The 70,637-nt window shown below is 38.9% G+C and overlaps 4 protein-coding genes, 1 long non-coding RNA gene and 1 pseudogene across 19 annotated transcripts; 4 read left to right on the top strand and 2 right to left on the bottom strand.

Annotated features, from left to right (window-relative positions):
- The first annotated feature begins 2,477 nt into the window (after positions 1-2,477).
- LOC132629180 (uncharacterized) lies at positions 2,478-4,716 on the top strand. The gene is made up of 2 exons (XM_060344907.1): positions 2,478-3,160; positions 3,384-4,716. Exons 1-2 carry the CDS (start codon positions 2,478-2,480, stop codon positions 4,714-4,716), a joined length of 2,016 nt encoding a protein of 671 aa, XP_060200890.1.
- A 7,651-nt stretch (positions 4,717-12,367) lies between these two features.
- Positions 12,368-13,596, top strand: LOC132629179 (uncharacterized). Its single transcript, XM_060344906.1, has 2 exons — positions 12,368-13,411; positions 13,591-13,596. Exons 1-2 carry the CDS (start codon positions 12,368-12,370, stop codon positions 13,594-13,596), a joined length of 1,050 nt encoding a protein of 349 aa, XP_060200889.1.
- A 9-nt stretch (positions 13,597-13,605) lies between these two features.
- LOC132628286 (uncharacterized) lies at positions 13,606-32,000 on the bottom strand. Of its 15 annotated transcripts, XR_009578114.1 has the most exons (10): positions 31,671-32,000; positions 31,131-31,507; positions 30,911-30,968; positions 30,149-30,238; positions 27,881-29,553; positions 23,059-23,125; positions 22,315-22,422; positions 19,211-19,404; positions 15,151-15,201; positions 13,606-13,904 (listed from the first exon to the last, which is right to left on the bottom strand). It is a non-coding gene; the product is annotated as an uncharacterized LOC132628286 (long non-coding RNA). The 15 variants fall into 15 exon arrangements; XR_009578116.1 differs by lacking the exon at positions 15,151-15,201; XR_009578115.1 differs by lacking the exon at positions 19,211-19,404.
- Positions 32,001-35,249: 3,249 nt separating this feature from the next.
- On the bottom strand, positions 35,250-35,343 carry LOC132629556 (small nucleolar RNA R71; annotated as a pseudogene).
- Positions 35,344-35,871: 528 nt separating this feature from the next.
- LOC132629178 (uncharacterized) lies at positions 35,872-39,415 on the top strand. The gene is made up of 2 exons (XM_060344905.1): positions 35,872-36,532; positions 38,805-39,415. Exons 1-2 carry the CDS (start codon positions 35,872-35,874, stop codon positions 39,413-39,415), a joined length of 1,272 nt encoding a protein of 423 aa, XP_060200888.1.
- Positions 39,416-54,558: 15,143 nt separating this feature from the next.
- LOC132629177 (uncharacterized) lies at positions 54,559-57,466 on the top strand. The gene is made up of 3 exons (XM_060344903.1): positions 54,559-55,037; positions 56,388-57,358; positions 57,417-57,466. Exons 2-3 carry the CDS (start codon positions 56,425-56,427, stop codon positions 57,464-57,466), a joined length of 984 nt encoding a protein of 327 aa, XP_060200886.1. The 5' UTR covers positions 54,559-55,037; positions 56,388-56,424.
- Positions 57,467-70,637: the final 13,171 nt, after the last annotated feature.

Raw genomic sequence — 70,637 nt, 5'->3', positions numbered from 1 at the left:
GATCTTACTAAGGAGAGACCTCCTCACTTGTGGCTAGGGATGAGCAAAACAGACATTTCTAATGGCAAATGGCAACCCATTGAGTTTGAAGGATTGCCACCTTATTGCACCTAATGTAAGCATCAGGGTCATGCAATTGTGGCATGCAGAGTAAAGGTGAGAGATGATGAAGCCAAAAGAAAGAAAGAAAGAGAAGCAAAGCAATTTCAAAAAGGGGAAATGACACCAATGAGATGACAAATAATACCAAAGGGGCAAATCAAGAAGGAGATAACACCAAACCTGGAACAAGTAAGAATCCAAATGTCAACACCAATTACCCTGACAAACAGCTGCACCAAGAATATCAATGGCAAACTCTAAAGAAGAAGAATAGCAGAGGAAAAAATCAAAATCAGCAAACCAAGCAACAACTCCAGCATCCTATCTCAGCTGAAAATGTGATGCAAGGTGAAGAAAATGCTCAGTGTCCTATCACCATGACTGAAGTGACTCCAGATGCAAACGACCCTCAGTATCCTATTGCTAAAGCTCAAGTGATGCAAGGTGAGGTCTGCCCTCAGCATCCTATCACAAAAGCTGCAGTAATGCAAGGTGAGGAAGTCCTACAACATCTTATCACTAAGCCTATGGAAATGCAAGGTGAGCATTCTCTCCAGTATCCTATCACTAATCCAGCAAAGATGCAAAGTGGAACATTTGCTAACATTGTTGAAAATGAGTTCAAACCCCCAGATCCCAACCCCTATGGTTACACTGAAGGAGATGAATTTGATGTCAATCTCCAATCTCCTATTGTTGTGTCTGATGATGAATTTTATGGAAGGAAACTTGTTAAGGAGGTGGATTTCAAAAATTTGCAAGAAGGGGAAATTTCCCCCCTTGCAAACCTGAACTCTGATGCTCCTGCATCTGTTATTGGTGGTTCTCTTGACCAACTTCACAATAGGGGTCCTGGAGTTACAATTGCTAACAAACCCAAGGATAAAGGTAAAAAGGTGTCTGATAAGACACCAAAGCAAACCTCCAAGCCAAAGTCCAAAAATCACAACAGCAAGAAAAGGAGAGATGCAAAGAAACAGGCTGCATTGAGGATGAATAAGGAATTCAATAACTCTGGTCCTAGCACTACAAGTCCTCCCATAATCCAAAGTCCTATCACTCACGATTTAAACATCAAAATCCCTCCACCTCAAAGCCTTGTCACTCCACAACACACTCCACAAAAATTCACCCCAAACCCCCTTACTCAAATCCCTCCCCCTGAATTTCCCAACCTTAGACCTCAAAACCCCCAGTCAAATACAAATGAGAGAAATTCTTGTCCAAATTTTACCCTTGTCCATAACAAAATCTCTCCTATCATAAATCAAATTTTTGATCAGCTACAAGAAGGACTGTTGGAAGTCTCTCCATTGCAGTCTGTATCTATTCCCATTCACCATGATGAACCTCCTGATAGAGAGCCTCTTAAATGTACCTTGAATACCAATCATGCCAACCCGCTGAAGATGACTACAGAGTGATTCATACTGAGGATGAGTTTGATGAGGACTAGATGTCTGAAGAATTTGATGCTGAGGAGGATGATGAAATAGTGGAACAACTGTGCAGAGCATTTGGTCCTACTGAAACCCCCCCCCCCCCCCAAGCCCTGATGACAATCATGGTACCAAGGACTCTATTCCCCCACCTAGAGTCACTAACCAAAACACCACCACCACAAAGGTTTCATCTGCCCCTGGTAGGCCCCACACCAGGTTGTACAACCTTCAACCCCCCCCCCCCCCCCCCCAATGATTAGTACAATCATTTGGAATGCAAGGGGTATCAATACCCAGGGTGCCCTTGAAAAACTGAAAACCCTTAAAAACATCCACAAACTCTCCATCATAACCATTCTTGAACCTTTTTCTGATAACTCTCAAATACAAAGTTTCAAAATCCAACTAGCAATGGACAATGCTATCTGCAATTCCAATGGAAAAATTTGGATTTTTTGGACTCAGGATGTCCTTTATTCCATTTTGGACACTGATGAGCAGCAAATCACCTGAGAGATGAAGCATGTTGAACATCCTACTTCCTTTCTAACCACTTTTGTCTATGCCAAGTGCAGAAACTATCTAAGGAGACCTTTGTGGGATAGACTCCTCCACTTTGCTAATACTGCTCTTCCTTGGTGTGTAGTTGGGGACTTCAATGTCATCACTACCACTGATGAAAAACTGGGGGGACTTCCTTACAATATGAGGAAGAGTTTTGAATTCATAGGAGTCACTAAAGCCTGTGGTCTCACAAACCTGGGGTTCCATGGGCATAAATTCACTTAGTCCAACCTGAGAGGCCCAGATTCCATTATATGAAAGAGGTTAGATAGAGCCATGGTAAATGATAATTGGCTTGCTATGATGCCTCACACATCCAACACACACCTACCCTATGTAGGTTCAGATCACTGTCCTCTCCTGCTAGAAATGACTGAACCACAAGCTCCCAATATCAAATACTTCAAATTTCTCAATTGTTGGGTTGAAAACCCCACTTTTTTTGACACTGTGCAGTCTTGTTGGGAAATAAGTGTAGTTGGTGATCCTATGTGGTGCTTCCATCAGAAATTGAAGAGACTTGCATCCAACCTTAGCTATTGGTCAAGAAAGGAATTTGGAGACATTTATGCTCAGGTGAAAGACTATGAAGTAAAAGTCAAAAAAGCTGAGGAGGATCTGATTCTTGATAATTGTGAAGAAAACAGATCCAAACTTCATAGACTGAATGCTGAGTATATCAAGTTCCTGAAAATGGAACAATCTATCCTCAAGCAAAAGACTCAACTCCAATGGTTCAAAGAAGGGGATGCTAATACTAGTTATTTTCATGCACTTATCAGAGGAATAAGAAGAAAATTGTGCATTCACAAAATTCAGGATGAAAAAGGAGACTGGATCCAAGGTGAGAAAGAAATTGCTGAGGCTGCTTGTGATCATTTCCAAAAGATTTTCACAGGTGAACAGTGCAAAGTAAAGGAAAACTACCTGAGATGTATTCCCAAAATGATTTCTGAAGAACAAAATGAGGTTCTTAAAGAAATTCCTGAGACAAATGAACTCAAAGCTGTTGTTTTCTCCATGAACCCCCAACTCTGCAGCAGGCCCGGATGGTATGAATGGACAATTTTTTCAATCTTGCTAGGAAATCATAAAGGCTGATTTACTTGCAGTAGTGCAGGTCTTTTTTTGTGGTCAATCTATGCCAAAATATTTCTCTCATGCTTGTTTGGTTCTACTCCCCAAAGTGGACCATCCTAATAAACTTTCAGAATTCAGACTAATAAGCCTTAGCAATTTTACAAACAAGATTATTTCAAAACTCATTTGCCTCAGGCTAACTTCTTCTCTTCCTAATCTCATTTCCACAAATCAGTCTGGATTTGTTAAAGATAGGAGTATTACTGAGAACATTATGCTTGCTCAAGAGGTGATCCATGGCATTAAAAAACCAAATCTTGGAGGCAATGTAGTAATCAAGTTGGACATGGCCAAGGCCTATGACAGGGTGTCTTGGTCCTTCACAAACCTGGTTCTAAGGAAAATGGGGTTTAAAGAAACCATCATAGACATCATTTGGAGAACAATGGCCAACAACTGGTATTCAGTCATAGTAAATGGAGTCAGGCATAGGTTTTTTCATTCCACAAGGGGATTAAAGCAAGGGGATCCCCTTGCTCCTGCACTCTTCATTCTGGGAGCTGAGGTCTTGTCTAGAATGCTGAACAAACTGTACCATAACCATTCCTTCCATGGCTTTCACATGGCACAAAATGGCCCTAAAATTAATCACCTCAGCTTTGCAGATGATGTCATAATTTTCTCATCTGGGAAGAAGAAGTCATTACAGCTGATCATGAAAACTCTTTCAAAATATGAAAAAGTGTCTGGCCAGTTGATTAACAAAACCAAGAGTCACTTCATGTTATCCCCTTGTGCCTCCCAGTTTATTGCTACTAGAGTCACAAAGGTGACTGGTTTTAATCAAGAAGCATCTCCCATCACTTACCTGGGTTTCCCCCTCCATGTTGGGAGACAAAGAATCATTTTTTTCTCTGATCTGGTGTCTAAAGTTGTTAATAGAATTAGAGGGTGGCACTCCAAAATCATAAGTCATGGGGGGAGGGCTGTTCTTGTGAGATTTTTCCTACAATCACTCTTCATTCATCTCCTCTCAGCCATTTCACCTCCCACGACAACCATGAAACAAATCCAAAGTTTGGTATCTGATTTCTTCTGGGGTTGGAAAGCAGACAAGAGGAAGTACCACTGGGCATCATGGGAATCCTTAATTTTTCCATACAATGAGGGTGGTATTGGCATGAGATTGATCTCAGATATATGCAAAGCTATGCAATTCAAACAATGGTGGGTTTTCAGGTCAAAACACTCTCTATGGGGGGACTTTCTCAAGGCTAAATATTATCAAAGGGCTAATCCTATTAGCAAGAAGTGGGACACTGGTCAGTCTCTTGTTTGGAAACACATGATGAGGAATAAATATGTTGCAGAAAAGCAGATCCTATGGCTGCTCAATTCTGGTAGCTGCTGCTTTTGGTGGGATGATTGGCTTGATGTTGGGCCTCTATCAAACTACAGGATAATTCATAATAGGGCTAACAATATCAAGGTTGCTGATTTCCTAGTTAATGGGCAATGGAATAAGTAGCTAATCACCCAAACTGCACCTCCACAGTGTATACAACAAATTCTGAACACTCAGTTCATCTTTAAAGCTGAAGTTGCAGACAAAGTAGTTTGGAAGCTAAATACCAATGGGGAGTTTTCTTGCTCATCAGCCTGGCAACTAGTGAGAGAACACAAACCTAGAACCATGATCAACACCTACACTTGGCACAAACACATCCCATTTAAATGCTCTTTCCTCATCTGGAGAGAGACTTAAGGGGAAAATTACCAACTAATGAGAAAATAACCTCCTTTGGGAATGAACCGTCTGACTGCTCTTGTTGCTATACACCTGGGCCTGATACTATTGATCAGATTCTAGTATCAGGACACTTTGCAAATTATGTCTGGCTTTTTTTCTCTGGTTTTCTGGGAATCAAACACATACCCCTGCCACTGAACAACCTACTCATGAGATGGTGGATGTTGAAACACAACAATGAGGCCCATAAGTTAATTCTTCAATCCACTCCAATATTTATTTGCTGGAACTTGTGGAAAAATAGGTGTGCAAGCAAATATGGTGGCAAGACATCTAACATGGCTAGGGTCAAATTTGGGGTTTTCAGTGATACTAGCAACTTGCTAAAGTGTGCCTTCCCTTATATTGATTGGCCTTCTAACTGGAATGCCCTGACTAGCATGGTGGAGTCTTGCATCCGAGACACTAAAATTACCATGGTATGCTGGGCTGCATCTGCATTTGGATGGGTTAAGCTTAACACAGATGGGAGTGCACTTGGCAATCCTGGCATCATAGGAGCTGGGGGCATCATCAGGAATCATGTTGGTGATCTTTTGGTAGCCTATTCAATTCCATTAGGTGAAGGAACTAACAACCTTGCAGAACTAGAAGCAGCTCCAAAGGGTCTGGACTGGTGCATACAACAAGGTCTACAACAAATTTTCCTAGAAGTGGACTCTCAACTTTTGATCAGATGGATCAAACAAGAAGCCAAGCCACCTTGGAACTTGATTCAGCCTTTGTTGAGACTTCTCAACACAATTGTGCAGGTCCCAATTTTCAAATGCTGCCATGTGTTTAGAGAGGCAAATGCAGTTGCAGATGCACTCTCTAAGCACAGCCACAATCTCCAAAATTCTGAGTTCTACTACAATTTGCAGCAGCTGCCTGATGATTCTAGAAGTCACTTCAACCTTGATAAAATTGGCATGCCCAGCTTTAGAAGAAGAAAGACAAAAAGGATCAGGAAACCTCTTTAAGCTGCCTGATTTACTACACTTGGACTGAGCAGTTCCAAGGCAATTCTGCAGTTTCCTCGGTTCTTTTTGGCATTTTGCAAACTCTCTTCACTTAGGCTGTCTCCTGTTTTGGTTATAGCTTTTGTGAAGAGGGTTCCCATGTATTTTAAGGTTTTTTCTTTGCATTTTAATTATGTAAAGGGAGAGTCTCCCTTGTTTATTTACCTAGTCTCATTATGTATTTGGGAGGAGTCCTCTTTCCTAGGTTGCATAGTAGGCTAGGTTCCTCTCTATACCAAGGGAATAAGTTTGGTGTCCTTAGAAGGAATACCAACTTATGTACCATCATAGGTTTTGAGGTAAGGTTTTATGTCCCCCTCGTTGTGTACTATATTTTGCTATATATATGATAAGGCCTGGGGGTGTTGCTCAGCCCCTGACCGCCAGAGAAGTGTTCTCTCCTTGGGTTGGGTCATTAATTAAAAAAAAAAAAACCCCTCAGCCCCGTGCTGCAAGATATTGTTTGGCAAATCATGTGTATTCTTTCATTCTTGAAACTGATTCTTTACTGATGAAAAAGATCCTAGATAGACAATGGAAGCCTCCATAGAATATCATTCATGCAGTAGAAGAAATTTGGGATATAATGAACAATGCAGATGTTCAGGTGCTGCACATAATGAGGGAAGGCAACCAATTTGCAGATCATCTTATTAATTATGCATTGAATCATGGGGAAGTGAATGTGACTTATTTTGCAGAACTTGACTCAACAGGAAGGAGGATTCTCAATAGTCACAAATTACAATGTCCATATCTGAGAATTAGAACTGTCAAAAAATGTTGCTGATGGAGGATGAACCTGAGGATCTGAATTGGAGTTGGTGTTGTACTGATGAATATCACTCATCATGTCCAAGTCCTGTTGGAGGAGCACATGATGAGGGTCCATACACTAACAGTTGTTTCCATTTTGCAGGTACATATTATGCATGGAAACTGAAACTTTACAAGTTTTCTGGAAATTCTACTCTCCTTTGTATCATTGATCCTATTAAAGGAAAGGATATAATACAATTTGAGTGGAATTTTCATTCTTCCCAAGTTATTCAAATACTTGGCACCATTGATCCTATTCACATAGGAGATGACATGGACCATCTGTCAGATCACATACACCAGAAGATCAACTTTTTGAGTCTAAGTTGGAATTCTACTGAGTTTTGCTTCTTTGATCCTAATGAATTTGGAGAGGATATAATGCATGCTGAGTGGAAATCCAATTCTTCACAAGTTATTCAAATACTTGGCACCATTAATCCTACTCACATAGGATATGAAATGGTCCTGTTGCTGAACTACACACACCAGAAGTTTAATTTTCTGAGAGTAACTTGGATTTCTGAAGATAATCTTCAAGTTACAAACAGAGTTGATCACATGCTTTGTCCTATTGATCCTATTTACATAGGACATGATATGGGATTCTCAAAAGTTCATTGGATGGTAGTACTGGACTCATACAACAAAGAGACAAGAAGACATCAAGAAAGGAAAACCATCACTTTGTACAATCACTTGAGGATGGCAGGTGGTCAGGTTTCTCCACACCTGCTGTCATGGGAATTATGGCAAATTCTTGCAGTATCAATCAGTTCCAATATGATGACAAATCTTTATGCAGTGGTATTAGCACTTTGTGCTCAATCTGCAGAGGAGATGACATTATATGGATACTGTTTTGACTGCATCAAGGAAGATATGGACCTCAAAGACACAAGCTGCACATTGTAGAATTTTTCCAGCATTAGAGGAACAACATCAGTGTTAAGGTCAATCAGATTTTCATGTACCAAAGGACCAAGCATACAAAAGTTCAGGCAACTAATATCCTGCAGTATATCAGATGTATATTGCAGTATATTGCATGATTTTTGGAGGCTACATCCTAAGCGAGTGGCTATTCAAGTTGTTAATAGTGCTACTGGAGAAATTAAAACCTAATGGGTGATGATACAATATGATTTCATGCCAAAGTATTGTAAAGAGTGCTGCCTACAAGGACACGATGAAGAAACATGTTGGAAAATTCACCCGGACTTGCTGTCTGAGAAGAAAAATGAGCAAGAAGGTGAAAGTGAGCGTGAGGAGGAATTGCAAGTACATACTACAGAGGATAAAGGCAAACAGTCTGCTGTGGCAAATAAGGTGCAGGACACTGGTACAAACAAAAATATTAGAAGGCAGTCACAATTTAAGCAAGCAAATTATAGGAATAGAGATCATGTGATTAAGGTGCTGGAGAGTGGGAGAGTGGTTGGCAATGTGAAGGATTTCTACAAATGGCAACATAACAAAGGTAAGAAACAGCTGAATAATAATAATGGAAACATGCAGTTGAAATTGGCCTTGCCAGTAGTTGAAGAACATGGTCCAAACAAGGTAAGAAAACAGCTTGGTACAGGTTCAAATAATGTTCAAGTTGCCAATAAATTTAATGCTCTAGATGCGGTTGAAGAGGAACAATAGGACAGTGTTATTGATGCCAACAACCAGCTGATGGTAGCAGCAGTGGAGGGAAATACATCTCTTAATGCTGCTGTTATTAATCCAGTCGTGGAACAGATCAATGCAGTGATGCCTTCTGATGTGGTGGCACTAATTGATTCTGGGACTAAGGGAGTGGAGAAGCCACTTAATGTTGATGCACCTGTTTATACACCAGAAAAAAAGACACCAAGTCAAACTAAGCAATGGGTTCAAACTGTTTTTCATAAATCTGCAGAACTTTTAGTTACTGTAAACAAACAATCATCTGATGTTCCATCAACTACTTATGCTCATGGTGATGAAACAATGCTTTGGAGTGAACAAATTGAAGAAAATAATGAAGAAATTCAAGGCGACAATACAGTTAGTGAGCAAAAATCTGATTCACCAGGGTTGTCACAACAGATTCATGCTATGTTTGACAAAGTAATAGATGAAGAGGAAGTGGATATTTCAAAACCAGTAGATAACACTCAGGCAGTTTCTAAACATGCTGTCAACAGACATAATACTGATGATAAGGAGGAAATAAAAAATGGCGATAATCAAGTGCAGGAAGAGAATGCATGTAGTGAAGAGGTGAATAACTTTTCAACGAAAAAAGTTAATGATCTTCCTGAACAACAGATAGTTGGGGCAGATTCTAATGCAACCAAATTACTTGACAGTTTACAAGGGACTCCAGATGCTAGAGGGCACACACAAACAACTTCTTTAGTATCAGCAAATAAAAGCAGTGCAAAGGCTAATTCTGGGGTAAACCAAATTCAGTTAGTGCAGCAGAATTCTAAAACAAATGCAAGAAGGAACAAGGCTGAAATGCAAAAAGCTTCTGGTAATGCTGCAGATTTGCAGGTAGCTATTCCAGATGGGGAAGAGGCTAAAATAGATATGGATGAAGAATCAACTGCTCAAAATTTTTTAAATGCTGCAAGAGAAAGTGATATTTCCCCTAGACAGATAGCAAAAGGGCCTGTGAAAGCAAAGAAGAAAAATACAAAGGATAATGCACCTCAGATTTCAGGGGTGACAACAAGGAGGACAAACTCTAAATCCCATATGTAGTGATGAATGCACTAATATGGAATATTAGATCAGTGAATACAAAAAAAGCTTTTAAAAGGCTTTTAACAATGCATACAAAACACAAATTCTTTCTTGTAGGTTCGATGGAACCATTTCAACAAGCCTATAAGATGGAAAGTTACAGAAGAAGGTTGGGGCTAGAGACTGCTATTTGCAATGTTTCTGGCAAAATTTGGGCCTTTGTTGATGAAGAGTATGAAGTAACAGTCTTGATGGACACAGTCCAGCAGCTTACACTGAAATTATTCAACTGGGATGTAGATATGGAATTGGTTGTCACCTTGGTTTATGCTAAGTGTGATAGGATAGAAAGAATTGAACTCTGGGATTCTCTGTATAATCTTACTTCTGATATGACAATTCCATGGTTAGTGGGGGGTGACTTTAATGTCATCACTGATGAAGAGGAGAAGTATGGAGGTTTACCTGTGTCTCTGAATGAAGTTGAAGATTTTAAGCACTGTATTCAATCTTGTAATCTAACTGATTTGGGGTATAAGGGAAGTGTTTTTACCTGGTGGAATGGAAGAGGGGCAGATGATTGTGTATTCAAGAGGCTCGATAGGTGTTTGGGTAACTTTGAGTTACAACAGTTGTTTCCAGGCTTGGAAATTAATCATTTTATCAAGTGTGGCTCAGATCACTCTCCTTTGCTGCTGGAATGCAAACAAGAGATCCAGAAATTCAAGAAACATTTCAAATTCTTAAATTTCTGGACTAAGCATGATACTTTTATTGATGTTGTCAAAGAAAATTGGGAGATGGATGTGGTTGCTAATTCTTTTTGGACCTTTAATGTGAAGCTGAAGAAAATGAAACATGTTTTATCCCAATGGAGCAGGTCCACTTATGGTGATATTTTTCAGCAGATCACTAACCTTGAGGAAGTGATTAAAACTCATGAAGCTCCCTTTGAGTCAAATCCATCTTATGCTAACAGGGAGAAACTCATGAAAGTGCAAGCAGAACTTACTAGAGTATTGCATTTGGAGGAGGAATTTTGGAAGCAAAAAGCTGGAATGTCTTGGTTTCAAGATGGTGACAAGAATTCCAAATTCTTCCATGCTTATGTGAAGGGCAGAAGAAAAATGCTACAATTGAAAAGAATACAGAACTCGCAGGGGCAATGGCTTGACAATGACGAAGAGATTGCAGATGAGGCTGTTGGGTTTTTTCAGGCACAATTTCATGAAACTGTGATTCCCACACAGTTTGATATCCTGAAACATGTTCCTTCCATGATTACTAATGAGCAGAATGAAGAACTAGTTGCAGTTCCTACGAAAGAAGAGGTGAAACAGGCCGTTTTTGGTTTAAACAGCACAAGTGCAGGCGGTCCTGATGGTTTTACAGGCCTTTTCTTCCAAGCATGCTGGGATATCATTGGGGATGATATTTTCAACATGGTTTGGGACTTTTTCAGAGGTTTTGAACTGCCTAGATACATTACTCATACTAATCTTGTGTTGCTGCCAAAAAAGAAAGATGTTCAGACTTTTAGTGACATGAGGCCTATTAGTCTGAGTAACTTTGTGAACAAGATATTTTCCAGAGTGGTACATGAGAGAATGGTCCATCTGTTGCCGGATTTGATATCACAGAATCAAGCAGGATTTGTGAGGGGTAGAAGCATCGTGGAGAATATTTTATTGACCCAAGAAATAATCACTGATATCAGACTCAGAACCAATAAGGGCAAGAAGAATGCCAATGCTATTGTTCCTAATGTCGTAATGAAATTGGACATGACAAAGGCCTATGATAATTTGTCATGGACTTTCCTTACAAATGTTCTGAGGAAAATGGGTTTTTCTGAGCGCTTTATAAGCCTGATTTATGAAATTATTGGAAATAACTGGTATTCTGTGCTTATTAATGGACAACCTCACGGTTTCTTTCACTCTACTAGGGGCGTTAAGCAAGGTGATCCTTTGTCGCCTACTTTGTTCATATTAGCTGCTGAAGTGCTATCAAGGGGTTTGAATGCTTTGCATAACAATTTGTGGTTTACTGGATTTGGTTTGCCAAAGTGGAGTCCAAAAATTAATCACTTAGCTTATGCAGATGATACCATCATTTTCTCATCAGCCTGTGAGATATCCCTGGGTTTGATCATGAATGTTTTGACTGAATATGAGCAAGCTTCTGGTCAATTGATAAACAAGACTAAAAGTTCAGTATATTTGCACGATAGGGTGGATGAGGAGGAGTTTCGGAAGGTAGAACGAGTTACTGGTATTGCAAGAAAGGAGTTTCCTTTGATGTATCTGGGTTGCCCTATCTACTATGCAAGAAGTAAGATGTCATTTTATTCAGAGCTCATTACGAAGGTGAGAAACAGGCTCCAGGGATGGAAAGGGAAGCTGTTATCATTTGGCGGAAGGGTCGTTCTATTGAAACATGTGTTGCAGGCTATGCCAATGCACTTGATATCTGCTGTAGATCCACCTTCCTTTGTGATAGAGAAGCTGCATAAAATATTTGCTCAGTTCTATTGGAGCAACACTATTGGGGAATGGAATAGACATTGGACAGGATGGGACACTGTCTGTTTGCCTTGTGATGAAGGGGGTTTGGGCTTCAGATCTCTTAGTGACATGTCTATGGCATTGTTTGCTAAGTTATGGTGGAATTTTATAACCAAACCATCTTTGTGGAGTTCTTTCATGAGCAACAAATATCTGAAAAAGAGCAATCCTATTTTGGTGCCATGGAAAGAAAGCTCACGTATATGGAGAAAAATGCTTCAAGCAAGAAACTTGATTGATCATCAGATATGGTGGTAACTTAGAATGGGGTCTTCTCTGTTCTGGTTCGATAATTGGACTGGTTTAGGACCTCTCTATTTCCTTAAACCTGCTGATTTTCACTGCAATGAGGATATTAATAATGTCTCAGATGTAGTGACAGAAGGTAGGTGGCATGAGGTGGCAATCAGAAATAATTTGCCTGAAGAACTTGCTGAATATATATTAAACGATGTTCAACCACCTGCCAGAGGGGATGAATTAGACAGGCCTTGGTGGATGCTTGAAACTAAGGGTGATTTCACTGTCAAATCTGCATGGGAGTATATAAGAAGCAAGGGTGAAAAAAGGGATGTTTACAAGAAGATATGGGTGAAAGGATTGCCTTTTAAAATAGCATTCCTGATGTGGAGGGTGTGGCATTTCAAAGTGCCATTGGATGATGTGATCCAGAGTTGGGGATATCACATGCCATCTATGTGTTCGTGTTGCGCGGCACCTAAGGAAGAAACTGTTCCTCACATATTCTTAAGATGTGAAATTGCTCAGAGGACGTGGTCATATTTTTGTGCTGCTACTGGTATTAATATTTCAGGAATGCATTTGCATCAAGTTATAGTGAAATGGTGGACTGCTGATGTGTTACCTAGAATGAAACCTATATTCTATGCTATTCCTTATATTATTGTGTGGGAACTGTGGAAGAAGAGGAACGGGGATAAGCATAGGAATAAAGTTTCTTTTAGCAGAGTCATATATCAAGCTTCAACTAACATTCAACATCTGGTAAGGTTGAGGAAACCAGGTATCAGAATTATTCCTCATAGATGGCTTGACATTCTGGAACAATTTGTCCCTAAATTACAAGTGACAAAGGTTTGGTGGTATTTGCCTCCTGAAGGGTGGTGGAAATGTAATACAGATGGTGCTACGAGGGGCAATCCTGGCAGGAGTTCCTTTGCATTCTGTGTGAGGAATCATACCGGTGATTTGGTTTTTGCTAGAGCAAAGGAAATGGAGGATGCAACAAATACTGAGTCTGAAGCTATGGCACTACTCGAAGCTGCTAAATACTGTATATCTCAACATGTTTACTCATTCATTATGGAGACTAACTCACTCTTAATGAAGAACATTTTGGATAGGGAGTGGAAGTGTCACGACCCAACCCCGTGGGCCGCGACTGGCACCCTAGCTGGGTACCCGTACATACCTACCTGACCGAATTTCGTATCGTATAGATTTTGCTTTTCAAACGGATATTACAGAAGTAGGCCGATACAGATACGGCACGCGCGCAAACATATATATATACCTGAACATGCAGACATTTACAGATAAGCCGATAAGGCTAACATACAGACGAAACCCGTAACCCACACATCTATCTACAGGCCTCTACAGACATACAGAATCATATGACGGGACAGGGCCCCGCCGTACCCAGAACTTCCATACATACAGAACATACGGAAAACAGAAGATATATATACCAAAGTACATGCTCCGAATCAAAAGGAGCTCTTCAAGATAGCAGAACCTGTGCCTTAGACTGGCGGCGTGTCACCGAGTGCGCCTGTACCTGCGGGCATGTAACGTAGCCCCCGAAGAACCGGGGGTCAGTACAAAAATGTACCGAGTATGTAAAGCAGAAATATATCAAACATAATCATGATCTGGACCGGAAGCGCATAAATATACTAGACTGGCTCATAAGCCGGACAGACAGAGTCATAGTCCCGACAGACGGACATAATCATGGTCCAGACAGACAGAATCAGAATCCATACGGACATACAGAATCGGAATCCATACGGACATACAGAATCAGAATCCATACGGACATACAGACATAGTCGTAGTTCAGACGGACAGACAGAAGTATACCTGACAGAATTATGCATGCAGAGTAGTGCAGAGTCATACTGAATCATACAGAATCATACAGAGGCATGTGCTTATATACATACTGATGGCACATGCATACAGACATACAGATCCCGGCCCTGTCTGGGGGCGCGGTAAACAGAACCCGGCCCTCTTAGTACGGGACGCGGTGGACAGACAGAATCAGATCAGATCATATGCCGTCCTGGCCGCCATCCCCATACACAGATCATAGTATCATACAGACATACAGATCCCGGCCCGTACGCCGAGGGACGCGGTGAACAATGCAGAGAAATATGCACGATAACAGAACCTGGCCCGGGACGCAGTGAAGGAATGCATTGAGACAGCCACGAACAGATCCATGGGAAACCACATACATACAGACTCACATACAGACTCAATCAGACTAAAGGGTGCCAAACGGCGAGCCAAAATCAGAGTATACGGATAGTATGCATAGTACGCGCCTATATCCTACTTGGGAAGGCACGACATATTATTATCAGAATCGGATTCTCAGATGTTCAGAAGTTATTTTATAAGAATTTCATAAAAATAGTTGTATCATAATCAAAATAATAGTTCAGATGGTTTCTGAGAAAATCGGACAAAACGGATGTATTTAAAGTATTACAGAAGATATCGGGCCTTGCGGGCCCGCCTCGGACCAACTCGAGGCAACATATGTAAATTATCGCTAATAGACCTTATGAGGTCATCCATAATCGTTTGGAAGTGTTCCGACTCCGTTTAGGGGAGTTTTTTACAAAAATTCACTTTAAAGGCAATTTGTAAGAAAATAGCTTCAATTGAATTGAAGGAATTGGAGCGGTTTTCCGTCTCGAATTCCGGGGAACGGAGTCGTACTTAAGGCTCGCGGCCGAGCCTATCACATCCAGAACATGCCTAGGAACAAAGGAAAATGCTTCACATACCTCGATAGCGCCTTACGCTCGCTTGGCGTCGATCCCAATCTCGTCCAAAATCTAGAAATGGTCAAGTTTACCATTTGTTAGTTTCAAACTTTTCAATAATCCAACTTAACACATGTTTGCCTACCGAAATTTCGGCAGCATTTCCTCTGTATATAAGACATCCCCGAGACTTAGCTCGGCTCAATTCACTACACAACAACCCAGAACAACAGCAAAAACAACAACAGACATTAAAACACACACTATGGCATCACTAGCCATCGTTTCGGCATAACGACACATCTTTCGTTTCAAACTTACATTTCCAAACCAAACTTGTTATTTTGATATTCATCACCCACCAAATTCATTACAACATACATCGGAAGCATCCATACCATTTTCACCCAATATTCATAAGGTATGCGAACATTCAAACTTTCCATTAAGCCACTACTTTTCCAATTTTTCCTAACCTTCAACATACAAGTTCATTATACATTTCCATCTTCCAAATTCATCCACAATAATCATAATTTTCCTCTTGATACTTTCATTTCCATTTTTACATAAACCATAACAAAGTTGTATGTTTTCCTACAACAACTTAATAACCATTAAGTCCTTCACTCTCCTCACATAATCCATGATTAAAACAACCAAAATATTAATTCAAATCAGTCCATCAATTTCAATTAAAACAGCCCCTCACCCATAAATTTCAACAAAACAACAAACGAGTTTATGATGTTGTTTTCTCCGTTCTAATTCGTTAAAACTCTAAATAAACACTTTAATAACATAAAAGGAATTTTATAAATACCTTATCAGAAGATCCACCACGAAAATTTCATCCCCCAAGACTAATATTTATCTCAAATTGAAGGCAACGTAACGTACAACGTTTTTCTCTTCATGAGCTTCGGGATTCGGAGCTCGGATTTTGATCAAAATGATCTTCTTAGCCTTGAAGTTTTCTCTCTCTCTCTCTAATGGAATTTTCTGGATCTTTTCTGATCTGAAATGTGGAGGAGGCTGAAAACTCCCTTAAATAATAAGGAAATGGGCCTGACCCGGATTGGAATCGGGTTGGGCCCATTTCACTGCCCAGCTTGACCTTTCCGCCTTAAAATGTCCATATCTCCTTGTACCGACGTCGCCTGGGAGCCCACGACCTACCGTTGGAAAGATATTTCAATTATCTACAACTTTTATATCTGGGCATTTTCCCAAATTCTAAACTTATAATGCCGTTTTTGCCCCTCCAAGTCAGGTCATCCGAAAATGTTTTCTTAAAAATATTCGTTTGGAGGGCTTCCACTTTGATTTGGCCCCAGAGCCCTTCACGGGTTGTGTTTAACTTTACATATACGATTCATATAACTTTTCACATGTCCCAAAAAAAATATTGATGTGTGGGCCCCACCTCAGCTTACAAATAATTTGACGTTCGAAAATGCAGGATATAACAGGAAGCCTCCTTGGAATATAGCATTGGTTGTTGAAGAACTGCTAGAGATTATAGACAATGCTAATGTACAGGTCATGCATATTATGAGAGAGGGTAACCAATTAGCTGATCACTTGGCTAATGTTGCACTCGACCATGGAGAGGTTGTTGTGCATTCTTTTACAGAACTTGATTCAAAGGGTAGGAGGATTCTAAATAGTGACAAATTACAATGTCCCTATTTGAGAATCAGAACTCAGAAGAGATACTAATGTCTGCTTATAAGCTAGTGTGGAGGAAGGTGTATTATCATACTCAAGTCCTTAGGGAGGAGAATATGGTGATTCCATGGATTACTAGTTTGGTTTGCTGGACTGCAGTTAGCACTCTGATTAATTTGATGGAAAAATTATTAAAAAAAAAAAAAACCAGCAACTGATCTGTAGCTGCAGAAACAGCATTGCTAAATGCTGCAAGGTTGTTTCTGATCTGTAGCTGCAGAAACAGCATTGCTAAATGCTGCAAGGTTGTTTCTGTTAATTGCAATTTGAATAAACATAGGCATACATTTTCTATTTAGAGGCTATTCTTAGTTGGTGGTATTAGCACCCCGGGATGCTCATCCTACTGAGAACTGGTTAATAAGTAGAGAATGTACTTACCTGGTTGAAAGAAAGGCATCATAGACTGCAGGGACACAAGAATTTTCTGAGATAATGAGCAGCTGAAGACGGCTATGGGATTTACAATAGGAAAGCAGCAGTAGCTTCCTCTACTACTGGTCTCTATCAAATTGCTGCTGTGCACTAGGAGGGATATTTAAAAAAAAAAAAAAAGGGTGAAACTGCATCACTGAAATTGTAGTTGCAACATGGATTCAAGAGTACAAAGGGAGGCTAGCATGGACAACTCTAGGTGGAAATGATGTTGGTTTCTAAGTGCAACTGCAAGGAATCAGCTATGAAAAACAGCAGCAATGTGCAGTACCTGGTAACTTGAAGAGTGCAGGTTTAGCATGGACTCAAGAGAACAAAAGGAGGCTAGAAAATTTGTTGCTGGTTTCAGCAGACTATCTTGGCTTCATCAAAGGAATCCTGTGCATCAGTTATGCAAGTTCCAAATGCCTAGACTGGTACTATAATGGACCTGCAGGTGGGACTCTAAAGTTGGACTTTACATGAGACAACAAGGAAAAGAAAAGAGAAGAAGTTGGGAAAGAGGAAACAAGTACCATATGTTGTACCTGCAGAACTGATTTACTGCCAGTTTGTATGTACATGTTTTTCATTTGCATACAAGGATGCTTGGAGGAAATCTCCCCAACACTCACATCAATGGGACCATGTACCTTGGAGCATGGACTCATATTGCAGATCACTAGTGCACTGGTTTAAAACTACAACCAGTAGCAGTCAATATTGCTGGTGCAATTCTGCTGCATCAGGTTTGACTCAAAAGAACAAATCACAAGAACAAATTTTACTGCTGGTGTGAATCAGGAATCAGGAGGAAGAGAAAAAAAGAAAAAAAAAAAAGGGTGCTGCTTTGTACTCAGCCTACTACTGATAATAATAAAAAAAAAATCAGTTAAAGGACAGCATTGAGCAGTCACTAATCTAGATATTGACTTTGTTACGGTGTGTGGTATTAGTACTTTGTACTCAGCCTACTGTGACATTGACAATACAGAGAAACAGCTTTGAGTCCAAAAAAAAAAAAAAAAAGATGTTGTACAGGTACAGCAGCAAGAGTGGGATGGCTTTTGCGATCTGGTGTGAAGGATATCGGTGGTTTTACTGATAATTTGACAATGTGTAGGAGCGTCGATTCTCTTAATGAGGGGCAAAATGGGAAATATGGTCTTTTAGGTCGAAAAGGCAGCCAGGATGAGGGATAATGATTTATACAATCATTTACAAATATATTGTATGGAGAACCTGATGGTTGGACTATCAAGACTGTTTTTTCATGATCAGGGGCAAAATGGGAAATATGGTTTTTTCGTGGAAAACGCTTGATGTGAAGATACAGATTGATGGAACCATGCATTTACAACTGTTATGGGTGGATAACCGGAATTTAAAATAAAAATAACCCTAAACCCCACACATAATTTGTTCATCTTCACTTAGGCTATTTCTTATCCTAGTAACAGCTTCTATGAAGATGGCCACATGTTTTAGCAGGTGATATGAAGCTGCAGAGTGGAAATCAGCACTGCTATGTGCAGCACCTGGAGGACAACAACGAAGCTGCCTGGTTTACTGCTGCCAGGCTACAACTACTTACTGAACATAGATTCTGATACTTAGTTGATGACAACTGATGATAGAAGATTGTCCTGGTGTGATCTTGTCTACTTCAGGTGGCAGGGTAAAAATAAAGAGATGCATCAGCTGTCACAAGATGCAGCAGACAAATCTGCAGCTGCATAGAGGCAAATAGCATTGCTATGTGCAGCACCTAGCTGGCTGTTAGGTGCAACTGCAAGGTTCAAGAAATCTATATATTGTAGCTTCAAATAAAGGCTGCAAGGCTATCTGAAGTAACAGCTTCAATGTACAACACTGCTTTGGAATAGATGCAGCAATTTGTTTTAAAAAAAAAAAATGCAGAGAAGGCTGGAGGTACCTTTGAATCAGGCTGCTGGTGTAGAACTTTGCACATCAGCAGAAATGATGCTGTGAGGTTTCCACATCAGCAGAATATGGAGACACAGGAGTGTTGAGGTGGAGAGAAGGGATCATTGCCATCATGTTCAAGTCCCGTGGGAGGAGAACATGATGGCACTTTACTACTCACACTGGTTTCTGTTTTACAGGTACCTTGGCAGGGAATGCGCAGGTTTAGCATGGACTCACAAGATAAAAGGAGGACATGAAAGATGGAAGATGATTGCATCATCACATAAGATGCAGCACATTGGCAAAGGAGTAGAAAGGCTACACAGAGAACACACAAGCATGGATCATCTGCAGCAGTGCTATCTGAACATGCAGAACTACTTGGAGTATAAAGCTAAACATACAGATGGTCATATGTGGCAGCAACTGGGACAAAAGGAAATCAATTCACACTAGCAAATGGAAAGTCTTAGTGAAGCAACTAAGAGCAACATTTCATTTCAGAAGTGAGGAAGTACTGTGAGCTACTGTAAGGAAAAATGGTGTTGCTTTCAGCAAGCAATGCTACTTGCTTTGACTAACTGACAGCAGAAAAGGAAAAGGCTTGGCAGCAGCTAAGAGCAACAATTCACAGGGCTGGGATCACAAATTTGCTGAAATGCTGTAAGCTACTCCTTTGAGCAGTATCCAGCAGAAAATTCAGAGAGGAAAAAAAAAAGGGGGGGGGGGGGGGGGGGGGGTGTTATATTACTTAACATTGCTGCAGATACGACAGCTGGGATTTACTGTACAGCTGCAGCGTGAACATTTCACATGAGCAACATAATGATATACACAGATATATCAGTGGCATACATGGTATACTGTGCTATTATTGGGACTGCTTGAAACACAAAGATGCATTCTTGATCTATCTATTGTTTGTTCCACAGTGGGTGGTATTAGCACCCCGGGATGCTCATCCTATTGAGGAACTATCAATATTTAGAGAATGTAGTATCCTTAGGCAAGGCCGAATTATTGGGAAAGACATAGAGTCCAGGCCACAACTAATATCACTAGTGCACTTATGGCAAGGAAACAGTTACATTGAGCACAAAGAGATCTACAACTGGTTTGATCAATTGCTGCATTAAGTAGCAGTTTTTTTTTTTTTTTTTTAATCATCAGCTGTAGGCAACACAAGTGCAATGCTGATATACACTGGTATACAGCTGATATACATGGAGGGTTGGCCAATTTGTGCATCAAGGGAGCAAACTTGGGACACAATTTGGTTGTCAACAAGTAGAACATCACAATGCAAATTTACTCAAGTTTAAATCCATTATCATATTCTTAATTTAGCAATTTGTAATGCCAACTTAAGTCATCATATAAGACTTGGGTTGGTTCTTTTAATTTAGTTCTTGCACTTTTATTAGCCATTTGGCGCTCATTGTAAAGACTCTTTAATTTTGTTGGTTTGAGAAAATTTATAAAATCAGACCTAGGCCTACAAGCCTAGTGGAATTTGCTAAAAAAAAAAACTCGAAACCCAAAACTCAAAATCTTGAAACCCTAAACCCTGAAACCTAAATTCTAACAAGGTGGGAACAAGTGTTATATGGAGAAAACCAGGCAGCAGGCTGTGGTTTGGAATTTGCGAAAGCTCAAAATTTGCAAAAAGGATGTTGTTGTTAGAAAGATTTGCTCATTCACTCTTGAGGATGGTATGAAAGGAAATCTTATCATCATGCTCAAATCCTATGGGAGGAGAGCATGTGGTAATTTTTTACTCTTAACACTGGTTTCTTTTTTGCTGGTTTGGAAGCTTGTTTGTGCCACTGATCCTATTTATCTGGGAAATGATTTGGTACATACTATGCTCAAATTTGATCTAATCCTACATCCTATTGATCCTACTCATAGAGGAAATGACATGGGAAATACTGGAGTTGTATTGAAGATAGATCTTGGTGCTATTTGTACTAATGATCCTAATTACATAGGATATGACTTAGTACAATGTTGGTTTAACTACTACAGTTCTATTGATACAATAGGTGCAGGAAATAACAAATACTGCATAAGAAAGGATATGGGACTACAGTATAATTTGGATACAAAAATATGTGCTCATACTGTACATGTTTGTGTGTCATTGGTTTGCTGGTTTTCAGGGAATGCAAAATGGATACAGGTTCGGAAAAAACAGGCTTAGTACATGCTAGAAGTTGATACAATGATGATCAACATCATAATTCTCAAGCTTGCAAAGAATACAAATTGGTTCTACAGTTTTCTAAATTGCCGCAATGCTACATCAACTAGAACATATCAGGAAGCATGTTATGAAACACACCTGCCATACAGGGTACTTAAGAGTCAATACAATGTCATAGATGATCCATTTATTGTCTTTCCCTCAGTGTGTAGTATTAGCACTATGTGCTCATCCTACTGAGGGATTGACAATTCTTGGAAAGTATACTTAGGGCTATTATATGGATGCAGTAGTTGCTACTGGTTTATTGCATTTCCATTGATTGCAACAGGAGGCTAATTTGGGAAATGCATTATATTCTACACACATCAAGGATACAAGTTACACTCCAAGAGGCTATGCATGCAACTCTTGGCAATAACAGTGCAGTTATGGCAAAAACTGCACTGCCTAGGATCATCTTTTTAGCTTATTTTTAGTCAAAAAACTGTTTCACACTATTATCATTTCTATCAATTTTTAGTTATTTTGGTTTACTTATTAGCAACTTTGGTATTATAAGTCTTAATTTGGTCATTAGTTTAATTCATACAGTTTTCATTAGCTGTGGCTACATTTGTAAGACTTTGTGATTTGTTTTGAGAAAAATATATAAATCAGCCCTAGGCATCATGCCTAGTAGACTTTATTTTTTTTTTAAAAAAACATGAAGTCACTGTACTACAATAACGTAATATAAATATCAGTATTTCATAACATGAAGTAAAACTAAGAAGCAATACATGTACAAAACTTGACTCTCAAACCTGAAACCTAGACCCACAGCTTCACCAAACATAGTAAGAAGTTTCATGGCCTGAATGCTAAGACAAAAGTTAAATTTAGGTGAAAATAACAGTTATCACCTCAACATCTTCAACTTCAAAAGACTCAGATGTTTAAACTGAGAAGCGCCGTCACCCGTCTTACTTATACCATATTTTGCAGATGTCCCTTTCTTACTTGGAGGCCAGCTGAGAATCATAAGGGAAAAGATGAGAAAGAAGTATAAAAATAAAGAGCAAAAGAAAAATAATTAGGAGGCCTATGCAAAACACAGCATCCTGGACAAGTTACTTTCCACTCAGAATGCAAAACTTACAGTAGCATAAATATCTTAGACACATATGCCAAGGCTGAAAATGTAGCATCTCTAGCTTCAACTTGGTATTGTCACGCCCCAAAACTCACCCTAGACGTGACCGGCATCCGATGTTATGAACAACATCGGAAGAACCTAAACAACACAATAATAATACTTGAACCCGCCAGGTTCAATATTCGCCTCTAATAGTTTATAAAATAAATGTAACATCAAGTTCCTTTTTAATAATCTTTCCTTATTAAATTAAACAAAGTTATAAGTAACTGCATATATCAGGATCATAATTATGAAATAAGGTCAGCGGAAGTCTAATATAAGTAAATAGTCATAAACGTGGCAAACCCCCATTAAGTCGTACGAGACTTTAACAATCTATTCACAATTCTGACAACTATCTATGGAGCTTCTAAGAGATAAAACAATCATCTAACTTCGGGACACAACCCGGAAATCTAGAATATTAAATGAAACAGGAAGTGTCCCACGAACAAGGATGTGGGCTCACCAAATTAACAGCAGCAGCAAGTTCTCCTAAGTGTCGAGAGTATCACGAACCTGCTCTTCTCTGTTACCTAACATACCATCAAAAATAGCAATGGTATGCCTGAGTACTTTCGTACTCAGTGAGTGCCTCGGGGACAACAAGTATTACAAAAATAAAATATAATAATACATAAATAAATCAGTTCTGAAAGGATAGTATAAAAACAGTCATTCCACATTGTGATTCTTAATATCATTTGTTAAACAGTTTACAAAGCCATTAATCAATATAAAAATAGGTATTCAGCATGTGTATCTCAATAAGAATTATCAAAACCGATTACGAAGCCTTTTTGTCAATTTATAACTTTCAATTATGCCTTCCAAATTGATCATGATTGTCAACAACAGTTCCATGAGAGAATAAGAATATCACACATGCCAATACAGGCCCAAGAATCAATCATATCGCGCATAGCGCACCACACCGGAACATATAATTCTCGGTGACTATCCTTCCTCCCGAATAGCTAGGCATAAATCACACCGGACTATGTAGTACGCGGTGGCTATCCTTCCTCTCAAATAGCTAGGCATAAATCACACCCCGGGTAGCGAACCCAGCAGTGGCTATCCTTCCTCCCGAATAGCTAGGCATAAATCACACCCTGAGTAGCGAACCCGATAGTGATCACTCTTCCTCCCGAATGGCTAGGCAATTAACACACTAGGATCCATAGTGGCTACCCTTCCTCCCGAGTAGCTAGGCCAAACACAACAACAAAGTTCATAGCATAGAAGCTGATTCATAATTTGTCTCAAAGTAGTCACACCATCAAATAGCATTAAAGCTCATTATGCCATTATGAAAATTCATAATTTCATAGATAATCATGAAAACGTTTCCACTTCTTTAAACAAGATTACTTTGTCATAGTTCCTTTGTAAATTCATCAATACCAACAATTAACCATCATCATTAAGCATCTCTCATAGAGGAAAACATTCATAATACCTTATACATATATAGGGTTTGTTACAATCTAGGTTCAATGTGGGCTCGTCCCCTCACGCACATTAACCATTAATCAAAGCATGTAATAGATTTCAAGAATGTAAAACCGATTCATCATATCATTCAAAACATGCTTCTATAAAGAATCAATCTTTTAAGAGAGTTTGTAAAAGAGACATATGAATTACCTTTATATTCAAAAAGGATTTTATTTTTAAAGAGACATACAAATCATCCTTATAGTCAAAAATGATTTTCAAAAGAGACATACATCCCAAACCAATTTTTAAAAGGGAGACATACCTTAATGTGTTAAACAAAGTTTAACAATTCACTTTCCTAATGAAGAACACCCACAATCTAGCTTAAATCACTTTAGGAAGAATTATGCTGCAAACCCTAGGTTTTGATCACAAGAATCATAAGTTTGATGTTAGAATAGATTAGTAATATTAAAGGTGTTCTTACCTTTGATTTGAAGACTTGGAGAGATGATTTTCGTGCTTAGGGTTTGGAAGGATAAAAAAGAATGGGAACAAAATAAGATCATACCCATTTTAAACCCAATTTTCTGCCAGAAATAGAGAAAATACGGCCTACAAAGTACGTCCCATACTTTGAAGTACGTCCCGTACTTGTAGCCCGTATTTAGGCTGCCAAGACCAGTGAAGAACGGAAGAAGTACGTCCAAAAGCACGTCCCGTACTTTAAAGTACGGCCCGTACTTTCTGGGCGTATATTGGGCGAAATCTCCAGCTTTTGTGCCCTTCAGTAAAACGGACATAAACTTTTTGTACATAGCTTTTCTCAGGCTGGGCGACCTACCGTTAGAAAACTATTTCAAAGATATACAACTTTCATCTAGAAAGTTTTTCCAAATTCGCAACACATTTTCATGAAAATCGTCCAGAAGACAGACCTACCAAAACTTAGGCAAAGTTAAGAGCCCTTAAGAACTTCAATTGTTGGTTTGACTTCAAAATGACCGCCTTCCACCCGAATTCATCAAGAATGGATTCGTATAGGTATAATATCATCTTAACACTAGATTTTTACATATTCACACCTAACCCAAATTTACGGGATGTTACAGGTATCCAGCCAAAAGAAGCAAATATAAGCAGAACAAGAATGTCAGTGTCAGATCATGAATTCTAAAAGAAACTGCATTTTACATATTATGCTTAAAGTGAAATCAAGAAAAGGAACATTCATATCTTGAATCTTTCCTACACTCAATATAGCATTGAGGTGTCTTAACTGATAATAAGGCAATTGACAAATAGTACAAGTTAATTAATCCAACTCAAGTTTTAAATGATGTAAAACGTAAGCTATATGAAAAAAGGAAAATGGTGTTTTCCTCGTGTCTAAAAAACCAAACTTGAGTTAAATAGGTTTTATCACATAAAAGACACGAAAGACCCTATTTCAGTTGGGATAACTGAGGACACAGAAGAGCAAACTTGGCAACAGGACTTCACCATTGCTGATATACTGAGAAGTAAGAAGGCAAAAATCAATTTATTAACACTCTTATTTTATCACAAAAAACATAGATGGTTTTTGCGGAATTTACCACCACATTGATAGCAACAAAGGCTTCTGCCCATAAAGATGAGATACAGGGTTATTTTAGAAGATTTCTTGAGACATGAGTAACCTTAGTTTACTATATAATGCTCTATTCACGCGTGTGATACTATGGATGAACTACGACTATACGAAGTGGTAGAGTATTCTTAGGCAGATTATTGTACCTGTAAAATCTACAGAGAATATAATAATGACATAGGATTCCTTCACGTAGAAGTTCTCAACAGTTCCATGTAATCTGTGAACATCTCATTTTGCAAAGGCGATCTTCAAATCCTCTAAGACTTTAGATCATAAATTATAAAACGACTAATTGGTGCATTTTCGAGGAAGAAAAAAAACTGTTTAAAAGGTAAGATTAAGATGGAAAGATGTATTTGTAGATGTTGAACCTTGCAATAGCCAACACTTGGTCACCTTGGTATAACGAGCAAAAAATTCACCTCCCTCTATACCAATTAGAAGATAGGTCAGATAAGTATGTTTCCACTAAAAAGAAAATCTATATTTTTCATATCTCATAAGATGTAAACTATATTGGTTTAACAAACCAAAAGTTTAAAGTACAAGCGGTGACAACTACAAAAAATCCAAAAAAAAAAAAAAAACACATAAATCATCAATCTGGAAAGTCAAAGGCAAATCATTTAAATCACTTTGGTATTAATTTGTGAGATAATCAATAAATCTCACATATACACATCCAAAATAAAAGCACAAATTAAATGGCGGAAACAGGAGAGTGAAAAAAAAAAAAAAAACTATACAAGTAAATAGAATTTACATCACATGTCATGCAATTTTCCAACAGGATGGTCCCAAACTTTAAATGCATAAGATTTTTTCTACTGCATATTGTGAGATGAATAGTTTATCCATTCTCATATACCATGTACTAGTTTTTTAGATGAACAAAATTTTCAGGTAGTGATCTAGCTAAAAAGAATAATAAAGAAAAGTAAAGCAACCCATTAAAAGCGCAAAAGAGCAAAAGTGTGAAGAAAATTAAGGTATATAAGCTTGTTTTAGCAGTTCGGCGCATGAAGAGGAATCAAGAATGGAAAATTTTGGCTAACGTGTTTTACCACGTACAGATGAATTTTCAGCACTCTGCATCATGTCATCTTGTTTTGTGTGCTATTCAAATGATTAATTTCACTGTTTTTAAAGTGGCAGCGTTAAATTTGTTTATATATTTATATGAAATTACTTTGATTTTTTGAGTTGCTGTTAGTTGGACTTTAAGTCTTTAAATGCTACTTTTGTGAAATACAGTTAGATAGGTTCATTCCCCAACGTCTTGTGATGGATTTTCACTATTGGCATTACAAAGCTCCTTACAACATAGGTAAATAAGGATGTTCCAATTGACAATGTGCTTTAAATGGAGACATGACACCTGAGTAGGCAGCAACCCGAGGCTCATATTCATCAAGAATATACATATGATCAAATACATGTCCTTTACCAATAAACTTATGCTTCGGATTACGAAACAGACAATATAACACTTAAGGTCTCTGGTAAGTTTACTCACAGAAATCAAATTAAAGGCCAACTTCGGCAGATGTAATACAGATGACAAGGTAATAAAGGAGGTTGGTTTGACAGTCCCAAATCCCACAATGTTACATGTTGACCCATCAGCTACCATTACATGAGAGGGTGCTTTGTATGATCGAAAGGTAGAAAATATATTAGGATTACCTGTCATGTGAGCTGTAGCACCTGAATTAATCAATCAATTATCCGAAGAGGAGATAAGGCATGCATTTCTTGAATCACCAAGGATAGTGAATTCTTTTATGGATTTTCGATATTGAGAGAATTCTTCAAACTCATCTGCTGAAACCAAAATTGTCTTACCCTACTGATTCATAGCCATATTTCCTCCTTTCTAATTGTTTACAGTAATATTCCCAACTTAAATACCCAAAGTCAATATAGAAACCAGCGAACACAATCAAATACTTAAGAATGGACAAGCTTCATAAGGTCTTCAATAATATCAGATTCCAAGAAATTAGCAGGAGACAAATAACCCAACAAAATAATGAAGCTGAGAGTCAACTACCAGATCCCCCAAAAAAAAAAAAAAAAAAACAGCAATAAAGAGAAGCAGCCACAAAACAAGAATAATTCGATTCTAAGAAGAAATCAGCAGTCGAAGAAGAGCCAAACAGATACCGGATCTGAATCCAGAAGCTACAGTAAAAACAAAAAAATAATAAACCTGGAAGTGACGAAGAAACCCTCCAAATAGTGTTTCAACACCAGATGAAACTTGGGGTAAGCCGGCAACGAAGATCCAACACCGGAAATCCAATTCCCAAAAGATTCTATCGGAGCATGCGCCTACGCACGGCGGCACGTGACAAACAGGCGAGGTTCAAATGGCACGTGAAGGCCACTCGCTTCACACCAAGTTGCCGTTGAAGGGTGGTCCGGCCGGAAAGGATGATACGCCTCCTACTATGGTGGCAGTGACACAATGGCCACTTTAAAGTGATTGATCCAAAATTCGAACCTCTTTCTGCAAGGCAACAAAACAAGATCGAGCTTGCCTTTTGAAACCAGGCCAAAACAGGATCGAGGAGCCTATAGGCTTTGATACCATGTAATTGAATTGAAGAAGATGAAGTATTCCAACAAGTAAATGAGGTATAAATACAATACATTAGGTTCTAACTTAGGAAAGAAAATAAAGACTGATTCCTACAAATTTGCTGCCTAATTATCCTATGTACATTACTAAGAATAATATCCATATACATTCTGTAACACTCCTCATAAACCCTCTACGGCCATATTCTACTTAAGTTCATAAAGTCCTGAATATTAACCAGCAGGGAAGAGCTGAGCAAGACAAAACCTGAACTCTAGTGAGAGTGTTATTGTGAACTCCGGCGAGTTCAACTTCGAAGGATTGAGCAACCAATCACCCCTTGTCCACTATCCGTCCTGCCTATCTCCACCATTGCAAGGGGAAGTTGCAGGTTTAACTCGATATTACAAGTTTTGTAACAGCATATCATATTTTTGGCTCGTGCGCACAAGCCTATCAATGTTATTCCTAGACTAAATTCGGACCTTTACATACATCTAGATGTCAATATCAAACAAAACCTTGGTATTGAAAAGTGGCATTAATTCATTTAGCAAACATTCATATTCTCAATATTTCCTTCTTTCTAGTAAATCAGAATCCATATTACCAATATTATTCTACCCATCATAAAATTGACAGCGAACACTAGTGAACTACATGGTTAGTTAAAAAGATATTTCACATGTATGAGAAGATTCTAGGACAAAGCGTTAATAAAGGGAAGAGTGTTTTCCTATCACAACAATCAAATGCAAGAATTGTCCCCTAAATTATCAGGGATGCCAACTTTGTGGTAAGGAAGAGGAATTTCATTTTAAGCAATGTTACCACTATATTGATACCAATGAAGAGGTGGCAAGGGAGGATTCTGTCTTTAAAGAGGAGAAGCAGGGTTAATTTAAAAGGTTTCATGAGATGTAAGCAACCTTAGTATATTTTATAGGACTCTTTTTCACACATGCTATACTATGTATGAACTGTGAATATACGAATTAGTAGAGTACTTTCGGGAAGTTATTTTATCTGTAAAAACCACAGAGAATACATTAATGGACACAGGATTCCTTCACATAGAAGTGCTCAACTGCTCTATGTAAGCTCTTAGCATCTCGAGTTGCACAGCTGACTTAAAAAAAACACCTCATTAGCGCATTTTGAAGGAAGAAAAAAATGGTGGAAGAGGGAATGTAAATGGACAAATGTATTTGTAGATGATGAACCTTATCATGACAAACTCTTTATCTCCTTGATATAATGAGCATAAAATTTCACCTCCCTCCCTTTAATTGCCAGAGCCTCTAGAGAGAGAAAAAAGAGTCAAAAAGTAATAAAAATAAATGCATATTTCATTCTATTTCTATTTTTGCTCTCATGTTCAGGAAAACAACATCAATTAGAAACAAAAACAAACAGACGAATTTAGAAGATAGGACAATTACATATAAACACAAGCGTTGAAAGGACTGATATTATAAAGGACCGGTGTCTTTTTTCTTAGATTAACAATATAGGAACCGATATACAAAAAAGAACTCGGCACCTAATCACTCCAAACTTAAAATGTGCGTCAATGTCCAGATGGATACTTTAGGAGTATTACCATGTCATGTCATCACTCAAATGAATCCCGCACCAACAATATATGCATAACTAACATGTACATAACTACATACACATTCATAAAATTTTGTAGGTTGTCATATCAAAGTAAGGAAGTAAGTTATGTTACAGGAAATCGCTCTTATATGTTTCAGATTCTGATAATGATAGCTATCCTTATGTGGCAAGTAGGTTTTAGAAACAAGAAAGCACAGAATAAGCAAAACCTTTAAGAATAAAACGAATTAATGTTCCAAAAAAGCAATGATTACATGAAAGCATTGCATTTCTTACCTGCCATATCAAACTATCTTCAATAGTAGCTGGTGCACCAAAGCTATTATTCACATCAATAGAAGTTGGAAGCCCGCCAGTTGTTTATACCTGCAATAATAGATAGCTCTAAGTACGTCATTGATTAAGAGAATTGAACAAGTACCGTTAAATGAATGCCCATCCGCATGCGGAAATTTCATATCTTGAATCTTTCCTGCACTCAATATAGCACTGAGGTGTCTTAACTGATAATAAGCCAGTTGACAAATAGTACAAGTTAGTAGGTCCACCTCAAGTTTTAAACGATATACAAAAACATTAAGCTATATTTAAAAAAAAAAAAAAAAAAAAGGGTTTCCTCGTGTCTAAAAATACAGATTTGAGTTGAATAGGTTTTATCAAGACACAAAATACCCTTTTCCTTTGGGATAAGTGAGGACAGAGGAGCGAGTTTGGTAACAGGACTTCACCACTAATGAAGTCTATGGAGTAATTAGTTATGACAGATATATTGAGAAGGCAAAATCAATTTACACTCCTATGTTATCACAGAAAACATAGATAGTTTATGACTGGAAGGTAATCATAAATTTGGTGCCACAAAGCTCTACCAGATAACGGATAAAGGGTGCAGGTTATACTAAAAGCAGAAGAGTCTACAGAACCAGAAAATGAAATTGAAGTCATCCAATTGATATGTGAAGCAACCTTTCACATTTAGTCTTTGCAATTCCGTAGTTAGTAGATCAGCAATAGCTTAAAAGATCTTAGCAGACAAACCTGGCCGAGATGCCAGCTTGTGCAGCACTTCCAATCTGTCCATCCGTGGTTTCTTTCTCTAAATAAAAAAATAAATGTCAGTGGCAATCAATATACTACTAGCAAACATAATGCGGCTCAAAAAATGAAAATGGGGATACACCCTCATTTTAATTATGGACAAACTAACTATACCAAGTACTCAACTTCAGAAAAGATGCTCGAAGCAACAAAGTCATACCTATTACCAGATTGGACAAATCCTCATGATAGTATAGTTTGTATAACTCTTAGACATCTAAAAGTCAGCATAAAAGTACTCCCTCGGCTCCCATTAATCACCATGAGAATATAGTTTGTGTAATCTTATAAAATCATGACAGGTTGCTTCTCAACAATTCTGATATTATCAGCTATAACAGGCGCATCATTTCCTTCAATGGCTAAAACACCTCCTTTCTTCTTCACACTAGTGTGCCAGCTTCAAGAATATTACTATATTTATGATAATATAACAAATAAAAATAGATGACAAAGTGGCTATTAAGCAAACCTGGCTATAAACTTATTCTTCAAGATACATGTTGATACAAAAGGGGGCAAGACAAAGCCATCCATCTGCAAGTTTATGACAGGAAAGTGAGCCACTTAACAATAGATGTAATGTCAGCTGCAAGAGAATAGAAATGTTAACTTTGCAGCAACCGAGCAGCCAGAGAAACTTTTAGTTGGCCATTAGTTGGTGGTCGATAGATCATAGATAGTTTAAGAAGAAACCAACCACGCCTTGCACCTTCTGATTTCTGCAACTCGCTGAGAATGCATCGGTCCTAAAGAAATAACAATAATTGTGGGCAAGCTAAACTGCTAAAGTAGTACAACCTCAAAGGCGCTTATTCCTGTCTCCACCATATGAGATGTAGAACTGTATTGCTCTTGTAGTAATGAAAGACTTTAGCACTAGTTCTAAATGAGAAGTATATCTATCTTCTAACTCTAGCTAGTGATCAGTGAGTGCTCTTGTCATATAAAAAAATATCTTTTTTTATATTTAAAAACACTTTATTTTTATAAAATGATTTATAATCACATAAAACATATATAACTCATTTAAAATTATAAATTTTTTTTTTTTTTAAATTTCGTGCTCAATAAAATGATTCATATAAATTGAAACAGATGGAGTAATAAATGAAGTAGGTCTAATAGCCTATCATGGGAGAGGTCTTGTCTATGGAAAAATCTGAACCGATGTTGATGTTTTGGTTGGCGGGAGAAAAAGCAAGAAAGTCTAAAAATAGATTAATCATTCTACTCCAAAGACCTCACCAATAAAATATTACTTTCTCTCTCCCAATTTAAGTGTTTTTAGGACTTAGGAGCCGTTTAAACCTGATTTCAACTCATACTTAATATACAATTTTGATATCTTAAATGGAAAAAGGATCAAATTTATCCTCTAAGTATACTTTATAGTTTAAATTTATTTTTCATTAAAATTTGGGATTAAATTTGTCCTCTCCATTAGAATTTTTGATAAATTTATCTTTATATGAATGAAAGTATGACTTGGACTTCATAACACAAAAAAATTAGTCACGTGGATCCACGTAGGCTCCACGTAGGATCCCATCCTCTGTTTCTTCGGTTTCATCTTCTTGTTTTATATCTTCTTCACCATTGTTGTTTTCTTGATTTCCATTCTCTTTTTCTTCATCCAGTTTAGATTCTACATTTCCATTCTGCCCATAATGCTCTTTTTGCCCTTCGCCTTCATTAAATCTGTGTAATTTAGTCACATCAGAAACAACCTCTATTCCATTTCCTTCATCAGTACTAGGACTGCTTAATCTTTTACGTCCATCCAATGTGAATACAGTGCAATAAGTGGAAGAAGCATCAGAGATAATAACTTCTTTCTTCACAATTTCACAGAATGACTTGTCACATAGTAGCTCTGTTTCATCCTTTGCTTCTTCTCCATTGTTGTGTTCTTGATTTCCACTCTCTTTTTCTTCATGATCAATGCTAAGACTGCATAGTCTTTTACGTTCATTATTCAAAGCGAAGACAGTGGTTTTAGTGGATTGAATTGGGTATGGGATCCTCCATGGATCGTGGAGCCTACGTGGCTAATTTTTTTGTGTTGTGAAGTCCAAGTCAAACTTCCATCCAAATAAGGGTAAATTTATCAAGTATCCTAACGGGAGGGCAAATTTGACCCCAAACTTTGACGGAGGACAAATTTAAACTATAAATCATACTTGGAGGGTAAATTTGACCATTTTCCCTATCTTAAATTGTGTCTTCTCTTATAGACATAAAAACCCCACAAATTATAAAAACTATCAAAACATTCCTAATTCTTATACGATCTTACCAAATGACCAAGTCATAGTTTATAACAAAATTAATACGCTACTAGAAGGCCTTTCTAAAAAGTACAACATCAATTGATCAAACTTTAGTTCAATAAAAACGAAAATTTAACAAAATAAGATTGGTAGACGTAAATAAAGGTAGACATAAATAAAAGTCGGTGGAAGTTAATGGGGTTGGTAAATGATTGGTAAGAGTAATTGTTAAAAATATCTACCAACTTATGGGTCTTTCTTACAAAATATAAACTTATGAGTCAAATTTTATATTTAAAATTTTTGAAATCCCAAATCATGCCCTTTTGGATGATTTGGGACTTCAAACTATGGTTTGAAATCATGAGATGAAATACATGTCCAAATACTGGTTTCATCTCATAATTTCAAACCACATGTCTAAACGCCTACTTAGTTTGACTAAGCATGTAGTTTAAAAAATAAAAAGAGACTTTTAGATCCTGTAGTCCTAAATTAAAAAGTGCATAATGTACTAAAATACCCTTTGTGTCTTGTAGTTATAAACTTGTCATGTAGGATGTTTGATGTATCAACTTACTAAATATACAAAGATGTACTCTTTTTGAGACAGATAAAAAAAAAAAATAAGACACTTAAATTAGGACGGGAGTAAATTTTTTACTTACTTCCACTAATGCAATTTAACATGTTAGAGAAAAATTATTTAGCTGGGGTCAAATAATTTATTTTATTTATAAATCTATGTATAAATTTTAAAGAAAATTAACATAAACTTTACATAGTTAAAAATCACGTAACAATAGTACATATCAACATAAATAATGATTAAAAATATTCAAATATTATGTTGTCAAAGAAAAATAATTTGACTATATATATATATATATATATATATATATATATATATATATATATATTGCATTCTTGATAGGTCAATACCATAGGAATATAGGAGGCGAGTTATCTTGAATCGGCGAGTAGTGGTTCGGGAGAACACTACGAGATTAATAACCCGGTTAATTGACAATTGTGAACAAAATTGCTAAGGTGGGATACTTGAATGACTCAATAGGATAGGTGAACAGACCACGACCCTGGAGTACTTCTAAAATCTTGATAAAAGCAGTATTCAAATACGTTCTTAGCATAAATTCTGGTTACATTGTTGGTTATTTTTATTACAACATTAGTTTACGAAACAACCAAAACTTTTATTCTTAACTTGCATAGGTAGTAGCAATAGTTTATTTTCGTGAAAGTATTCGTCATAAGTCTTTGTGGGTTCGACATCCGATTTTATATAATTACTATATTACTTGTACGACCACGTACACTTGCGTGTGCATTTGGACGCAACAAGTTTTTGGCGCCGTTGTCGGGGACTTAGAAGTCAATTATTTTTGTCATAATAAATTGTATTGCTATACTTATCCAGGTATTAACGTCTTGATCTTAGTTGCTACTTGATTGCAGGTACTTTACTCGAATGCGAAGGACTGCGAGTCAAAACAATCTTGAGGAATTTGATCCTGAGCCTGAACGTACTTTCAATCGGCACATGAGAGATTTGAATTTATTGCAGAACCCACAGGCTGTAGCAGAGTTACCTGTGGTCATGGCTAATAATCAACCAGCGAAAGTGAAAGAGGTTGCAGTGCCTCGTATGGCAGATGTCACCTCAAGCATTGTCAAGCCCACCATCGAAGGGCACTTTGAGCTGAAGCATCCTATGATTCAACTACTTCACTCTAGTGGGCAATTCACGGGAATGTCGCACGAGGATCCTCGGCGTCACATCCATACTTTTCTGCAGATTGTCGATACTTTTGCTACTGGAAGGGTCACTAAAGAATATGTGCGGCTGACACTGTTCCCCTTCTCTCTATTGGGGAATGCAAGTAACTGGTTATTAGCAGAGCCCGCCAATTCTATCACTACGTGGGATGACTTGGCGATGAAATTCTTGACAAGGTTGTTTCCACCAGCAAAGACAGCTCGCCTCCGAAAGGAGATCATGTCATTCAGGCAGAAAAATGGAGAAAATTTGTATCAAGCCTGGGAGAGGTTTAAGGGTCTTCTCAGAGATTGTCCTCACCACCATCAGACGAATGAAGTTCTGGCACACACATTTATTGAGAGTCTGGAGGCCCAACATAAGTCATCACTAGACACTGCTGCAGGAGGGCAGGCTCTTGATCTAAGCTATGAAGAACTATTCACACTATTGAACAGGTTTACTCAAAGCACTCCAGACTGGCAGGATGATGCAGCTAGCAGTTCAGTTACGAAAGCACCGGGTGTCTTTGAATTAGATAATTTTACAACACTATCAGCACAGATTGATGCCATGCGCACTGAAATCAAGAAGTTAACTGCTGCGCAAGCTCCACCACAGGTGCATGCAGTGCAACAAGCCATCGTTTTTGTGAAGTCTGTGGAGAAGGTCACAACAGTGATGAATGCCTTGCAAACCTCGCATCCATATACTTTGTGGGTAATTCAAGCAAGGGGCAAGGAAACAACAATCAATACGGAACTATCAGCTAGCATCAGAAACAGAACTATCAGCCAGCATCTGCTCCTCAAGCACCCACGAACAGTATGGAAGACATGATGAAAAAAATGATGGGTGATATGCAGAAGATGATGATAGACCAGCAGAAGTTGATAGCAGATAATCAGAATCGCGATTTGGCTGTGCGGAATTTAGAGAGGCAGCTGGGACAGATAGCTGGTGCACAAAATACTAGACTGCCTGGAGGACTTCCAAGTGATACAGATGTGAATCCCAAGCATTGTAATGTTATGACTCTTCGAAATGGGAGAGAACTAGAGGAAGTGGCTCCGAAGAAAACCAGTCGAGTAGAAGCTGAAAAAGAGAAGATTACCGAGGAGATGATTGAAGAAGAGAGGGTAGTCAAGACACCAGTGACAAAGCAGCCACAGCCCGTGGTTGCAAAGCCACCACCTCCATTCCCTCAACGTCTGGCAAGGCAGAAAGAAGAGGCGACTTACAATAAGTTTCTTTATTTGCTTAAGCAGGTACACGTGAATGTCCCATTGGTTGATATGCTGCAGGGTATTCCAAAGTATGCTAAGTACATCAAAGATATTGTTGCAAACAAAATCCGATTCGCAGAGTATGCCACCGTTGCACTTACTGAGGAGTGCACTTCGCGGATTCAAAACAGGTTGCCCACTAAATTGAAAGATCCCGGAAGTTTCATCATTGAGATTTCTATTGGGAAGCAGGTTGTTGCTCGAGCACTATGTGATCTTGGTGCAAGTATACGGCCCGTATAATGTTATACGGCCCGTATAATGGACCGTAGGATTGTCACAGAATGAAGTTGTTGAGGTGGTGATTTCACGGTCACTTATACGGACCGTATAAAATTATACGGCCCGTATAATGTGCCGTCAAATTGACACAGAGTGGGATGGTCACTGGAGCAGATTTACGGTCACTTATACAGACCATATAAGTATCCGTATAATGACGTCGGGACAGATTTCAAGTTTTAAATAAGAGACCCAAGTTCATTTAATTCATTTTATTTTCTCTCTCCACGACTCCATAGCTCGCTAGAAGCTCCACACATCTCATATACAAGAATCCAAGTGAAATTGATGATCAACTTCATCCAATCAACAAAACTAAGTGTGGGAAACACATTAAAGTTCATCTAAGCCAAGAAATCTCATGGAAGCTGGAACTAGGGTTTTGTCAAGTGAAGTATTTCAACTCAAGGCTTATTCCTACACCATCTAAGGTAAGTTTTATGATATTTCCATGTTGTTTAGGGTATTGAAAAGTTGAAACACTTGGATTGTAGAAAAATATAGGAAATGGGTCATGAAGGTGTGAATAGTGTCATTGTTGAGTAGTAGTTTGGGGTGAATTATGAATATCGGTATGTTGTGGTTGTAAGTATGTTGTGAATGACATTTAGATCATGGAATAAGTATTATATATGAGAAAATGTGAAAGTGAACTATAACCACAATTATGAAGAAATTGAAGAGAAATTGTGAAATGCGGATAACGTAGATGAATGATGATTGTTATCTATTATATTGGGAATGTTGTTATGAATGTTTGGGAGTTGATATAGAATATGGGAAAAGTTGTATAAACAAAGGAAATGCTGCCCAATTTTTCCTAGAAATAGTAACACGTTCTTATAGCCGATTAACTAATGTTAATGTGAATTCTCTTGAAGGTAGAAATGTGGGCATCGAAGGAGAATAAGCGAGCAATACATTAGTTAAACGTAAAAGGTATGTGAGGCTAGTCCTTTCTTTCTATGGCATGAATCCTATAGCATGATTTTTCCTTCCTCTTCATGGATTTCCTACATTCTGGAAAGCTAAGAGTCTATGTTCATAAATAGCTATATGAGATAAGAGATATATTATGAGCCTAATAATGATAATGATGAGCTTAAGTCTAAAGATCCTAGAGTGCATGATATTATGTTCCTATAAAGTTGACAATGTTGTTCATTGTATCCACTCACCGTATATACTAATTCCTTCAAGGTGAGGCAGAATGCTTATAAATGCTCCATAATGGAATCGGGGGTTCACGACCTTATATCACCCCGATAGAGTATAATTGTCTTAAGTTTCCAGCCATGCATTATGATAAAAGTATGATGAGAATATGATAAGTTTATGATATGTACATGATGCTATCACACCGCGCTTATATGGCTGGGCAGACACCGCTAAGGCGGGCAGCGTATACACCATGTCCGGATGGCATGGGCAGACACCACTAGTGGGCGGCATGAGATGGTACCCCGGACGCGGGAGGCCTGGACGCAAGCTAATGATTATTACACCGTACCTATATGGTCGGGCAGTTTGTACATTTATGCATACATGATATGATGATGATTATGAGTAAGCCAGCATGTGTTATTTCTTTTATAAGTGACAGTCATATACAATTGCTCCTTATTGATGCTTCCTTATTCTCATTGATGCATTACTATTATTACTTATGCCTCTCATACTCAGTACAATATTCGTACTGACGTTCGTTTTCTTTGGACGTTGTGTTCATGCCCACAGGTAGACAAGGAGGTGATCTTGATCCAGACTCGTAGGAGCTAGTAGCTGATTTGAGAGCACTCTATTGTTCCGGAGGTGCCTTGATTATTCTTTTGTGTATATTTGTATATTTTGGGCACGACGGGGTCCTGTCCCATCCCTATGTCTAGCACTCTAGTAGAGGCTCGGAGATACGCAGTGTGGGTTATATGGTCTCATAAGGTTGCTACTATGTATACACATATACTATTTTGATAGCCTAAAGGCTTATGTATACGAAAGTATCTATGTTCTCAATTGAAAAATGATCTCTCTAGGATTTGAGTATGATGAGTAGCAGAATGAGTGGTGCTCGGTGGCTAGCCCCGGGTACCCGTCACGGCCGCTAGTCGGGTCGTGACACCTTCCCACCATCTTTCGGTAACAAGTACATTCTGCTTGTTGTCGACTATGTTTCAAAATGGGTAGAAGAAATGCCTCTCCCAACCAATGATGCGAAGGTGGTGGTATAAATGACGCCGCTTTTCTAATGTTCATATTGGAGGTAGAAATATTTGACGTCTGGGGCATTGATTTTATGGGTCCCTTCCCACCATCCTTCGGTAACAAGTACATTCTGCTTGCTGTCGACTATGTTTCAAAATGGGTAGAGGCAGTGCCTTTCCCAACCAATGATGCGAAGGTGGTGGTAAATTTTGTGCTAAAGAACATATTCGCAAGGTTTAGAACCCCGCAAGAAATGATTAGTGATGGTGGTGCTCACTTCTGCAACAGCTTGTTGAAGAACCTTCTAGCAAAGTATGGGGTGAAGCATAAAGTCTCTACAGCTTACCACCCACAGACATGCGGACAGGTAGAGGTCTCGAATAGAGAAGTGAAGCAAATCCTAGAGAAGACCGTGAATGCTCAGAGGAAGAACTGGGCAATGAAGTTGGATGACGCCTTGTGGGCGTATCGCACAGCATATAAAACACCCATCGGAGTGTCTCCTTACAGGTTAGTTTATGGGAAAGCGTGTCATCTGCCGGTTGAATTAGAGCATAAATCATATTGGGCAACAAAAAAGCTCAATCTTGATATGAATCTAGCGGGAGAGAAGAGATTGCTCTAATTACATGAGCTTGATGAATTCAGACTAGGGGCATATGAGAATGCAAAGCTATACAAGGAGAAGACTAAGAGATGGCACGACAAGCATATTTAGCATCGTGAGTTCGGGCCAGGGCAGCAGGTACTACTTTTTAACTCGAGACTGAGGTTGTTTCCGGGAAAGCTTAAGTCCTGTTGGTCTGGACTATTTGTAGTGACTAGAATCACCCCCATGGTGCAGTCGAGATACAAATCATGGATGGAGTGCGCAAGTTCTTGGTGAATGGGCAGCGTCTCAAGCGATATTGGGGCGGTGATTTTGACAAAGAGAAGGAGCAAGTGCTCCTTAATGATGAGTAGAAAAGAATCTGCGTCGTGCCGTGCCGTTAACTAAGGCGCTTCTCGGGAGGCAACCCGAGTTTGTAATGTAACAGTTCAAAATAAAAGAAAATTACAAAAAGTGTTATGCCACGACCTTAACTAAGGCGCTGGTTGGGAGGCAACCCAACTTTTGTAGCATATATGTCATGTTTGTTCATGTTGCAGGGCAAACGGAGGCACGGGAACTCGAAACGAATGCAAAACAGTAAGAATTGAGATCCATGTTTGTTTGTGTTTTGCCTATGTGTCGCATAGGAATCGCACACAAGGTAAGCAGGTCAAAAATTTGGCTAAGTATAAAGTTCAGAAAGGGGGGGGGGGGGGGCATTGTGCGTTGGTCATGCGTCGCATGGCCAGCGCACGGGTCGACCCGATTCGATTTCTTTTAAAAGAATAAGACACGGATGACCCCCCAATAACCCTAACTTCTCACAAACTTTCACCCTCTCTCTACAAAACACCCCCACTCGAACCTAATTTCTAAAACCCTTCTCCCAATCCCTTTCAACTCTAAGAAAGGTAGTGTCAATCATCTCACATTACAACACAAGGTAAGATTTCGTGTACTTTCACTCATGGAAACCCCTTTTCCTTTTTCCCCTTTGTGTTGGTAGGGAACATTGAAAAACCATGGTTTATTGGGTTGGGCGAATTGGGGTGAGGGTTTGGTATTATTGTGTTGGTAATGGTTGTTGGATGCAAGAACAATGATTCCCAAAAATAAGGGAGGGTTTTATAATCCTCCATTGTTGCAAAAATCCAAGGGATAGTCCTATGCCCACAAGTTGTTTGATAAAATTCCTAAATCAAGTTTCTTGTGATTTTTGTGAAGTCTTGAGTAGCAAATAAACTTGAAACAACATTCAAAACCATGGGGCATTGCCGTGAACAACCATAGGTCCTCCAACATGATGTTCCTTGTTTTGTAGAATAGTTTTTTTTTAGTCGTTTTTCTTTTTGAATATTTGGTCTCATTAATTTTGTTCGTTTTAGTCTCTAGACTAGTTAACTTCTTTATTTCATATTGTTTGCACCATAGTTTGTAGTAAGTGTGGGGTGTTTCATGACCCCACACTTGGGCTAAATTTGCTAATACCATTGGATGGTTGTGTTGTGTATCTCTACAGGTACAATGGTGACCAAGGGAAAAGGTAAAGTTGACGAGTCGGGCCCCTCACAAAGTTCCAAGAAGAGTATAGGAGGAAAGCACACCGCTACTAAGAAAGGGGCAACAACTCGTAGTGGCAAGTAACCAGTGGTCCCTATCCCTCGGGCCTCTTCCCAGAGGCCGCGACCCATCTTCCACGGGATTGGTTTGGTAGAAGAATGGTACAAAGAGTTCCCTCTGACTGATGTATATGTGCATGAACGGGTTGTCAATAAGGTAGCATTGAAGAAAAATTTCAGGGGAATTTACAATGAAATAATCGGAATGGGCTGGAACTCGGTATTTGATAACCCAGGGCCGGTCAACATTGACATGGTTCTGGAGCTTACTCCAACATCATTTTGGCAAGAACAGAGGGTGGCGAGCCTCATCATTCAGTGAAATTGAGAGATGAATGGGTGTCGTTGATAGCCTCTACTTTGTGTGCACAATTGGGAGTTCCCGACCATCCCGTGGGGCCATTACTTGAGTTCATCAAAAGGACTAACTATAAGGCCATTCGGAAAACCCTGTGCGGTCCTGATTCCAAGGCCAAGTGGGCACGATACAGAGAGGACCCTAGGAAGCATAGGACTATGCTAATGGGTGATTTCATGAAGGAAGCACGAGTGTGGCTAAAACTGCTCAACTACCGCATTATGCCACTTGACCACTTCACTACCGTGTTGAAAGAGCGAGTGGCCATCGTGTTGAAAGAGAGAGTGGCCATGTGTTGTGTGTGATGTGAGGAAACTCTTTTATGATCCATGCTTGATAGTGATGACTAGAACTTGCCCGGTGTGTTCGTGAAGTGAAATTGAGTGAGACGTTTAAGAAGTGATCTAGGCATTTCTTTGTTAGCCAAATTTTGAAACGTCGCTTGCCTACCCTTTGTGTATATATATCCCTAGTCAACCCCGTTGAGCCTTTAGCTTTTCTTTTGACAACAGCCAATTAGCCTACCCCCGTTGTTTTTATTGACCAATTTTTTTTATCCTTGTTTACTCCTTAGGCACTTTTAATAGCGAATTGTGGAATTGGAGTTGGGATGCGAAACTAAAGGAGGGTTCGTTGAATGAAGTTGAAAGGAAGGCTATTGGTGTGCTTGAGTGTTTTGAAAGCTAGTAGTGGGAAGTATGAGTGCAAACTGAAAAGAAAAAAAAAACAGAAAAAAAAATCGAACTGAAAAACAGAAAATAGAAACTGTCCAGTTAGTAATTTTCTTTCTTAATATGGTTTCCCACTAGCTAGTCGAAAATAGGATGGCGCTTAAAGTTGAGAAAATAAATGATTGTTGACGGGGTAGAATGGGTAGCTTGTGGTTGAAATTCACGGTTGATGAAGGAGGGTGCTAAATAAACTATGCTGTGAGGTATGAAAAGTGCTTAGGGAGGTTAGTCACAATTTCCAAAAATATATCCTACCCGTCCCTTAGCCTACATTACAACAATACACGTCCTAAGTGATCCTAAATTCATCTTACTCTAATTTGTGGAACGGCTACACTACGGGCAAGTCTATGGTTCGTTATGTTTGAGCAGTGGATATTCTTTGTGAGAGTGAGCGATCTTGTGTGAAACTAATGTCCATTGACATATGTCGTTAACTGTGTGTGAAATTAGTTGTAAGTTGTTGTAGGAAATTATGTGATTTTATTATAGTTTTATGTAATTATGGAAATGGAATTGCTAAAATATGAATTATTGTTGTTGTTGATGAAATTGGAAGAAGAGAATGTGACGTTGTAACCTTGTCGCATTTGTGGAGATTTCGAATGGAATATGGTGATAGTGGGATTGTAGAATATTTGGTGGAATTGTATGAAATGCTTTTGAATTGTATTTGGTTGATCTTGAATTAGTAATGACTATGTGAGCATTGGAATCGGCTTGAAAATACGTTGTTGAATTGAATAATGATGAACTATGTAGAAAGGAAGGTTACTAGTGTTGGAATGCGTTTTAAATTAGTTTTTGATGTTATTGGTTTGGTTGTTGGTATTGTTGGTGTGGTTGTTGATGAATTAGGCCGGGTTAAATTCTCGGGGATGTTGAATTTACAGGGGAGATGCTGCCGAAATTTCTGTAGACAAGTACTAGTTAGAATTGAATTTCCAAGTACTTGTAGCTAATATTTGGTAATTGATAATATTATTGCAGATATTGGAGAGCCCGAGACTTGATTCGGGAATTGATTAGCGAGCGATCGAGGTATGTAAAGCCTACCTTTCTTTCTTTTGGCATGACCTTTATGAAATGAACGAATGACATATGTGTATGCTTCTAAAGAAAACTATATTCTTAGAGCCACTAGGATGGCCGACGTCTTTGATCTCCATAAGCTGTTCCATATGGTTTGCTACGCATTTGTGATGTTTGAAAGATTCTAGTTGGTATACTTCCGAATGATGTCCGAAAAATATTTGATATGGCTAAAGTTTGGATACATGTATTTTGATATGTACATATGATTCTAAGACCCCATTTGATTTGCTCTTTAGCGATAGTTGGAAGTTTCCTAATATGATTGCTACTTGAAATTTCCAAAAGAGCTTCTGAAATGCTTTTAGAAAGTTCTGTACTTCAAAAGTTTGTAATTTTCACATACTAACTCCGATTGACCCGAAACTGATTTCTGAGCCTTCGGATGTCGTAAATATATTTGTCCATCAAGTTTTGAAATTTGTTTATGTATTTATATGCATATGGTTTCCTCACTACTCCGCTCGTGCATACTACTATGATATCGTTCGCCGGATCCCGGGTCGGTTTTGTGATCGTGCGCACTATGTTATATTCGGCAATATGATGTGTTACGGTTCCCGAGACCTCGCCATAAGGCCGGGTACCGCTTATATACGGCGTTATGATGTGATATGGCATATGATATGTTCTGGTGTTGTGATATGTTATGATGATACGATATGTTCGGGGATTGTACGGAGATATAAAACCTTCTGGAGTATGATGTGTTATGGCGCCAGCGTCGGAGTGGCGACCACGTTCCTGAGCCCTATGCATGATTTTTTTATTCGCATCATATATATATATATATATTCAACACAGGTTTAGATATACTAATTTTGTATCCATTTTCTGTACTCCTCACTTCAGTTATGATTCAGATTTCTGTATTTCATGTTTTGCATACTCAGTACATATTTCGTACTGACCCCCTTTCTTCGGGGGCTGCTTTTCATGCCCGCAGGTGCAAACGTTCGTTTAGGTGACCCGCCAGTGTAGGGTACATATTCTGCTGTTTGGAGTACTCTTTTTTGATCCAGAGCTAATATTTTTGGTACATACCTTCTGTTATACATGTTCTGTTCATATGACTATTTGGGTACGACGGGGCCATGTCCCGTCATATGTTGTTGTTATGGTTTGTAGAGGCCTGTAGACATATATGTGGGTCATGGGTCATGTTTGTTCGTTTATGTTTATGATTTGTGCCTTAGGCGGTCCCGTTTGCTATTATGGCCAAAACGGCCCATATGTTTGTATATCTGGGCGATGTGTATTCCGCCAGCCTACTGGATTTGATATGATGTTTCTGTACGGGCGACCGCTTAAGATGATATTTGTTTTCAGTATCTGTTTAAAAGAACGTATGTTAAGTTTGAATAAATCTTTGATATGTCGATCTGGTACGTAAGTCTATTTGGGTGTCCAAATAGGGCACCAGTCGCGGCCCACGGGGCTGGGTCGTGACATGTACAACACTCTTTTGGGTGAGGACACATAATTGATAGGAGATGGGTGAAGTACTCCCACTCAGTCAAGTAGCAGACTCTTTGTGTTTTGAGTGGTGTCTGGAGTCATATGCATGTTTTTGAATGTGTCGTTTCTTGAGAGGTTTGGTTTCTTATATTTGGAAGCGTAAGAAAATGTTTGTTTGAAGCAGTTGGCATGACTTTTGAGAGAATTGGCTCAATGTGTATATTTTAATGTGTTTTCGAAACTTTCATATCCGCTGAATCCTGATGTAGACCTGTTTGAGTGGCATGGCTGTGAGAAGTACTAGGGAATGTTGGATAAGTGGTTACTCGAGGGCGAGCAAAGTTTAAGTGGGGGTGTTGATATTTGGCACAAATACCAATATTTTGTGTCATTTGCACTTCACTTCTTAGCACTTTAATCGCAATTTTTAATGCAAATTGTTGTATATGATCTTATGTTGGTATGTTTGTATGAACAGGTATAACAGGGACCAATGGAGGGTATTCCGAGCAGTTTTTGATTGAATCCGAGGCTGTGCATGTTGGTTGAACATGGGAAGGTAGTTCCAGCACTTAAAGGCAGAATCCGACCACTGAAGGGTCTCATGCGCTGGATATGCGTCGCACAGCCAGCGCACAAAAACCCCATCTCTGAATCTCAGACAGTCCATGCATTGGCCATGCGCCGCGCAAGCAACACACAGAGGAGATTATGCGTTGGCCATGCGACACATAGCCAGCGCACAAGCGGCGTCAGTTGTCCCACTTGGATCGGGATTGGGCCAACTTATCTTATATTTACCCTAGTATATAAATAGTCGTTTTGAACATTAGAAAGGCGGCTTGGACGAATTTTGAGACTTGTGAAACTCTTTCTAGGTTTTATTCCTCTTCTATTATTTTTCTTTACATTGAAACCCTATGTTAATCATGAATTCTTGTTTTTCCATTCACGAATCATGTGTAACTAAACACCGTAATTCTGGGATTGTGGCGTAGCCATGAATATTGACGTTTGACAAGTATTTCAATCTTAGTAGCTTGTTCGTATGCAATTGCCTATTAACTTCTGTGCTTAATTGTCTGCGCAATAGTTGAGTTCTAATTACTAATTGATACTCGTGCTTGGGAAAGGCGTTGTCAATATGGAGAAGAAGTAACGAGATTGTGATCTGAATATCCCTATAGTTGGGCCAGGATTTGTGACTAGGATAGGAATATACTTAGTTACCGCAATCAATTTCATGTCGTACTCTTATTGCATTCTTGATAGGTCAATACCATAGGAATATAGGAGGCGAGTTATCTTGAATCGGCGAGTAGTGGTTCGGGAGAACACTACGAGATTAATAATCCGGTTAATTGACAATTGTGAACAAAGTTGCTAAGGTGGGATACTTGAATGACTCAATAGGATAGGTGAACAGACCACGACCTTGGAATACTTCTAAAATCGTGATAAAAGCAGTATTCAAATACGTTCTTAGCATAAATTCTGGTTACATTGTTGGTTATTTATATTACAGCATTAGTTTACGAAACAACCAAAACTTTTATTCTTAACTTGCATAGGTAGTAGCAATAGTTTATTTTCGTGAAAGTATTGGTCATAAGTCTCTGTGGGTTCGACATCCGGTTTTATATAATCACTATATTACTTGTACGACCACGTACACTTGTGTGTGCATTTGGACGCAACAAGTTTTTGGCGCTGCATGAGACCCTTCAGTGGTCGGATTCTGCCTTCAAGTGCTGGAACTTTCTTCCCATGTTCAACCAACATGCACAGCCTCAGATTCAATCAAAAACTGCTCGGAATACCCTTCATTGGTCCCTGTTGTACCTATTCATACAAGCATACCAACATAAGATCATATATAACAATTTGCATTAAAAACTGCGATTAAAGTACTAAGAAGTGAAGTGCAAATTATATATATATAATATGGGATGGATTGAGCTCTTTTCAACTTATCAAGTAAAATTGTATACAATCAACATCTAAAATTAAACTCATAAACAATATTATATACAACGTCTAATTTTAACATACTACCATAAATTCAGGATTCTAACGAAAATAAGAAGTATTAGTGATTATAAGAGTATTACTTACAAAACCAAAAGAACATTGAATACTACGGATACAATGGTTAGCAATTATATTTTGTTCACTGGATTAAGAATTCATTTAAATTTAAATGATTTTAGGAGTCCTTTTCTCCTCTTCTTCTTCTTCTTCTTCTTCTTCTTCTTCTTCTTCTTCTTCTTCTTCTTCTTCTTCTTCTTCTTCTTCTTCTTCTTCTTCTTCTTCACGAAAATAAAAGAATCAAAATAAGGTCGGATTATATAATGAATTAATTTTTTGAATGAATAATTTTATACGTGTTTTAAGTTTGAAAAAGTGACTTTAACCCTTTTCAGGTTAAATGCATATCCAAACACAAGTTCAATTTTCAAATATACTTTTCAACTTAACTTAAAATACAACATTTTTTCAAATGTCATATTTTTAATGCCCAAACGCCTACTTATTTTGGTTGCACGGTTTCTATTCTTATCTGTGAGAGAAGTTTTTTTTTACTTAAAAATCTGGTCTTGAAAAATGAAGTGAAAAATCAGACACGATATATATCCAAACGGTTTTTTTTTTTTAAGAAAAAAAAACTTCAAAAAAAAATTATGTCCAAACGGGCCCTAAAAATTTCAGAACGTCAAATTTGCACTCAGTGGCATCTAAAAGTCCCTTCCAACTTCCTCCGGACTCTCCTCCCATGTGGTTCGCTCAAGAATCACCCAAGAACCTTTCCATCTTTTTGATTGAAATGGGATTGACGGGCCAGGCTCTTTTTCTTCGTCTAGCGGTCTTGGGACAAGAAGTGATAGTAGTTCTGCGGGACACATTGTGCATGGATCAAATTGTGACAAAAGGCATGAGATTGGGCCTCGATGCTTACTATTGTGTGCTAACTCAGACGCCCACTCTGTGGTGAATCATTCCCCGACTCAATTAGAGATCCCTTTCTATCATCCTCTGCTTCTCACAGGCTACCCCTCTTCCAAGTCCTTAGGGTCCCCTCCAAAACATAACCAGTCCGCCCTCTCATATTCCTCCTAACTTGATAGAACTTGATGTCAATGCCCAAATAGAGATATCTAAGACACTTTGTGTCATGCCCCGAATTATGGCCTAGGCGTAATACGACACTCAGTGTCTTGCTGCATGTGACCGAGCGAACCACATGGCTTGCTGAATCAACATGGGCTATGAACTAATGCGTAATATAATGTAAACATTCATGGTGGGAGTTAAACATGGGATTAAATAATCATAGTCTGAAAATAATATTATATCATGAATGCGGAAATATAATAATGTAGCCAACAAGACTAACTCAACTGAACATCTGACATGACATAACTGACTAGTCTATGAAACCTCTGACATGAATCTACTAACTAAATTGTTTACCGGGACAAGGCCCCCGGCATATATTAACGATATAACTGACATGAAACTAAAGTAAAGATAGCACCCTGAATAGAATGAGGCTCACCAAAAGCTGATACGAGCAATGTCCTAATAAGCTGATGTGTCATCCTATAAGTCAATACCTGGACTGTGAAACTGTAACGACCCGTTTGGTCGTTTAGCACCTGTGAACTCGTTTTCACTAAAATACCCTTTTCGTAGTTTAAAGGGTATTCTTGACTTGCGAGAATTAGTGGCACGGTAATTTAATTGGCGGGAACTTTTTGAAATATAATTATTTAATGTGTGTGAATAGTTTATTTATAGGAATATGAGTTTCACACATATAAGGCGCAAGTTGGTAAATAAAGTATTTGACAGAATGACTATATTTTATAGTATACAAAGTAGTTAAGTGAATTAGTGAAGTGGGTCAATATTGTGATAAGTTATTGGGCCAAGCCCACCTTATATCTCCTACATATAAGTTGCCCTAGGGATTTCATCTAGTTCACAAAACATTAGGTGATTGAGAGAAGGAACACGTGCTGGGAATTTCGGGTTTCAGTGGCAGCATAAGAAGCTAGGGAGATATCAAATTATCAAGGTTCAACAGGCATTAGGTATTAATTCTAATCTTCATTATAGAGATTTTGGTGTGAAGTTATAACAATTTATGTGGACAATGAGTGAGTAATGAGATGAACAATGATTGGAAGGTAATTATGAATGCTAACTATTGGACCATTGGAATTAAAGTGAGGATTCACATAATGATTAGTATAAGTATTAAGCCTTGGCGAATTTTCATTGTTAATTACGTGTGCTGTAGGAACACTTCAATATTCCTTAATAGGTGTTCTTATTTACCATCTTGGTTAAGTTATGATGATTAGATAATGATGACAAAATGATTGAGGACTAATGATCGAGTAATGATTAACAAATCATTGTTGGGCAGTAATGATAGAATTGATGTAGGGATTAAATGACCCCGTACGTTTTTATTTTGATTGAAAGTCACTGTTCGAATTTTGCTTCTAGTTTTGAATTTTTTTTTTTTGTTTATCATGTTCCAATTTCAATCTTTATATATTGGGTCTATGAAATTGAATGTTAGTTGTATTGGATTATATGAACACCTTTAAATTCATGGTATTTGATTTGTGGAAAGTGAGATGTTAATTCTAGGTTAAGATTTTGGGATAATTGAAGGTTTCGAGCCTTAGTCTTAAGAAATGGGAATAAATGATTTGAGAGTCCATTTATGGATGAAATTAACTAATCTTCTAGATAAAAGACCCTTGGGCTATGGGTGAAATCATTTTTCAATAAAATTTCAGTTTCACCCTTATGGGCCTGGGGTCACTTTTTAAGGTCATTTTTGTGTTTTGAATATAAGTATAGCAATATGGGTGTTCTTTGATTCGTATTCTAACGTAGATCGCATATTTGATAGACTTCGATAGTTCAGAGGCCCTACGCAAAGGGAAGACATTGGTTTGATTGTTCGTGGCACCTGCTCGGCATTGAGGTAGGTTACAGTCTACTTTAGTTAGACTCTGATTAGAGAATCGTATGTAGTTGTAGAAAGTGACGGGGATAACATGATAGGCCTTCGGGCATGAAGTGGAGGTGAATTCCAATTAGGTTGGTTTTGTCAGCTGTTATGTGGGCTTGTCGCCAAATGTGTTATTTCCGTGATTATCACTTGTTTGTATCTCCGTCACATACTAGTTCACTCATCACATGAAAAGAAATGGTAATATTGATAATTGAACAGTGGACAGTAATATGACTTGTACTTGTTGATTTATATTGGTGATATTGTTGAGACTGATATCATGCATGGCATGCTTTCCATATTATTGTTGTGATGATTGGTGAGGTGAGTGATTGAGAGACTCCGAGGTCTTTGCCGGAGATGGAGAGTGACAGAGAGACTCCAGGTCTTTGCCGGAGATTGAGAGTGATTAATATCCTCCGAGGTTTCTGTCGGAGAGCACGAGTGGTACATGGACTTCGCGGGTCCCCCATGGGTCATGGCTTTGAGGCACTGCCCTTAGCATGCGTGTACGAGAGTGGAGTGAGAGAGGTGACTATTGCATTGCATTGCATTCATCCACTCATATATTTGACTGATCATTTGGTGAATTATATCTGTCTTGGTTGATTTCATGATTCCTTTACACTTTACCTGTATATGATATATGACCATACATGTTTGCTCTATATGCTACTTGTTGGTTTCAACTTCTTCATGCGTTATCTAATCATTGTCGGCCTATGATGCTTACCGGTACAAGTGTTGTACTGATACTACTCTTGCTGCACTTTTGTTGAGTGCAGAGTACGATCCAGGTTCCAGTTCTACACCCCGTGGCTGATACGCGAGGGTGACATCTTTCAGTCATTCAGGGTGAGCTACTTGGTCATCCGTGGCCCCTGTGGGACCTCCTCTATTTATTTCTGTTTTCGTATTCGATAGACAATATGTAGCCATCGGGTATTTTCAGACTTCTATTCCGTACTATGTTTGCGCTCTTATACTCTTTGACCAGATTTTGGGGTTAACGTGACATTTCTAGTTATGATAAGCATTTAAGACTTGATAACTTATTCTTATTTAATGTTTCGCTTATTTTACTTGTTATTAGTACTGTGGGTCGCTTTCTCGGAGACACAGTGTTGGTGCCACCACGACTCGTGAATTGGGTCGTGACAAGTTAGTATCAGAGCTTCTAGGTTAATTGGTCTAACGAGTACAAGAGCAATGTCTAGTAGAGTCTTGCGGATAAGTACTTAGACGTCCGTACCCATCCTCGAGAGGCTATAGGACATCTAGGAAGCACTCCACTTCTTTTTCTCTTTTCGTGCTAGTTTAATCCGATTGGTATCTGGTTCATTCTTTTCGTGCGAGATTGTTCAGATTGGTATCTTAACCTCATTTCTATGTGCTCTCACAGATGGTGAGGACGCGATCGACCGCTACTGGAGGCCAGGAGCCTGCACCTGTACCTGCACCCGCATCCATACCCGTTGCCCGAGCAGCTGTCCGTGGGCGAGGCAGGGGACGTGGCAGGGGACGTGGCAGGGGCAGAGGCCGTGCAGCTATTCCAGATAGGAACCAAGCACCCGCACCTGCTCAGGACCCTGACATAGAGTTGACTCCGGAGCTTGACGACATTCTGGAGGAGGAGATTAGGGCTGTTGAGACACAGTCTGGGGTCGCTGCTACTCCTGATTTTCAGGAGGTTGTGTTTCGAGTGTTAGGGTACTTTGACAGTTTTTCTCAGGCGGGCATGATTCCAGCTGCTCCAGATGGCTCGCAGACTAGAGTGGGAGGTCATACTCCCGATGCTACGGTTGCTCCAGGATTTCGGACATCGAGGGTATTGCCGACAGCAGCAGTGGCTCCCCGTATTGATGCTACTCCAACGCCTGATTTTGCTCTAAGGCCTATGGATGGGCCAGTGTTGACTAGTGAGGAGCGAAAATTGTTCGAGGGGTTTACCAAAATGTCTCCTCCTTGGTTCCATGGTACTCCCGGGGAGGATGCGTATGAGTTTATTGTTAGCTGCCACGAAATGCTTCATAAGTTGGGTGTAGTGGAGTCTCACGGGGTCGATTATGTTTCTTTCCAATTAGTTGGGGATGCCAAACAGTGGTGGAGATCGTACATGGAGTGTCGACTAGTTGGATCACCACCTTTGACCTGGACCCAGTTCTACCAGGTGTTCCTGGAGAAGTATGTCCCTCGTACTTTGAGAGATAACAGAAAGGACGAGTTTTCGACATTGGAACAGCGGGGTAGGTCGGTTGCGAAGTATGAGACCAGATTTCTTGCTTTGTCCTGTTATGCGACGGCATTACTTCCCACAGAGGCTGTGAGAGTGAGGAGATTTGTGAAGGGTTTGGACCTTCCGCTTCGGTTGGCGACCTTACAGTTGGAGGCTTCTGGGTCCTCATTTCAGTCAGTAGTAGAGTATGCTAGGAGGTTCGAGTCAGAGATGGATGGCGACAAGAAAGCTCGTAGATTTGACAGTTTCAGAGGTCTTATTAGAGGTGGGGGACACCATGACAGGGTTCGTCATCATCCCTACAGCCGCCCCATCCAGTCATCACTACAGGCTTTGGCAGGTGGTTCTTCAGGTTATAGCGGGCACGATTCTGAGCAGACTTTCCGAGGTTCTTACTCTCGATCTTCAGACCGCGGAGGGTATTCTGGTTCTTCTATGACAGTTCAGCAGCCTATGGCCAGAGGAGCATGTTTTGAGTGTGGCGAGACAGGGCATTACACGAGAGAGTGTCCTAGATCCAGGCAGGGTTCCAGAGTTCCGACATCTAGGCCTCCAGCACTGCCAGCTAGATGAGGAGGATATTCTAGTAGAGGGGGTTCGCAGTCGGGCAGGGGTGGCCATCAGCCTAGCAGAGGTGGTCATCAGTCTGGTAGAGGCAGTGCTCAGTCAGTGAGAGGAGGATCTCAGGCAGTCTGTGGTGGTCGTGGAGGCACACAGTCCGAGGGTGGACGTGCCCATTTCTATGCTTTTCCGGATAGACCAGAGGTCGAGGCCTCTGATGCGGTTATCATAGGTATTATTTCAGTTTGTCACCGATCAGCTTCTGTCTTATTTGATCCGGGTTCTACTTTCTCTTATGTGTCCACCTATTTCTCTACGGGTCTGGATATGCTTTGTGATATGCTTGATGAACCTATTCGTGTCTCTACTCCTGTCGGAGATTATGTGATAGTAGATCGGGTCTTTAGGTCTTGTGTGGTCACGTTTATGGGGTATGATACGTGGGTAGACTTGGTTATTTTGAATATGATGGACTTAGATATTATTTTGGGCATGGACTGGTTATGTCCTTATCATGCTATTTTAGACTGTCATGCCAAGACAGTCACGTTAGCCATGCCAGGTATTCCACGGTTAGAGTGAAAGGGTACTCCTAGTCCAGCACCTAAGAAGATCATATCATTTCTTTGGGCGAAGAAATTAGTGGATAAGGGATGTTTGGCATATTTGGCTCATATTCGGGATACTAGTGTGGATACTCTTTCCCTGGAGTCGGTGCCAGTTATTTGTGAGTTCTCAGAGGTTTTCCCTACAGATTTGCCTGGTATGCCGCCTGATCGAGATATTGACTTTTGCATTGACTTGGAGCCAGGCACCCGACCTATTTCTATTCCACCTTATCGGATGGCTCCGGCAGAGTTAAGAGAGTTAAAGGAGCAGTTTCAAGACTTGTTGAGCAAAGGGTTTATTATACCTAGTGTTTCTCCCTGGGGTGCTCCCGTTCTGTTCGTGAAGAAGAAAGATGGTACCATGCGGATGTGTATCGATTACCGACAATCGAACAAGGTTACAATCAGAAATAAGTATCCAATACCCCGCATTGATGACTTATTTGACCAGCTTCAGGGTGCATCGATCTTTTCTAAGATTGATTTGAGGTCAGGTTATCATCAGTTGAAGATTCAAGTGGAGGATATTCCGAAGACTGCTTTCAGGACCCGATATGGTCATTATGAGTTCTTGGTGATGTCTTTCGGGCTTACTAATGCCCCCGCAGCATTCATGGATTTGATGAATGGGATCTTGAAGCCTTACATGGATTCATTTGTGATCGTGTTTATTAATGACATCCTGGTGTACTCTCGGAGTAAGGAAGATCATGAGAAGCATCTGAGGATCGTGCTTGGCCTGTTGAAGGAGAAGAAATAGTTCTGGCTCAGTTCCGTAGCATTTTTGGGACATATTGTGTCCAAGGATGGGATTATGGTTGATCCCAAAAAGATCGAGGCGGTTAGAGATTGGGCCAGGCCTACTTCGGTGACCGAGATTCGGAGCTTCGTGGGCCTTGCGAGTTATTATCGTCAATTTGTGAAAGGTTTTTCATCTATTGCTTCCCATTTGACTAGGTTGACTCAAAAGAATGTGCCTTTCCAGTGGTCCGATGAGTGTGAAGAGAGCTTTCAAAAGCTCAAGGCTTTATTGACTTCAGCCCCGATTTTGGCTTTACCTGTGGAGGGAATGGACTTTACTGTTTATTGTGATGCTTCTCGGATTGGCTTGGGTTGTGTGCTGATGCAAGATGGTAGGGTGATCGCATATGCTTTGAGACAGTTGAAGGTTCACGAGAAAAACTACCCCACTCATGACTTAAAGTTGGCTGCAGTAGTCTTCGCTTTGAAGATTTGGAGACATTACTTGTATTGTAACACCCCAAATTTTTCTTTTTTGAAAGTAACACCTCAAATTTTTAGAAGAAAAAAAAAATTTAGTTATGTTTCGGGTGACCTGACTTCGGGAGGTCGTAACCCCATCCGAATTTGAGAATTTGGGAAAACTCATAAAATTAAAGTTTTGAGTGCTTCAAGATGTTCTGGAAAGCTATTTCATAGACCTAAAACTTTCATCAAGGCTGTAAAACCCAGTTTTGCCTTTAGCTACCCGAAAAGGGGTGATGAAGTGCAGGGGGAGGTGCTGTCCAGATTTCTGTTTTGAACATTCTACATGGACTGCTGTTAGTATTTTGAGCATATCTTTTTGTACAAAATTGCTGTAGGGGTGATTCGAATTTCTATGAGACCCTCGGACATATATCTACAACTTTCATTGAGGACACAAAGTCCAGTTTTTCCATTTACCCCTTCGAAACTGAGCAACAATACAAGACGGTAGCGCTGTCCAGAATTTCTGTTTTGATAGTTTGGGCTGATTTTCGTTGATTTCGTGTTTAGTTGTGATGTGCTGGGACTTTTGAACTTAAGTAGATATTTATTTGTGTATTTAAGGTATATATGCTCTTGTACAAGCTAAGAGGAATTATTTGACGAAGTGGACTTTGATTGGTCTATGGCGTAGATGATTTGAACTCCTCGAGTTGTGGTAGAACTTGTTGTGTGGTAAAACGCCAAGGTTTGTGTATAAACTTGAACTTAAAATATCTTTATTTTTCTGGAATTTTGAAGTATCTTGATGAGTTATTTCTTTACTCTTCATCTTATATTATTATATGGTTATTGTCTCAAGTATTGCAAGACTTTTGCTAAATCGCCCACTTGTACGAATTGCTTGATCATTTTGCATTCTTGTTGGGACTTATTTCTTGATATTGGGTGACGAACCTTCTTGATATGGGCTTCGGTCCTTCTTGATTTCGGGGCTTCGGCCCGTCTTGATATTGATTGTGCGTAGTGTGATGGCATGACGTACATATTGGGCGAAAGTGGTTATTTGACAAATTCTCTTGAATTGAATTATAAGCTTTCTTAATACTTGAGCCTTAGAATATTAGTATTGATATTTTGAAACTCTTCAAGGTTTGTATTCGATACTTTGATATACTTGTTCACTTGGGCTTATTGTTACCTTATTGAGCCACCTACGGCGAACAAGGGAATTGGAGAATTTAATGGCTCCAAGCCCAAAGTTTATACACCACTAAGCTTCATGCTTAGCGATAGTTGTTTTCTATCGTAGGTAATGCGCGAGATGAGGTATGAAGATGGCCATTTGGAGTAGACTTTATGGGAGCCCTTGTGAAGATCACATCTGCATATGCATCTAGTTTTTGTAAATTTTTTGGGACTTGTACATGATACATATGTGGCACTTACGTATGAAATTTTGAAGGCTTGTGGAAAACAAGACCATGTGCTTGTAACTTAAACTTGATGACTGGTTTTGCTATTTTAGGGTGTGTTTTTAACCCAAGTCATGCCATATACTGAATTTGTATTTTGTCTTGTAATTATGTACAAAGGATGATAATAGTTTTGTGAAAATCACTAGTTTGAGTTTTGTGCATCTTATGGACCCGTAATGGTGTTGATTTGGAAATAAAATTTCAAAACAAAGTTTCTTAAATGTGTTGACTATTTGAGAAGGGAATTATCATTTTAAAATGATACTCTGCTATTTTATTTCATCTAAGAAAATTTTTGGATCGCACAAAAAAAAAACAAAAAAATGCCGTACTTCCAAATTTTTTCGCATGGGCCTTTTTCCGCTATTAAATATATTTGTGAATATCTTTTGGCATAAGTTCCTTCTAAACGGTAAAGTGAAAAATTGGCTTTTGTTCGTAATAGTGTCCTCTCAAAGGGGGTGCTACAAGTGTTGGTATCAGAGCCTAGGTTTGTGATTCTAGGACTTTTGTTGTGATTTGTTGGTATACTGTTCCTTTTTGTCACATGTTTTTTTTAGTATATAGCGCATATGCATCATGTACATGTCCCTAATGCAATGTGATCTTCCCTTATGTAGGAATCAAGTCGTGGCATCTTCTACTTCTAATAGACTTATGGAAGCCGCTCGTGAGAGTTTAAATAACTCCAATGCCCAACCTGACCTACAAGAAGGGGTTGGAGAACATTTTGCTGATTCTAATCCTCCTAGTGCAAGTGGATCTGAAGCGGGAAATAATCAGGGTACAAGAGTTGGGCCACACCCTCAGATGAGTCATAGTGCTCCTGCTGTTGATCCCCCTTTTCAACAAATGGCTGATTTCTTTCGTCACATGGCTAGAAGAATGCCTGCCTCTGATGAAATGAACTTTGAGAAAATGAGAAAAATGGGTGGAGTTGAGTTTGAAGGCACTGTTGACCCTACAGATGCTGAGCAGTGGTTGGAACGGATTGAAAAAGTTTTTGAGCAATTAGAGTGTTCAGACGCTGCCAAATTTAAGTATGCTGTCTCATTGTTACAAAAAGATGCCTATGATTGGTGGGTAAGTGTACCGAATGCCAGGGCAAAACCTCCTGTTCTTACTTGGAATGATTTTGTGAAAGAATTTCATATGAAATATGTCCCACCTACTTATCATGATGCAAAGAAAAAAGAGTTCTTGAATTTAGAGCAAGGGAGTATGTCTATTGCTGAATATCAGCAGAAGTTTCTCAGGCTATCTCGTTATGCTGGTGGTATTATTAATAACGAAAAAGATAAGTGCAGGCGATTCGAAGACGGTTTGAATAATTCCATCAGAAAATCTGTGGCGGTCCTACAACATGAAAGCTTTTATAAATTAGTTTCAGCTGCTCTTACTTGGGAAAGGATCGACAAGGAACAAACTAGTAGAAATGAGCACAAGTTCAGGAAAGCTGATGCAGATTCAGGAGGTCCATCAAAAAAGGGAAGGTTTGACAGTTCCAAAGCTAATACTGTTCGAAAGTTAGCCCAACATAAGCAAAATAGATCAAGTTCCTCTACTGCCAGCACTCCAAGCTATGGCCAAGGCAAGACTCGTACACCCACTTGTGCACAATGTGGAAAGAATCACTTTGGTACTTGTAGGAGAGCTTCTGGTGCTTGTTTTAATTGTGGGAGCTTCGATCATAAAGTGAAGGATTGTCCTAATCCTAACCCCACTTCTTCTCCGCATACGGAAGGCTCGGTTCAAAAACCTATTACCACTCCCTCTCAAGGGAATAGAGGTGCAAGATCTAGAAACACACAAGCAACAGGTGCAGGTGGAGCCAACCAAGCTAGTGGGTCAAGAGCTACAGCACGAGCTTATGCGATGAGACAGAGGGATGACCAAGATGGAGCAGATGTGGTTGTTGGTAAATTTCACTTATTCGGCTTATGTGTTGTTACATTATTTGATCCTGGTTCTACACATTCCTATGTTTGCTCATCATTGGCTTTTCCTGAAAATGTGAAATCTGTGAGACTCGATTGTGGTGTGCTTGTCCAAAGTCCTTTGGGTCAACAAGTTATTTGCAATCAAATCTATCGAGGTTGTCCCTTGGTGATTCAAGATCTAGTCTTCCCTGCTGATTTGATCGAAATGCCTTTCCAAGACTATGATGTCATTATCGGTATGGATTGGCTTTATAGATACCATGCTGTAGTTGATTGTAGGTCGAAGCATGTGACCTTTAGAGCTCCTTCACTTTCACACATCATTATTCAAGGTGAAAGATCATTGACATCTAATATTATCTCCGCGGTTGTGGCAAGGAAGATGATCAGACAGGGTTGCGAAGCTTATCTTGCTCATATATTTGATACACACCTGGAAAGTCCAAGCCTTAAGGATATACCAGTGGTGTGTGAATTTCCTGATGTCTTCCCTGAAAATCTCCCCGGACTGCCCCCGGAAAGGGAGGTTGAATTTCCTATAGAGGTTATTCCTGGAACTACTCCTATTTCTATAACGCCTTATCGAATGGCTCCAGCAGAATTAAAGGAGTTGAAGAATCAATTGCAAGAACTTCTTGAGAAAGGTTTCATTCGCCCGAGTGTTTCTCCTTGGGGAGCTCCTGTTCTATTTGTGAAAAAGAAAGATGGGACTCTTAGGCTTTGTATTGATTACCGGCAACTGAACAAGGTAACAATTAAGAATAAATACCCACTGCCTAGGATTGATGATTTATTTGACCAGTTAAAAGATGCTAGTTTGTTCTCAAAAATTGACTTGAGGTCTGGGTATTACCAACTGCGGGTAAGGGAACAAGACGTCCCTAAAACTGCCTTTAGGACTCGATATGGCCATTATGAATTTTTGGTGATGCCATTCGGGTTGACGAATGCTCCTGCGGCATTTATGGACCTGATGAATCGCGTGTTTAAGCCTTATCTTGATCAATTTGTGGTGGTCTTTATATATGATATCTTGATATATTCCAAGAATAGTGAAGACCACAGAAAGCACCTTCGAATTGTTTTGCAAATTTTGCAAGAGAAAAAGCTTTATGCTAAGCTTTCCAAATGTGAATTTTGGCTTAGTGAGGTGGCTTTTCTGGGACATATTGTGTCGGCGGAAGGTGTGAAGGTGGATCCTAGTAAGATTCAAGCTATTGTCGAATGGAAACCACCTAAAAGTCCAACTGAAGTAAGGAGTTTTTTGGGCTTAGCGGGATACTATAGAAGGTTTGTCAAAGGCTTCTCCATTATAGCCTCTCCTTTGACTAAACTCTTAAGAAAGGATGTCAAGTTTGTATGGGATGACAAATGCCAGGAGAGTTTTGAAAAGCTCAAATCTTTATTGACACAAGCTCCTATACTTACTCTACCAACGGAAGGAAAAGAATATGTGATATATAGTGATGCTTCTCATCATGGTTTGGGTTGTGTCCTGATGCAAGAAGGGAAAGTGGTTGCGTATGCCTCCCGAAAATTGAAACCACATGAATTGAACTATCCTACTCATGACCTTGAGCTCGCTGCCATAGTGTTTGCTTTGAAAATTTGGAGGCATTACTTATATGGCGAAAAGTGTCACATATTTACTGATCACAAGAGTTTGAAGTACTTGGGTACACAAAAAGAGTTGAATTTGAGACAACGTAGATGGCTTGAACTCATTAAAGATTATGACTGCACGATTGATTACCATCCGGGTAAAGCTAATGTGGTGGCAGATGCTCTAAGTCGCAAAGCCTTTGCTAGTCTATCTCTAAGTCATTTGCCTTTGTTTCGGAAATTAAGAGCCATGAATGCTTGTCTTGCATTTAATTCTGATGGCTCTATTGCTGCTAATTTGCAAGTCAAGCCAGTTCTACTTGAACGAGTGAAAGAAGCACAGAAGTTAGATGATAAGCTTGCGAAATTGATCAAAGAAGTTCAAACTGGAGGAAAGCTTAATTTTAAATTAAGGGAGGATGGTGTTCTACTTTATCAAAATAGGTTATGTGTCCCTAAAGATGACAACTTGAGAAAAGAAATTTTGAATGAAGCACATACTTCACCATATGCAATGCATCCTGGAGGTACTAAAATGTACCAAACCATCAAAGAACACTACTGGTGGAATGGTATGAAGAAGGACATTGCGGAATTTATTTCTAGATGCTTAATTTGTCAACAGGTAAAGGCCGAGCATCAAGTCCCAACTGGTTTGTTACAACCCTTGTCGATACCTGAGTGGAAATGGGAAAGAATAACTATGGACTTTGTTTCTGGGCTTCCACGCACTCAAGGAAATCATGATGCAATTTGGGTTATAGTTGATAGGCTAACCAAAAGTGCTCATTTCTTGGCTATCAGAATGGACTACCCACTTGAACGTTTAGCAGAATTGTACGTTAATGAGATTGTGAGGCTACATGGTGTCCCTGTATCTATTGTATCTGATCGAGATCCAAGGTTTACATCCAGATTCTGGACTAGCTTGCAAGAAGCTTTGGGCACTAGGTTGAACTTTAGTACTTCTTTCCATCCTCAGACAGACGGCCAGTCCGAGAGGGTGATTCAAATTTTGGAAGATATGCTTCGAGCTTGCATTATGGAATTTGAGGGTAGTTGGGACAGACACCTAGCTTTGATAGAGTTCGCTTACAACAACAGCTACCAAGCAAGTATTGGCATGCCTCCCTACGAAGCCTTATATGGGAGAAAGTGTAGAACTCCCCTTTGTTGGAGTGAGGTCGGTGAAAGAAAATTGGTTGGCCCTGAGATTGTGCAACAAACTGAGGATAAAGTAAAAGTCATCAAGGATCGTATAAAAATTGCTTCGGATAGACAAAAGTCGTATGCTGATCTTAAAAGGCGTGAAATTGAGTATCAAGTGGGAGATAAAGTATTTTTAAAGGTTTCTCCATGGAAGAAGATTATGAGATTTGGCCAAAAAGGAAAACTTAGTCCTCGGTTTATTGGACCATATGAAGTACTTGAGAGGATTGGTCCAGTTGCATATAAATTAGCTCTTCCACCGGAATTGGCTAAGATCCACAATGTCTTCCATGTTTCTATGCTTAGAAGATATCGCTCAGATCCATCTCATGTTCTTCCCGTTGAATCCATTGAGGTCAACCCTGACTTGACATACGAAGAAGAACCTATCCAAATCTTGGCGCGTGAGACAAAAGATCTTAGAAACAAGAAAATTCCATTAGTAAAAGTCCTTTGGAGAAATCATTCCGGCAAAGAGGCTACCTGGGAGCGAGAAGAGGATATGCGAATTCAATACCCACAGCTGTTTTGAGGTAAGTATAAAGTAAATTTCGGGACGAAATTTCTTAAGGGGGGGAGAGTTGTAACACCCCAAAATTTTCTTTTTTGAAAGTAACACCTCAAATTTTTTTAGAAGAAAAAACAATATTTTTTTTAGTTATGTTTCGGGTGACCTGACTTCGGGAGGTCGTAACCCCATCCGAATTTGCGAATTTGGGAAAACTCATAAAATGAAAGTTGTAGATAATTGAAATACCTTTCCAACCATATATTATGGACTTATAGGTGACATCTGGATAAAGAGTTATGGACGTTTTAATGCAGAAAAAGTGAGGTCGGTGAAAGAAAATTGGTTGGCCCTGAGATTGTGCAACAAACTGAGGATAAAGTAAAAGTCATCAAGGATCGTATAAAAATTGCTTCGGATAGACAAAAGTCGTATGCTGATCTTAAAAGGCGTGAAATTGAGTATCAAGTGGGAGATAAAGTATTTTTAAAGGTTTCTCCATGGAAGAAGATTATGAGATTTGGCCAAAAAGGAAAACTTAGTCCTCGGTTTATTGGACCATATGAAGTACTTGAGAGGATTGGTCCAGTTGCATATAAATTAGCTCTTCCACCGGAATTGGCTAAGATCCACAATGTCTTCCATGTTTCTATGCTTAGAAGATATCGCTCAGATCCATCTCATGTTCTTTCCGTTGAATCCATTGAGGTCAACCCTGACTTGACATACGAAGAGGAACCTATCCAAATCTTGGCGCGTGAGACAAAAGATCTTAGAAACAAGAAAATTCGGATGGGGTTACGACCTCCCGAAGTCAGGTCACCCGAAACATAACTAAAAAAAATATTTTTTTTTCTTCTAAAAAATTTGAGGTGTTACTTTCAAAAAAGAAAATTTTGGGGTGTTACAACTCTCCCCCCCTTAAGAAATTTCGTCCCGAAATTTACTTTATACTTACCTCAAAACAGCTGTGGGTATTGAATTCGCATATCCTCTTCTCGCTCCCAGGTAGCCTCTTTGCCGGAATGATTTCTCCAAAGGACTTTTACTAATGGAATTTTCTTGTTTCTAAGATATTTTGTCTCACGCGCCAAGATTTGGATAGGATAAAGAGTTATGGACGTTTTAATGCAGAAAGGTCAAGCTGGACAGCAAAATTCGGCCCAACCCGATTCCAAGTCGGGTCAGGCCCAACCCCTTAGCCCATTAAGGGATATTTTCAGCTCCCTTCTTCATTTCCAGACCAAGATTTTCCAGAACCTCCTAGAGAAAGAGAGAGAAGAGAGTAGAGAGAGAAAAAACCAAGATTTGATCAAAATCGGAGCTCCGAATCCCAAAGCTCGTGAAAAGAAAAGTGTAGTACGAGTTGTCATCGTCATTTTAAGCTAAATATTGACCTTGGGGAAGGATATTTTCGTGGTTGAGCTACTGCTAAGGTATGTATAAGATTTATTTTATGTTATTAAAGTGTTTATTTGGAGTTTTAACGGATTAGAACGGAGAAAATGACATTATAAACTCGTTTGTTGCCTTATTGCAATTTATGGATTGGGGGATGTTTTGTTGGATTTAAATGGGTGGAATTGGTTGATTTATGATGTACAATGATTGTTGATGTTGTTGATAAGTTGCTGTTTTCGAAATTGGGAGAATAAAGTGTATGAAAATATCGTATACAAAGCGTATACTGGGCTGTTTTGTGATAATATTTTGGGGCTGTTTGATATGATTTTTATGTGGCTGTTTTATGATAATATTTTGGGACTGGTTGGTGGTTGTTTTGAATTATTTTGTGGGCTGGAATATCAAGGGAGTTGCTGCCCAGATTTTTGTTTTGCAAACCCGTTTTTGGATTGGGACTGCTGTTAGGATTTTTAGCATAACTCCTTGTATACAGCTCCGTTTTGAGTGCTTCAAGATGTTTTGGAAAGATATTTCATAGACCTAAAACTTTCATTTTATGAGTTTTCCCAAATTCTCAAATTCGGATGGGGTTACGACCTCCCGAAGTCAGGTCACCCGAAACATAACTAAATTTTTTTTTTCTTCTAAAAATTTGAGGTGTTACTTTCAAAAAAGAAAATTTTGGGGTGTTACATGTATGGAGTCCATTGTGAGGTGTTCACGGATCACCGTAGTCTTCAGCATGTGTTTAATCAGCGGGACCTAAATTCGAGGCAGCGTAGATGGATAGAGTTGCTTAAGGACTATGATATCACCATTCTTTATCATCCGGGAAAGGCAAATGTGGTAGCTGATGTGCTGAGCCGAAAGGCAGTGAGTATGGGTAGCTTGGCACGTTTGATTGTGGGAGAGCGTCCTTTAGCCATGGAGGTGCAGTGTTTGGCTAATAGTATGGTGAGACTCGATATTTCAGAACCTAGTAAGGTTCTAGCTTGTGTGGAGGCGAAGTCATCCCTTTTGGAGCAGATAAGGGCCCAGCAGTTTGAGGATGTGAAATTGTGCAAGATTCGGGATAAAGTGCTAAGTGGAGAAGCTAAAGAGGCTATTCTTGATGATGAGGGTGTTTTGAGGATTAAGGGGCGCATTTGCGATCCTACAGTTGGTGATTTTATTCCGTTGATCTTGAAAGAGGCTCATAGTTCTAGATATTCCATTCATCCAGGAACAACAAAAATGTACCGTGACTTGAGGAAACACTATTGGTGGGGTAGAATGAAGAGAGACATTGTGGAGTTTGTTGCTCAGTGTTCGAATTGCCAGCAGGTTAAATATGAGCACCAGAGACCCGGTGGTGTGCTTCAGAGGATGCCCATTCCCGAGTGGGAATGGGAAAGGATCGCTATGGATTTCGTGGTTGGTCTTCCGAAGACTCTGGGCAAGCTTGATTCGATTTGGGTCATCGTGGATAGATTGACTAAGTCCGCGCACTTCATTCCGGTTCAGACTACTTATAACGCTGAGAAGTTGGCCAGGATCTACATCCAGGAGATAGTGCGATTGCACGGGGTTTCGATTTCCATCATATCCGACAGAGGCACTCAGTTTACTTCCCATTTCTGGAGGACTTTGCAGAAGGAATTGGGAACTCAGTTAGATCTTAGTACTGCGTTCCACCCGCAGACAGATGGTCAGTCCGAGAGGACTATTCAGGTGCTTGAGGATATGTTGAGGGCTTGTGTTATTGATTTTGGTGGTCATTGGGATAAATTCTTACCCTTGGCAGAGTTCGCGTACAATAATAGCTATCACTCCAGTATTGATATGGCGCCATTCGAGGCTTTATACGGTAGGAGGTGTCGTTCTCCTATTGGATAGTTCGATGCTTTTGAGGTGAGACCTTGGGGTACTGACTTGTTGAGGGAGTCCTTGGATAAGGTAAAGTTGATTCAGGAAAAGCTTATTGCGGCTCAGAGTAGGCAAAAGGAGTATGCGGACCGGAAGGTTCGTGATATGGAGTTCATGGTTGGTGACCAAGTGCTATTGAAGGTTTCTCCCATGAAGGGTGTAATGCGATTCGGGAAGAAGGGCAAGTTGAGCCCCAGGTTTATTGGCCCTTTTGAGATTCTTCGTCGTGTTGGCGAGGTGGCATATGAGTTAGCTTTGCCACCAGGTTTGGCAGGTGTTCATCCGGTATTCCATGTTTCCATGCTGAAGAAGTACCATTCAGATGGGTCTTATATCATTAGGTGGGATTCAGTATTATTTGATCAGAATCTGTCCTTCGAGGAAGAGCCGATAGAAATCTTGGATAAGCAAGTGAGAAAGTTGAGGTCCAAGGAAATTACTTCAGTCAAGGTGCAGTGGAAGCACCGTCCGGTTGAGGAGGCTACTTGGGAGACCGAGGCGGATATGCGGAGTAGATATCCTCAATTGTTCAACAGTTCAGGTACCTCCTTTTCTCCACCTTTACCCTTGTCGCTCGAGGACAAGCGATTGTTTGATTGGTATCTGATGTAATGACCCGTTTGGTCGTTTAGCACCTGTGAACTCGTTTTCGCTAAAATACCCTTTTTGTAGTTTAAAGGGTATTCTTGACTTGTGAAAATTAGTGGCACGGTAATTTAATTGGCGGGAAATTTTTTAAATATATTTATTTAATGTGTGTGAATAGTTTATTTATAGGAATATGAGTTTCACACATATAAGGCGCAAGTTGGTAAATAAAGTATTTGATAGAATGACTATATTTTATAGTATACAAAGTAGTTAAGTGAATTAGTGAAGTGGGTCAATATTGTGATAAGCTATTGGGCCAAGCCCACCTTATATCTCCTACATATAAGTTGCCCTAGGGATTTCATCTAGTTCACAAAACATTAGGTGATTGAGAGAAGGAACACGTGCTGGGAATTTCGAGTTTCAGTGGCAGCATAAGAAACTAGGGAGATATCAAATTATCAAGGTTCAACAGGCATTAGGTATTAATTCTAATCTTCATTATAGAGATTTTGGTGTGAAGTTATAACAATTTATGTGGACAATGAGTGAGTAATGAGATGAACAATGATTGGAAGGTAATTATGAATGCTAACTATTGGACCATTGGAATTAAAGTGAGGATTCACATAATGATTAGTATAAGTATTAAGCCTTAGTGAATTTTCATTGTTAATTACGTGTGCTGTAGGAACGCTTCAATATTCCTTAATAGGTGTTCTTATTTACCATCTTGGTTAAGTTATGATGATTAGACAATGATGACAAAATGATTGAGGACTAATGATCGAGTAATGATTAACAAATCATTGTTGGGCAGTAATGATAGAATTGATGTAGGGATTAAATGACCCTGTACGTTTTTATTTTGATTGAAAGTCACTGTCCGAATTTTGCTTCTAGTTTTGAATTTCTTTTTTATGTTTATCATGTTCCAATTTCAATCTTTATATATTGGGTCTATGAAATTGAATGTTAGTTGTATTGGATTATATGAACACCTTTAAATTTATGGTATTTGATTTGTGGAAAGTGAGATGTTAATTCTAGGTTAAGATTTTGGGATAATTGAAGGTTTCGAGCCTTAGTCTTAAGAAATGGGAATAAATGATTTGAGAGTCCATTTATGGATGAAATTGACTAATCTTCTAGATTAATGACCCTTGGGCTATGGGTGAAATGATTTTTGAATAAAATTTCAGTTTCACCCTTATGGGCCTGGGGTCACTTTTTAAGGTCATTTTTGAGTTTCGAATATAAGTATAGCAATATGGGTGTTCTTTGATTCGTATTCTAACGTAGATCGCATATTTGATAGACTTCGATAGTGTTATACCCCATTTTAACCTGGTTAAATTAGAGTACAACATATTGGTGATTCCTATTTTTTGCTTAATTTAAGGAGTCGCCACCTAATTGATTTTAAGGTGAATTAGGGCACCTAATTATTAACTAAGGTAAAGCTAACTAAACCTCCGTTAATAGTCTGCTTAATCAGTGTGATTCTAGGTAAGGGTTCTATATTATCCTAAAGGGAAGGGTTAGGCATCCTTTAGGATCCGTTAACTACGGTTATCCGGCCAAACTTAGGTTAATTAATGCTAAATAAGGTGCTTCAAATTTTTCGAAAAGGGCTAAGAAATGTTGATAAGGTTTTAAGAAAATATAAGAATGTTGGTTAAAATACGATTTAGAGAAAAATGTAATAATTCGTATAAAAGAAGATTTTAAATGCTATTAAAAAAGATTTATAAATGTTGTTAAGATTCTAAGTAGAAATATAATAGTGCTATTTAAAATAAGATTTGTATAATGATTTGCATATAAGTAGAAACTTTTGAGAAAAGACTTAGCAAATTTAAACTTAGAATAAAATTATATTATATGAATATGGTGACATAGAAAGAAGTCTAGATTTATTTTTTACAAAAAGGATGCAAAAGGAAGTGAGTTTCTATCTCTTTTTTATTGACTTATTTAGACTACATTTGGCTAAAGATGAACATAATTGGACAGATCTTGGAAAGTTATTTATAAAACATACTTGAATTCATTTTTGGCATATCCACCACATTTCCAATTTTAAGATAATAAAGAAACAAAAGGAGTCCTTTAATTTAAAACATGTGCTCACGCTATTTGAAAGTCAATTATTCTAATGAAAATAAATATTATAGATACTAAGAATAATTTAACAAAAGAGAAGAAGAAATCTTAGGTAATTAACTGTTGGTTTTCTTTAAGTTAACTACCCATTATTCCAAAACTAACCCCACTAATTCATTAAGATTCTTTTAACTAAAATAAAGAGTTAGTCATGCATAAAATAAAAAAAAAGAAGGAATAAATGCAAGGCAAATGGATCTGGCCCATTCGGCCACTGCAGCACTATTTCCACCGCCGGGCTTTGGCCCAGAACTGCTCTTTTCTTAGTATGGACTGCGGATGGCTGCTGCTATTGGGCTTAGCCCAGAATTTTATTTCTTTCCTTTTGGGCATATGCTACGGACAGGGTTGGAACGAAAGGAAAAGGTTATTTCGTTGGGCCTTGGCCCAACATCGAATGCGGAAGACGAATCCCTCGGACTCGTATGTGAGGTTCATTCATAAAAGATATGAGAGAGAAAGATTAGTATACGATCAATAAGGCTTAAACATGTAAAGATACAAATTCAAAGCAAACTCCATAGATTATATATATACTATGTATATTTAAGTATATTTCATGCGTACACAGTCATAGGGATGTATTAGATACACTAACATATATGAATTCAAACAAACCCAAAATCATCACGGCATTTCACACCGATCTGATCCTACCCTCTTGAACCTTCCACGAGACAGTTTGAGGGCAGGAAAACAGCAAACCAATATTCCATAGTATACTCACTAAGTATAGCAGTCTATGAGCAACTTAACGACCAGAATTCCTATGTTCATTGATCAAATAGATAAGATTATGTTTCTTACAATCTTAAGTTAACTCTGTCAAACTACATTCTCAATGACAGATTGGAAAAAGAAATCCCTTAGTACAACTACTCTTTAGTCAACATATAAAGGAGGAAAGAAAGGGTATTGAATTGAATCTCAAACCAGAAAACAAAGCAACAGGGAGATATACCAACTTCCTAATATACCATGGTGAGCATTACTTTCAAGCTTACAACCCAATAACTCAAACTAATTTCGAATACTAAGACAGGGAAAAGGCACGAATTATGACTTCAAACTTCAAAGGAAAGAGAAAATACAAAAGCAGAAGCAGAGCTATAATACATGATCATGGATCCTAAAGTCCAACCAAGGGCTGATCTTGAGATTAACAGGAGCGGTGCAGGTTCTTAAAAGAAAAAAACAGCCACAAACTAGAAACTTAAACAAACTATATTGAAACCAAAGTTACACCTTTAAAACTGTCATCAGTTTGAAGTCTCAGCAGTAGCTCCAAACTATTTAAAGGCTACACTATATGCTCATATCTTGACTAGATATAGATTACGACATCAACCAAATTAAAAATGGCAAAAGGGAAACAGGCTAATGTTTAACTTAAACTGATACACACTCAGCCAAGTAAATCAGATGGGCTTATGCTAATGCTAAACATTTATCAAAAATTCTCATAGAACAAACAGGGACTTTAGTGTATGAACTCACATCCAGGGATTCAAACAACACAAACAAAGGCTGGCATTTTTAGTGTAGATAGATGAGATTCAGAATATAGGTTTATGACTTAGTCCAACATGTTGAAGCTCATTCCTCTTAATTACCAGCTGACCTTAACAACATATTCTAGCAAAATAAGGAAGGCAATCGCCATATTTTAAGTGAGGTTACCATGACACAAATGACAAACGAGGCTCAAGTCAAACCAACAACTATAGAGGCACAAAAGGTAGATATGCTTATGCTAAGCTAATATGAAAGAGGCATCAAACTGAAACAACATTCAATTTTATATTAAACTACTAAAGAACATATATAATTGTATCAACAGGATTTCTGCCAAACCAGTACGTGGAATAAGAATAAACCTAAACTAATATGTGATCCATATAAAGGCATAGCCAGGCAAAACCACAGGTTAACTGACGCACAATTAGTCAAAGCTGGACAAGTATGGCACAATTGAGCAGCTGAACTAATCTGTGACCAATCATTATGGAGCAGACAAACCATACTTAATCTGCCATGAGCTAAATAACATATGGCTAACCAAAACAAGACATAAAATGAACCACTGCAGAACAATTACAAAGCAAACACACGCACATAATTAGCAAACTACAAACTAATATATAGAACTAATCAAATGAAGAATAAATAAGCAATGTAGACCTAACTAACATATGACTAACCCAAGTTGATACCTAATATGGAACTGAACAACTGCAGAACTATAAAAAGGATTAATCTAAGCTTAAACATGCATAATACAACCTAAACAACTACAAACAGGAACCAAAACATAACTAACCAAACAAATCACATAAGTAGCCTGAAGCACTCAAACGGTTACTAAAATTTAACTAAGGGAAGGTGACTTACATACCAAGGGAAGAGAGCACCTAATTGATTTCACACAAACAACGGGGAGGTAGCATCATACATGAAAACCCAGGCAAGTAAGTTTCATTCAAGGCAGGGGAGTGTCAAAATCATAGTAAGGAAACAGCAACCTCAACCAAATTGAAACTTCCTTCTTTTAAATATAGAATCCAACAAAAGGGGACAGAATTGGTTTTAAATATTTGTATTCCTTTAAAGATTATTTAGCCGATTTATATTAGATTGACTAGGTCTTATTGGATTCGGTTTAACTCGATTAAACTAACATGCACAACTATAAACAACAAAGGATTATATGTGCTTAGACTGATCATTAACCAGATTAACTAGGAATGAGACCCCAAATAAATCTATACAATTTACCAGATTGAATTCTCAGCATGCAAACAAACGTTATTCAAACTAAGCCGAACATCTTGAACTAAATAACAACAACAACATCCGACAATATCTAAACTAAGCTAAAATGTAATAATGACTCATCTAACTACGATAGCTAAGCTGAACATCAAACTAAACCATACAAACACATAAACGTACAAAATTAAAAGGAAAGGAATGGGATTTACCTTCTTCGGGTGCAGCGAAGTGAGGCGAAGGTTTCGATATAACCTCGAACACTTCAAATCTACTTCGAAACACTGCGAATCCCGAATTTGTATACCCTCGAATCCAAACGGATGCCAAGGGCAAAACAGAACAAAAATGGTGTGGACTTCGACTCAATATCAAAAAAAGAACTAATATTGTCTATGGGGGAATTTCTGCGATTTCTCCGAATTCCAACCTTAATTTCTAGGGGAATTCTGCGGCTAAAACAACTTGTCCTTGGGGAATTTCATGAATCGAAAAAATCCTCCTCTCAAATGACTTGGAAACGATTATTTATAGGGCGAAATCTAGGGTTTCTTGTGAAGAAGAGAGAGAGGAGTGTGAAGAGGAAAGGAGCGGGGGACAAAGGGAAGTGGGGGACAGAGGGAAGTGGGCGTGGAGTGTGCGGCGTGGTGGAGAGGAGATGACGATGAAAGAGGGAGGAAGGAGCGTGAGAGATGACAGAGAGAGGCGATGGGGGGGGGGTGCGGCTAGTTGAAGAGAAATGAGGGAAATCCTTTTAGGGTTTCCTTTGTTAAATG

Source organism: Lycium barbarum, chromosome 2 (genome assembly GCF_019175385.1).
Source record: "Lycium barbarum isolate Lr01 chromosome 2, ASM1917538v2, whole genome shotgun sequence".
In the NCBI taxonomy this organism is placed as follows: Eukaryota; Viridiplantae; Streptophyta; class Magnoliopsida; order Solanales; family Solanaceae; genus Lycium; species Lycium barbarum.
Note: the sequence above shows the minus strand (reverse complement) of the source record. Positions and strands in the feature narration are given on the sequence as shown.

What these genes read in the sequence shown, in the direction of transcription:
- LOC132629177 (XM_060344903.1), top strand. Translation starts at nt 56,425, where the DNA reads ATGGAAGCCGCTCGTGAGAGTTTAAATAACTCCAATGCCCAACCTGAC. An exon ending in CACTCCAAGCTATGGCCAAG is followed by an intron (nt 57,359 to 57,416) that starts GCAAGACTCGTA and finishes TGGTACTTGTAG; the next exon opens with GAGAGCTTCTGGTGCTTGTT.
- LOC132629178 (XM_060344905.1), top strand. Translation starts at nt 35,872, where the DNA reads ATGGGTGATATGCAGAAGATGATGATAGACCAGCAGAAGTTGATAGCA. An exon ending in ACTATGTGATCTTGGTGCAA is followed by an intron (nt 36,533 to 38,804) that starts GTATACGGCCCG and finishes AATGATGCGAAG; the next exon opens with GTGGTGGTATAAATGACGCC.
- LOC132629180 (XM_060344907.1), top strand. Translation starts at nt 2,478, where the DNA reads ATGACTGAACCACAAGCTCCCAATATCAAATACTTCAAATTTCTCAAT. An exon ending in CTCTGCAGCAGGCCCGGATG is followed by an intron (nt 3,161 to 3,383) that starts GTATGAATGGAC and finishes CATTTGCCTCAG; the next exon opens with GCTAACTTCTTCTCTTCCTA.
- LOC132629179 (XM_060344906.1), top strand. Translation starts at nt 12,368, where the DNA reads ATGGGGTCTTCTCTGTTCTGGTTCGATAATTGGACTGGTTTAGGACCT.